The sequence below is a fragment of the Osmerus mordax genome, chromosome 4 (assembly GCF_038355195.1).
Source record: "Osmerus mordax isolate fOsmMor3 chromosome 4, fOsmMor3.pri, whole genome shotgun sequence".
NCBI lineage: Eukaryota > Metazoa > Chordata > Actinopteri > Osmeriformes > Osmeridae > Osmerus > Osmerus mordax.
Genome location: NC_090053.1, coordinates 8,782,352 through 8,852,505, shown reverse-complemented (window position 1 = coordinate 8,852,505; position 70,154 = coordinate 8,782,352). Strand labels below are relative to the sequence as shown.

At 42.3% G+C, this 70,154-nt stretch overlaps 2 protein-coding genes and 1 long non-coding RNA gene across 5 annotated transcripts in view; all 3 read right to left on the bottom strand.

Annotated features, from left to right (window-relative positions):
• Positions 1 to 11,012: 11,012 nt before the first annotated feature.
• Positions 11,013 to 45,783, bottom strand: LOC136942522 (uncharacterized). Its single transcript, XR_010876602.1, has 4 exons — positions 45,678 to 45,783; positions 45,218 to 45,432; positions 45,074 to 45,135; positions 11,013 to 11,111 (listed from the first exon to the last, which is right to left on the bottom strand). It is a non-coding gene; the product is annotated as an uncharacterized lncRNA (long non-coding RNA).
• Positions 45,784 to 47,619: 1,836 nt separating this feature from the next.
• On the bottom strand, positions 47,620 to 56,521 carry LOC136941632 (bromodomain-containing protein 1-like). Of its 3 annotated transcripts, XM_067234168.1 has the most exons (13): positions 56,286 to 56,521; positions 53,547 to 54,929; positions 53,083 to 53,251; positions 52,523 to 52,654; positions 52,176 to 52,304; positions 51,685 to 51,997; positions 51,241 to 51,522; positions 50,511 to 51,053; positions 50,253 to 50,379; positions 49,681 to 49,811; positions 48,503 to 48,612; positions 48,011 to 48,159; positions 47,620 to 47,888 (listed from the first exon to the last, which is right to left on the bottom strand). In XM_067234168.1, exons 2-13 carry the CDS (start codon positions 54,911 to 54,913, stop codon positions 47,669 to 47,671), a joined length of 3,672 nt encoding a protein of 1,223 aa, XP_067090269.1. In that variant the 5' UTR covers positions 54,914 to 54,929; positions 56,286 to 56,521; the 3' UTR covers positions 47,620 to 47,668. The 3 variants fall into 3 exon arrangements, with proteins under 3 accessions (XP_067090269.1, XP_067090270.1, XP_067090271.1); XM_067234169.1 differs by lacking the exon at positions 48,503 to 48,612 and having other exon boundaries at positions 47,750 to 47,888; XM_067234170.1 differs by lacking the exons at positions 47,620 to 47,888; positions 48,011 to 48,159 and having other exon boundaries at positions 48,476 to 48,657.
• A 10,585-nt stretch (positions 56,522 to 67,106) lies between these two features.
• The window catches only part of pim3 (Pim-3 proto-oncogene, serine/threonine kinase), a 4,061-nt gene continuing 1,013 nt past the window's right edge, over positions 67,107 to 70,154 (bottom strand). Inside the window, exons 4-6 of the mRNA XM_067235319.1 lie at positions 69,774 to 70,137; positions 68,692 to 68,868; positions 67,107 to 68,573 (exon numbers count right to left, since the gene is read on the bottom strand). Of these exons, the coding sequence (XP_067091420.1) occupies positions 68,383 to 68,573; positions 68,692 to 68,868; positions 69,774 to 70,137 (732 nt within the window). The 3' untranslated portion in view covers positions 67,107 to 68,382. The remainder of the gene's footprint in view (positions 68,574 to 68,691; positions 68,869 to 69,773; positions 70,138 to 70,154) is intronic.

Genomic DNA, 70,154 nt, shown 5'->3' with positions numbered 1-70,154 from the left:
TCTTGCGCTGCTTAGGTCTAATTGCCCACCTAGGTCTTCTCATGGTGATGCATTCACTCTGCGTTCTACTGCTGGTTAAAGGCTAGATTAAATGATTTTTTTGCATTAGGGAAAAAGTTATGCTAAGACAAACTAGTTATTTTATTTTATACATACATACACTGTATGTATTTCATCCAGGGCCATAATTATTTATATTCATATTTATCTAAATAAATATAGACGATAAGTGATGGGAGTTCAGTGGGGCCACAGCTTTCATGAGTGTAGCAGAAACCTGCAAGTGAGGCAGATTTGAAGAGTGAGTGGCTAACCCAGATGGGAACGCGAGCCAAAGAGAGCATTTCATTACCAGCAAACGTCTCGTAGGGTGCAGGTGCACCCAGTCTAGGCCTCACAGAGATAGAGGGAGGGGAAGAACGAACGAGGGAGCAGAGAGAGAAAGAGAGAGAAAAAGAGTCAGAAAGCAAGAGGGAGATTAGATTGCACAAGAACGGTCCCGGCAACATGAAGGGAAGTTTGTTACGCTCATTACAATTGCACAGTAGAGTGAGAGAAAGAGAGACTTGAGTGAGTGCAAATAATACTTACAGTATGCTAAAGAGCACAAGTTGGGAAGCAATTAGTTAATATTCAGTGACGTAGATAGCTGATGAGGATGATAAATTCTGGTTTGCCCATGAAGATGGAAAGAAGAATGGACATGAAAGTGGCAGGGAGAGGAGGTCATAGTGGGAGAGTTGTTCTGAGAGAAAACGAGAGTGCATTGTTACCAGACGAGCCCCAAACCCATCTGCTTCACGCACCAATAAATGAATCACCCAAATTGTTTCATGTTCTCACCAACCCATGCGTGTTTAAAGATATAGCACTGGCGCTTTGAAGTCAGCTATTTGTGTATGTGTGTCATCAATTCATCCACTTCTGAAATCTAAAATAATCGTTATGGTTGTAAACATTCAAGCCCAGAGCTGTTTAGTGAATGTTTTTGTCCTATTTTTGACCCGATCCAAAGTTACCCACACACTTTCAGTGCGTATGAGCTAATTAAAGAACTTGGTTCAATGTTTCTAGCATTAGATAGCTACTATAGCTGGGTGGAAGTTTAGAATACTAGTATAATAGCATGTTTTGGTTAGCATAATGGCATTACTGTGCTCTATTGTTGTGACATACAGTACTCAAAGAATACTATAAGTAAAAGATGGCTCCAGCTCAATCCTGCACACACACCATTTTATAGAATCATAACCTTGAAAAGTATGTCTAAGATGTATGTCCTGTCGTCAGGGATTTTCAGAGTTTATGATTTCACGTTCATGGTTATTACATTATTAGTTTGTGTACCGATGTACCCGTCGCCCTTGTGAATAAAGACTTTGGTTGAGCAGTTCCTGTATTCTGGAGTATCTTCAAAAGGCCTTTGTGAATTTTAATGTAAGAAAGCTCCTTTCGTTGGTCTAATGAGAGACTGTAATTAGTGTTTGTTAGAACCAACACAGGCGCTTCCTTATTAGCATTTCAGCTCCTAATGAGCAGCGTCAATATGTAGGTCTAATTACAAAGATAAACAAATGGGATGGAGAGAGAATTTTTTTTCCTACCTATGAAAGCATTATTTTATGCATAGGAGGAAAGCACATGCAGCTTAACAACTGTTAACTGTAATATCATTGACATGTTGTTTTTATTCTTCTTAATATTACACCTACTGTTCAGTTGCATTAGGCCTAATTTCCACATGCGTTTGACTGTTATTTCAGCATGGGAGGGGCTTCTGAGACACACTTTCCTGACTTCTTTCTCTGGAACATTTGCTGATGCATCTCATGACTCCACCCCATGGCTTGAAACATGTCCAGTAACTTCCCCAACTTGAACCCACATAACCTACAGGCTTTCAGGGGAGGAAGTCGATATTGGCAAGGTGTTTTTTAGTGTGGACCAGCCTGTTTGGTTCCGGGTTTAGCCTGACGCCTCACCTCTCTTCCCGGTTTGAACCCACCAGTGTGGAGTTGACCCGGGAAACCTTTCATTTTGCTGCAATGCTGCAAGGCTCGCGCCCATTAGTCAGACCTGAGGACACGAGCGGCAGGCGTGCTGCAGCTGAGCCCGCCGATACGAACCGCGCCTCACAGAGCCAATTTACTGAGCAATTAGTCTTCGATGAGAGACAAGGGTCAGGCGTGTGGTCTCGCAACAGAGTTAAGACCTCCATTTTAGAAGATTCTCTGATCTGGTTGCCTGTATTCTTCAGAAAACTGGAGTTTGGTTCAAAATGTTTGAGGGATTTTTTGCATGTAGGTTCCAGGAACCTCAGATTTATTTTTGGCGTGGTTATTTTGAAGACTAGGACACCGTTTGGTCAAATGACTGGTTGTTACTTCATGCAAGAGTTGCTGCCAAGGTTCAAATGGTCTCAAAGGTTTTGGGGGTCACCATTTTGGTGGGGTGATAGCCAACACTAATTTTTGAGTTTGTAGAGTTTTGAGTTGGTTCGAGGTTGTTTACTTGTGTGCTTAGGGAAATGTAAATATAGTGAAGGGAAATATAATTATGTATAAAAGGAGCACGTTGAGTTTTGTCAAATCAAAACTGACACAATTAAAACTCATTTCAAACTATGCTGTTTCATCCATTTGATTTGATCCCGAATGGAAAACATTGTTAAATGTAAATGCCACAAGAGAGTTACAAGATAAAAACAATCTCTGGGTGTAATTTGCATACTAATTGAAATACTGTAATGATGAGACGCACTCTCAACCCCCCTCCCCCCCTGCCCCTCCGCTTTTAAAGATATATTTCCACGCCTGAGGGCACACACCCTCCCACGCACACAGAAGGGGTTCCTGGGATTTGATGAACAACACAACTCTACCCACCTTTGACCCCTACGCTATGATGATGACATTTATTTCATCAGTCCTTGGTACACTTCAACTTAATTAACAAATTAGTACATCTGATGGATTTGCATATCAATTAGTTAAGGCATGAGTCCTGGCGAAGGTGACAAGACATATTACCTAACCATCTACTACTTGATTTCCATCATTATTTCAAATTGACTAGTTTGGAAGCATTCATGGAATTCTGATGTACCTGTAAATATGTTGTGGATGATATTCCTTTTCAGACTTTTTGAAACTGAGGAAAAAAATACATACATTTAAAAAGAAAAACTTTTATAAAAAAATATGATATCCATTAAATATCTATGATATTCATCACAATATAATGATGTATATAAAAAAAGAGCACTCGTTGGTCACTTATGTCCAATACTTCATTCAGAAACATTTGAACAGATTCTTCTGGTCTAATCCATGAGTTCCGATATATTAACAAAAGGCAAGAAGAGCCCGTCTGTGGCTTTTTGTCTCAATCTAATTACCCCTCTCTATATTGGCTCTGTCTGCCAGGCCAGCAGACGATTCAGTCTCTAACACCTTTTGGGAAATTAATTCATTTTTGTTAAAGTGTCTTAATAATTACAGTGACATCAAGGTTAATTGCCTAATCTGTATTGCCATAGAGGCATACCGTTGAAATCCCCACACAATCTGTTCTTGAAATGGCAGCCAGAAGATCCCTGTTACTGAGGGAGGCTTTGACCTAAATAATTTCCTTTTTCCCCCCCTTTTATTTCTCCACTGGAACAACCAGGTACTTTCTGCTGAGAAACTTAAAGTCATTGTTGTAAATGAGTCATTCTGCCACGATGGAACAATGGAAGACGCACGTTATTAATTAATATATACGTGTGCTTAAGTGGTCTGGATTGCTGCTCATGCTGTACTAATGGAAATTATACTGGGGGGTGATCTGAGACTTGGTGAGCTCCTGTGGTTTCTCCTATCTGTGTCGTCCATATAGAGAGACTGTCTGAGCACACAGCTTGATGCAGACATAACAACATTAAAGTTATGTGATGTGAATGTATGAATGTAAAGTCATTCCAAATGAGCTGCATTTAGGTGTTAGGTGTCTATTAAAATCAAGTTAAGGGACCAGATGAGCTGGCTGTTGCCATTGCAACTTTAGAGTTTGCTACACTGGAAGGACTCCCTCGCATAGATCATATTGAGAGGGTTCACAGATGAATTTTGTTTCAAACCGAAAACAAGTTATCAAAAGATACTTTTGTTTGAAGTTTTATTTTATTTTATACCACAGCCTTTTTCTCTCATCTTCTCGCCTTCAGCTTGCTTTGTTTACTGCTGGGTTTGTTTTTTACTTTGTGAATTTCCAGACAGAACTTTTGTCCAGTCATCCACCAACGTTATCATTCACCAGTCAGTGAAGCGGCCCCATAAATGTAACTTCTATTAAATAATTATCAGATTTAAACCTAATCTATAAATTGAATTTGGAGGAATTAAATAGCTGGTATTGGACCATTTCAGTCTTGAATCTAATACGGTGCAATTTCCCTTTGGGGATCTAACCTGTTCTATCTATCTATCCATCTATTACATTTTGTGGTAAGTGTTATACACCGGAATACGTTATGTGGGAATGGATTATGAATGGATTAGTATTTTCATGCTGGATTTAAACTGGGGACAACAGGATCTGTCCAGTCATGTGCCATATATCTGACACAAAATAGCAAGCTACCCTAAATACTTCTTAAAGCCAGGACAACAAGCCTGTTAGGACTCCTCCACCATAGAGCTAGTTTGAGGGCAGACATGCAACTTGGTTGATGGATGCTAGTGCCAGCTACAGTCAGCGTCAAATCTGTAGAGGGAATAAAATGAGCACTTGTCAGCACAAGATCAAATATGGCTACAAGGTGATAAAACTCCCATGGTTGATGAAAGCATGTGCTTGATAATAAAGGAAATAATTGGTGACGCCTATTTTACCATGCATGTTCTATCTGATGCCCAATTCACAGATTTGTGGATTATCACCAGGTTATAAAGTTGTTGGATAGCAGGAGAGTGTGTTCTGCTGGAACTAAGACAAGCACTGCAGAAAGACAAGATGTTATCTTTTATTTTATGGCCTTGAAATAAGTTTGCTGCAGTAATGCAGCCTCTCGATATAGCTCTCCAGTGTGTTTCAATGTTCCAGTAATGAAGTCCATTCAAGGTTCAAACCACCTGTAGGGTATTCTGGTTTCAGGCATCACATCACTTACTCTTCCTTGCAGGAATCATCCGAAGAAGTGACTTCTAATCATGGAGAAAAAAATACCCACACAAAACAGTAATTAAACGGTGAACATATTCGGTTCGGAGCCTGGTAATCCGAGCGAAATGGTCTGAATGATCAAGCCTGTGTTCTCTGACCCACAGTTGAGTGTCTAGAGGGGGTTTTATTCGTGTGAAAAGGATATGAAATTGTCCTATCACTCCTTAATTACAATCACAATGGCAGACATGTACTATCATTGTGTGTCATGTACTCCCTGACGTTTAAGACAATTTTCCCCGACTATATCCAATATCAAAGTTTTTGAAATCCTTCCAAATAGAACAATGCCACTGTTCTCTCTTGGCTTAACATTTTCTATTTCAAGTGTCTCACTGTGTGCCAGGAAAAAAATATTTAATTAAAGGGGCTTTTAAAACATGCCTACTGTAATGCCATTATCAAAATCAAAGATATATCAGGGCAAGACACTAAGTAGGAGAGTTGGAATAATTCAAAACATTAAATCACTGACTGAGTGTAAGATGAGGAAAAAATATAAAAATAAAAAGTGTACATGTGTGGAGGAGGGTATTTACAGACAACCCAAGGGCAATACAGCTGGATACTCAATATGAGTGTGGCATTCCTAAGATTCTGTGCACTTCTGTGGTCTCTGGTCACCCAGTTCCTCTCCTAACTCGATTACAACCCTCAAGTAGTAGAGTTTTCCCCAAAAAAATCTGTTGTCTTTCCAGTAGTTTACCAAAACCTTACTACAGAGCACAGTGCAAAACAAGTACAGTGTACGTAGTGTAACACATGATGACTTTTGTTGTGTCAGTTGTTTTCTAGCATTAATACCAGTCAACAAGGATTCCCATGCACAACACCAACAAGATATGTTGTACATTTCTACATACAGGCTACATACTGGTAAAAAAAAAATCGCAATAGATCTGTCTTGTCTATTATTGCAGAGTTGCACGTTGCAACCCACTTTTTGTAATGTACGTACACTGAGACTTTCAGTGTACGTACACCTCTAAGCAATGTGTCAACCAATGAAAATACAATACAGCCTGTGTGCATCCTGCGTGCATCCTGCCCTGTTGTTTCATAATCAAAATGCTCACTAATCTGTACTCATCATTAGTTAAATCCCTGTGATCATAGTTTCATTACACCACTGAGCCAGGAAGTGCACGTGCGCGAACCCATTACGCCTCATAAGTTTTCCAGTCACTGACACTCTGATGCATCTGTGGATGAACAGATTCTTCGTCATGTGTGTGGTCATGTATGTGGAACGTATTGAGACATGAATCTAAATTACAGGTGTGGCCAGAGCGACAGGCAACATTAGTTTTGGTCAACTTCATTCAGTCTGCAACTGCAGTGTTGGACCGAGGAAGGGCTGAGTTCTAAGCCCCAGCTTGCTCTGTGCTGTCTAATGAAGACACTAAGGATTGCAATGAATGCAGACCCATAGTTCCCCATACACCCATTTATACATGTACATGTATTTTACGTCCAGTGCAGAAACGCAGTTACTGTGATCAGTCATAGTCCTACAGCCTTTGAGGTTTCGTGCCGAGGTTTTGTTCCAAGGCAAATGCACAGTGCGGATGATGAGCGGAGATATCACTCACCAGCACTTGCTTACAGTAAATGACATTAAATTTTTCAGAGCAAGTAATGGCTCATGCTCAAGCAATCAGGTGGCCAGGGCTATGACAACAGAGGCCTGGCGGGTCGTTGAAGTCACATTATCTACATTCGTGGTGACGGCTCATTTATCTCACTTTGAAACATGACAAAGGGAGAGACCCCATCAATGCTCTGATGACATGTAGTGAAGGTTAACGGTTCTTAGAATGCAGTGGACATTTCACACAATGCCTGCCCTTCGTCGGCAAACAGTGCATTTAATTTTGTGTTTTAATAGATTGTCATAACATTGAGGGCGAGGGTTTGAGTGTGATTGAACAAACCATTATTTTATTTTTTCTGGCTATGCTGTATGGTGGCTGTGTATTGAATACTAATGAATGTGCTTATGTCTTTGTTATAGATGTGTTTCAGTGTCAGAATAACTTATCACTGCTTCAATTTGATTCCAACAACAACAACAATAGCGACAACTTTACTTGGGAAGAAAAATTGCTAAAGAAAAATGTATGGCAAGACATCAAGAAGCAATCAAATCAGATATATTTGAAGAGACTACCTAAATAAATAAAAACTCCCAGAGACAAAATTAAGTCTTGATCCCAGTCCACACAACTTAGTGCATGTCCAGATTCCCCTCGACCAGAAACTTGAGAGCAACTTGTTTCTCTTGGTCAAATGGGTTTCAGTGTTTCACTGTGTGGGTAGAGGTGGAAATCATTTTATTGATGCCTACGGTTGGCCAATTTCCTATCGTCATTCAGAGGAAGGTTGGGGTCTATGCTCGCTTATTCATTGCAACACTCAGAAGTGACCTTCGAGGTGACAAGGGCGGCTGCAATGGATTGCTCAGATATTTGCTTACACAACCAAATCATGTACTCTGAAGATGAATTACCCTGCAAACCAGTTAAGACAAGTCTTGTGGATATTAATTTGATTTTTATTCATATTTTATAAGATGGGTGACTTGTTAGAGGGGTGTAAAGGGACAGCAGTGTGTGATGGAATACAAAAGGTATATGTGATTATGACATGAGGCAATTAATAAGATGACACATGTCAGGGTATCTACAAAATTATTGTACGGATACGGATTATGCAATTAAATAGTTTGAATAAAGATATCAAGTTAAAAACATAAAATATAAGAATAATATGAAGAGACCACACACATTCTACTTTAGATGAGTAATTTCACTTAAAACTCATAGCAATCCTGTAAATTGTAGAATGAATTACTATAACTTTTTAAATGTGAGACACTAGCTTTGGTTATAGACGTGAGAATAAACTGTGAGTCAAATACTGAAGAGGACACTAGCTGTGGTTATAGACGTGAGAATAAACTGTGAGTCAAATACTGAAGAGGATAACAGGACAAAATGGTTCTTAACCCCTGCTCGACATTCTGACACTTTACAGACAACATTGCACACTGGGCATCTTTTCACTTACTTGGCACTAAGGACTACTGTTAACCACTTTCCACCCCAGATTAATTGAAGTGTGAAGTCACTGAAGTGAAACATTCATATACAAAGTCTGCCCTCCTAACTGGTAAATGAGTTCAAATATTTGGTCACTTGGATTACAGGCATTGATAGGAGAGTACAGAACAGACTGTCTGACTGTGCATTAGGTACACTAATAGTGTACTTTCTAATCCAGTTGTCTCAATCCAATGGAGAGAGCAGTAGGGAGGAATGAAATGTCCGGTCAGAGACATGTCAGAAGTTTTGGGAAACAAAGTTTTGTAAGTTGTTCGTGAAATGTACTGATTGGTAACCTCTTATGTCACATGACTCTAAACAGATCAATGAAATGTACCTTAAAAATGTGTATGTAAATTATTTTTACAGTATAGCTTCAACTGCCACACCACATCTGTTGTGTAACATTGTCAAGGCGATTGACACAATGGGAACCCTCGTCTCCAAAACTCTGATTTTTCCAGAACTACTTCAGACATCCAACAGCCTCCCTACATTTATTTCAAACTCAGAGCCTCATTATTGAAATGTCAGGCAGGAAAAATAAAGAGAAGTAATTTAGTTCAGTTCCGCTAACTTGAGAAATTGCACTGCCAAATAAGATTTTCTTATTATGGCACTGTCATTTTTATTGTTGTTGCTACCAGGGCTATCATTTTTCTCATGTTCTAATTGAGGCTAACACTTTTCTGAGCCTACACAATTCAAAAGGACATCCTGGATCCTACTTACCAGGTTACTGGATTGCTTTTCAGGATTGCTTGCCTGTAAATCTGAGCACGATAGTACACCATAAGTTATTTAGGAAATAACAGAAACAAGGTATCTGGATTGTGGAGCCTCTCATTTGTAGCATTTTATGCAGGAAAGTGAAGACGTGTTTATCGATCATTATTGGAGCGTTGATTAGGAATTGTCATAGTGGAGAAATCTAACAGACAATTTGTTCATTGAGCTTTATTTAGACTGCATTGAGGAGTGTCATGAATCTCCGCTGTTGGATTGCTCTAGGTGTGTGATTTGTCCGCTTCCCAATTAGAACCTGTCTTAAGTTTACTATCATCATTGAACAATGCAAATACGCAACCTTTGTACAGTAAATCCCTTGATCTTCTAATATAGATAAATCATAATTTCATTCCTCAGTTTCCATGTTCCCTGATTGCGCTCTTTTACTGTGCCTGTCTTCTTTCATCTCAATAAATCTTTGGGTTGATTGGACATCACCAAGTGATTAAGATTAATTGCGCTACTATGGTTAGAGGGAAAACAAGGAAAAAAGAGATGGAAAAAGAGAGAAGAGAGGTAGGCAGACCTCTAAGGGATGTCTATAATGAGCAAAAAAAAAAACATCTTACTGGGGCCAAAAAATTCAATGAAAACAACCATGTTGTTCATTCTTTGACCAGGATAATCATAATTTAGTAAATCCAGAGAGAAAAAAATCAATAGGTTGCCTCTGCATTCATTGTTGTTGAATTACTATGTTTTAGTTTGAAAGGGTCAGGTAAAGGTAATAGAAAATGTATAATGGTGTCCAAAGCTGCAATAATTAGCAGTTTTCGAGCCTTTTGGACTAATTATCTTGTCAGACAACAGAAGAATTCTCAAATGCATCCTTATTTTTTGATCAATATAAAATAAGTGGATTATCTTGATGTTATCAGACATATCTCTGGGTGCAATAAGGCCTCACAGAGGGCTAACAAATATGTGGGGAGTCAGGTGGCTGAGGTGGTGAGGGAGTCGGACTAGTAATCCGAAGGTTGCCAGTTCGATTCCCGGTCATGCCAACTGATGTTGTGTCCTTGGGCAAGGCACTTCACCCTCCTTGCCTCGGGGGGAATGTCCCTGTACTTACTGTAAGTCTCTCTGGATAAGAGCGTCTGCTAAATGACTAAATGTAAATGTGTGGGGCCCATGACACCAATTAGTAAGTTGCTTCTCTATTGCCTTGGTTACCTAACAACAAAAGTAGCATTACAGTTGTTGTTTTGTTTGAATTGATTGATTGAAGTCAAAGGTGGAAATTTTGCAAAAAGACAACATCATCTTAAGATATTTGATAAAGAAAAGACAGATAACAATTAGATCTTACTGTAATTGTCATCCATATACAGTAGCATGTAGTTTCAATTCACAAATCCTCTCTGCTTCTCAAGAGAGTGGTTCAGGATTGGGATTCATTTGGCACTCATTATGAATGGAAAACATTTACCTTAGTTATAATGTGCAATCAAAACACTTAATGAAATGTACCATTATTGTTTTAGACAATAATGGTTGACACAGACTCGAAACAGCAAGTCCACTGGGTCATTTTTGTGTTAACGTTAAGGAATCGTTTTGCCTTTCTCCACTGTGTTTCAAGGTGTGGGTCCTTTTGTGAGGATTGTAGTCTCTATTGCCCTCTAGTGCTCAGTGATTTTACATAAGAGCACAATCCAAACAATATTTGATTCTACTTTCAGGATTTGATCAGACAGGTGACCTTGAGTGAAGGACCGTGGAAGACCATGATTAGTGATCAGAGCTAGAACAAAAACTGAAACGTTTGGGTCTTCAGGACGAGACTTTGAGATCTGTGGCCCTCGTTCCCCCTCTCATTATGGGGAAGGGGAATCTCACAAGGTGGGTGGGGGATGGGAGGGGTAAGGGCAAGCAGGCATGAAAGGCAGTGTGATGGATGGAGCTCCTTGCGAGTGATGGAAAAATCGTTCAGTTTTTAACAGGATGGGATGGGTGAAGAGATGGGTTGGTTCCTTCACTGTCCACCCACGCAGACACCCCCTCCTCAATCTTCTGTATCCAAAAATGATGGGGAGAGGAGTATTGAGAGAAAATGAGAGGTATTAATATTGTGACATCACACTTGTGCCTATCATTACACCAAAAGTGGCCCCCAAAGTTAAAATGATGTGTCTAAATGTGCAAGATAAAGTAGAATCAAGATTGTTTCACTTGCACATCTCTCACCGGTTTAAAAAACCCGTCAACAGCATAGAAATAATGATCTAAAACCCACAGCTCTTCACTCGTTAGACTATTTCTCCAGGTAAGACAGAAACAGAGAGAGAAAGAGCTTGAGAAATCAAGCATATTGCTTATTTTAGAAAGGCAATTACCCGACAGGAGAATTCAGTGGAATCAATTGATGGGTAGACACCATGACATTTCTGATAAAAGCCTTGGGATGTCTGTCCGTTTGAGTCCGCCTGGCCCAAGATGGTAATATTAGCTAATGGAGTTATACGCTGTCAATTTATCTCTCCCCGTCATCTTTTCGACTGCACAGGCAGGTAAACACATTTAGACTCAGAGCAGTTTTGGTGACAATGATCAATGAATCTTATCACGGCCTGTCTGCCAGTGTATCTAATGCATATTGGACAAGTGCTTTTATTGGCACATTGTTGCAGGGAGGAGAAAAAATGACACCATTTTGCAGAGGTATGAATATTTTATCTACTGAACTCATTAGATAGCACTCCCTTTAGGGATCGCTGGCGTTTGTTTCGTGCCAGATTATTTGCATGATGAATTATACATTTCAGCAATATGAAAACATACAGCTCCCAGATACTGAGGAGCGCAAGAGCCAGGAGGGAGGCCGTTGAGGAAACCGGCTATATTTACTTGTAACATCAAAAGGCATGCTCCTTGGCCCAGTTTAGCGTCTAGGTACCTCACTGATGTACCAGCCACTCTCAGTTGCAGACAGTGCCGAGGTCCTAACTTGTACACTTGTTCAACTTTTTGTGTGAAAACAAAGATACATGGACAGTTCCACTCATTTCCTAAATTGGAACATTTGGGTTTGTCAGTGTAGTGCCGTAACACCTTACGGGGGGGGAATACAATTCTGATGGATGATGTAAGCATGTGGCATGATGTTCTTCTGATTTAGAGCTTGTTAACACCATCTGACCATCTCACATAACATCTTTATGGGGACCAGTTGTCACTGTTTTCACAGTCACCAACATTTTCCTTGACCATTTTGACTGGATCAAAAGAACACAGAACACTGACCCTGAGACCAAGCAACGGACATCTGGGACATGGGACATCTGGAACAATACAAGCTATATTGGAGTGGGTGATCTCCAACAACCTCCATCTAGTCTATAGTAATTGACAATGGGCCATTTTTGAGCGGAATAACTCTTTAATGGCCAAAAGTATCTTGTGGCATGGGTCATCTCTGAGCCTCCTCCAGCTCTGGTGGGCTTTATTAGGACATGACAGACCTGAGAATGGGCTGTAGGGCTGGGGCCTCAGACCAATCATGGCGGCCATTTCACACCCTGGTGATCCCCTCATCTCCCCAGTCTTGGAGGGCTCGGAGGGTCTGCAAGCCCCTGATGAAGCACTGACCTCACTTCAGCTCTCCATGGATATGCCTTTCAATGCCCCCCCCTCCCTCCCCCTTTCCCCTATTAAATTGCCTTCTGTCTTACAGGGTGTCAATTTAGGGGTCTGGGAGGTGTGTTGGCCACTTGCTAATTGCTAACAAAAGTTTCAAAGTCAATTCTTCCAAGTTGTAGTAGGTGCAACAAGTATGAGTTCTGTGAGATGTTCAGCTCTTCATCTGCGGGGTTGCCCTGCTTTTAGTCAAATTAGTACCCCTTTGAAAACTTTCCTCCACTTACCTTTCCATAAACTCTTCAAGTGGTACATTCATCCCACTAGGTCTCTGCACAGGAAGTAATTTTATGAATTCAAAATGAAATAAAGCTAGAATTATATTCTTTCATTCTTTCATTAGAAATAAGCCAATAGGCACTTGTTATTGAAATGGTCTGCTTGCTCTTTCTTTAGGGAAAGGTTCCTCTGTGTTGCTGCTGAAATGCAGGCATATATCATTAGTGTGTAGAATTTGACATTATGACGTTTACAACGAAAAAAGGGTAGGCAGAAAGAGATTGACAGTTTCAGCCAGCGTGCATTCGTGCATGCTTTTGAGGATTGTGTGTATGTGTGTTGCTGTGGGTATGTAGAGTGTGTGTGTGTGTGTGTGTGTGTGTGTGTGTGTGTGTGTGTGTGTGTGTGTGTGTGTGTGTGCGTTCTCCAGATGAATGATAAGAAAAGACAAACGATGGATAAATGTGACAATGTTCACATATCCCTCCACCTCTCTCCCTCTGCCTCTCATATGCAGAACTGTAAATCCATTCACTTTATAGTTTCTCTCAGACCAGACCTCACACCAAAAAGAAACTGTTGCACACACCGTTTATTGATGAGTCTCTTCCTCCCTTGGTTCTCTCTAAAGTCTGGAAAAACAGCAGCACAAATGTATTCAAAAATGCAATTAAATCGCAGCAAAAAAGACGCCACAAAGAAGTTCCTCTGCCCTGGAGCAAACAGGGATACTGCATTGTTTTCAACAGTGATGTGTAGTCAATCAGTGCATGGGAATCCATCCAACCATAAACCGGGTGCCATAGACAGTTTTTTGATTGACAGTAGGTAAAGTAGAACTGTGATGAAGCAAAATGCTCGCACACACAGTCATTCTAATGGCTCTACAGTGCTGAAGATAACAAAGCCTTGGCAGACATATGCCCCAAAATCCTGGATCAATTTCATGTAGCATAAAGCTAATGTGTATCTGGGGGGGTAGCTGTAGCATCTGGAGCTCTCTGAAAGACTGAGGCACTCACAGGTGAAAAGCATTTTCTCTTTGATTCTAATCTATTTTATTTTCCGGGACGACTTACCAGTATTGGCTATTCAAGACAGGCTCCGGCATTGTCATTGTGTAGAGGCTGGGGAATAATAGGAAAAAAAGCTAGCAAGGGAATCAGAACCTGAAGCAATCCCTGGTAGTTATTCAACACTTCAAGAAGTTGGAAAAGAGAGAGTCAGGGGGAAATGAAAAGGAGAGGGAAAAGGGAGTATACAACAGAGAGAAATAGAAAAACAGGGGAATAGAGACAGGGTTGGAAAAAAAAGATGGTTAAAGGAAGAGAAAGAAACAACCAGAAGCCTATCTCTTTACTTAAAGTGGAACATAAAAAGGCATCATTGGTGGTAATGTATTGCCAGAGCTAGAGTTGATCTCGGCAGGTTGTCATTTAAAGAGCCTGCCATGCCTTCCACAATTACCAGCCCAAAACACCCCACAAATATCCCTCCAAACAATTTAATCCAAATGAAGATTTTCTGCAACCGAAACCATCATTACTTTCTTGTCGTGCCCTATCCGCTGCGGCTTTGAATCTGTTAACCTTTTTCCGAGGGCGGCAGAATCGGCCCTGCTTGACAGATTAGCCATTGACGCATTTATCAAGGGATGACAAATGAGCTGTCCTTCCAGATGCCTGATTACTTGACCTTTATTCCACACAAGCCAAGGGGGCCTGACAGAGCTAAGTGGTGCCAGTCTCCCAATAAGGACCCGGCCATGGGGGAAATGCATGTTTTGGAGGTGTCTATTACAATGCCATGCCACGCGGCCAATTCCAACCCAAATTAACTAAGAAGTTATTACGATTGCCTGTGGCCCGTCGGAGGTAATTGAAACTCTTGCATTCCCACAAACAGGTGGAATCTTAGCCTGATCACATTCCATTTGTAGCAGAGGTGGGTGATAAGTATTAAACATTAAAAGCGAGGGAAGTAAATTGTTCATTTAGGCGCCCTGATTCGCCATCCTTATGAGAGGGAGCCAAGTGTCTGCCCCAGAATGTTGCATTCCTCCCCTTTCTCTCATTTCACGAAGGCTTTCAGCTGGCCTCCGGTTTTGCCAGCGAGCATATTGTCATTTATGCTCGTAATTGCAGGATTGTTTTTTTCCACCCTTCCTGAGTCTGTCAGTGGCAACACACAGAGGCACTGGTCCGATCTCACAGTAAGCAGCATTTCCCATGTAGAAAGAATAAGAATGTAGCACAATGTTGAATGTACACAATCACTGAGAAAAAAGACAAAAAGGTTGCATTGACATTCTTTCAACTCTACAAGACTTTTGGTTTCTTTTCATACCTTGAGAAAAACTATTGCTGAACAATAAGGTCAAACGAAAACAAGCTGTCATTATCATGATAACAATGTATACAGATAAGAAACAGTACAATTTACTGCATAGTACATGTTTGTGCTGAATATGTCCACCATCATTTAAAAATGAAGTTTGACTCCCAGTAGATTCCAATGTGGTAAATCAAATTGTATTTGTATCGTCCTTTTTACAAGAAACATCACAGAGGGTTTCCCATATGCCCATAGAACTGCACTGAAACCAACCTAAACCCTCAAGGGTTGGTAATTCAATTTCTAATGACAGTGTGATGTATTGTAAAAAAACAAACAACAACCAAAAACTGTCTGAAAGGCACTTTGAGTAACTTATGTTAAGGGACGTCAGGGTTACTTTTGGGTTCTTTCAAGTTCTTTTAACTGTTTCACCAGGCCCATAGTTATGGTAAACGTGATTCTGAATGCCACCGATGCCGTTTTACCGGTCACGCCTCATATAATATGGGTTTCTGCCTTGTGTAGTTTAATATAGATCCAATGTCCTTCCTCAAGTTTTGACACCCCATCTATCTTTCCCTGGACAGTGCTTGGGGGTCGATCGGTGCTGAGGTGGCCAAAACAAAGCCACCCATAGGGCATTAATATGCCCCTGCGGTGGCGGCAACGATTGGTGCCTGGCCCTGACGCAGGTGACCTGTCAATAGATTGATAAGACAGCCCAGGCCTGGCCTTGAGTTAGAGGGTTGGAGGATAATATCAGACAGTGAATTAACTTTGACTGCTAAACACAAACACAGAGGCAACTTTGAACTTCTATTTATAAGAACAGTTCATAAAATGGACAGTGACTTTCTCGAGGCTTGTATCTAAAATAGCAGTTTATAAAATAATAAGTAAATGTCTTGAGGCGTGACTGGAGTTTGAAATTGGGCACTTCTGGGTTAGTTCTTAGTGACACATACTTAATCACAGTAATCTACTGTTTGTTGTATTTATACAACCGAACAGCACACTTAGCAATGATGTTTCAGCTGAAAGACAGAACTACTGTCTTTGCATGTCCATATAAATTAAACTTTTTCCCTCTCCCTCATCATCATCCCTACCAACTCAGCATCAGCTGTAAACTCTCTTAGGCTAACTAAATTCACAAACTGAGATGACATGTTTACACAGATGTTTACATAGATGACATATACACATTTTTACATTACAACCATTGTTCTTACGTGTAAGGGGAAGAAATATAAATAAATGAAGTGGACATAATATTGCTGAAGCGCAAGCAACACGCTCTACCTTCAGGAAGACCTCGGAAGGCAAAAACAATCACAACACATTTGACCCAAAGCAAGGAATTACAAATATCAACAGATAAGAAAACTTGCGGAAACAATACAAATTTGAGCGTGCATTTCTTATTCACATTCAGTGCACATTGTTATATCCATTAAACACACACTCAATTTTGTGACAAAATGACCTTTAAGCAGTCCACACACTGAAGGGGCTTTTCAATCACCAATTAGCCCAGTCTATTCCACCCAAACCCCAAAGGCCTTGTGGGATAGGAGCATCGATCGTCCTCCCAGCTGCCAACCGCAGCATCTGAGGGACAAGACAGCCTTTTGTATTCTCAGCTTGTCCGGCCCTGCTCTATTGTCCTGCCAGGACACCACAGTGCATCTCCCATTTAGCATTTTGACTTCTCCCTGAATCTTAGAGCATTGGAACGATTGATCGATTCCCTTTAAAGATGACTACCAGTCCTACCAGGAGTGACAGAAAGGAGTACATTCAGGTTTAAACTGATAAACGATAGCTGTAACTCTAACTCTACAGTGCTCATATAACTCTCGATTATCTGACTGCCCAGGCAAAAACACACTTTGCCAGCCATTGCTATAAGTACACATTTCCAACCAGATGGTTTCATAGGATTACCGGCCAAACGCTGTCAATAATTCTATATTATGTCCCGGTGCATACTTACAGAGCTCCTACATAAAGCCACAAAGCCTTGTGGGAAGTAAAAGTTAATTAGCTATGATGACTAAACTCTGGGGATCATAATTAGGCGTACGGCATGACTGCCCAACAGTAATTAAATGTCATTTTCCTCTCCATTCGCTAAGCTTTGGAAACCTTGTCTGGAAAGGTCAACCACAACAAATTCGCAGACGACCACTACGGAGTAAATAAGGATGTTAGGCGAAGAACCAACGATGTAAACAAGCACTGTCTTGGAGGACATTGTTTACACAGACAATACAAAAGTATGTGTGAATGTTAATGACTTATTGTAAAGTTAAACTTAATTGGGTGTTTTTTTCTGCTGGTCAGGCCGTGCTGTCTAGAACAACTAGTTGTCTAGACCAACTTAACTGGTAAAGATGCATACGCATTAACACTGATAAGCAGATATGTTGATGTAATTACATGAATGACTGGCTAAGCACACATTTCAGTTACTTGCAGTTCATTTGTGGTTTGAATCTGGATCCCAGGACAAACGGTGTGAAAGACATGCAGTGTTTCCTACAATACAGTGTTGAAATAAGGAAAACTCTGCAGGCTATGTGCTTTATGATAATGATAATTGTTACCATCTAAGTCAGTTTCTGTGGGCCTCAAGAGTCAGTAGTCTTAGTGTTCAACTTAATTAGAAGCCTTCTGTAGATGGAAAAATCGATTTGCTTTCATATAATCTGTTAAACGCCTTTGTGGTGCGAGGCTTCAAACAGTCTCCAGGATTGCTAACGCCAGAGGAAGGCGTTCCGATATGTGAGCGTTCCATGTGTGTATGCACCTGTCCTGAGCCCCGCTTCCCCCTCTCTCCCAGGAGTGGATTAAGAGCCTTTGAGCGCAGTCAGCTCGGGCTGCTGTTTGTTTGTCTAGTCTACCCTCTGTCATTCAAGTCTTAGATTGTAGTAATACACAGTAGCAACATCTGCAGGTTAGATTGTAGTTACTGAACTGAGGAGGGGGGAATGGGGAAAATTGATCAATACTGTACTCCATTTGACCTGGAGCATTGTGTAATCAGTTGTGTATCATGAAGTTAAACCATGATACAGATACTATATATTGTTCTGTGTTGAGTGTTTCCCTGCATCTTTTAACTCCTGATTTTTTTTTGTAGCCTCATGAATCTGTTGTGCAACACTCAAGTAACCCAAGAATTGTGTTACAATTCAAGTAACACCCCTGTGACTTGAATGGTCAATATGATGTGGCATAAGCAATGCCATACCATCCAGTCCAGTCAATGGCAAGACACACACACAGCACCTATGAAGTATGCTCCCAGTTGCCAGTTTGATAAAGGGCTTTATCTCTGTGTAGTGGTCACAAATACTACTTTCTGGCCGAGAGGTAATGGTCATCACTTCCTTCCTACAGATATCCCAGCTGGATTGTCATATTGACACTGGAGGACCACAGTAGGAAGACAGAGTACCGGTGAAGATTGATTGTTGACACACTTTATCTAACAGAATCCCCGTGTGACTGTGCCAAAGTACCAATCCCAACCAGTCGGACAGAACAGGAGTACCTGAGAGGAAAAACAAAGTTGTTTACAACAGAACAGATGTGAAGTAATGTAGTTGTTTGCCTTTTGTTTGCGTTTGTTCTACAACGTGGATCTAATTGAGAAATTATGATTATCCAAAGTGGCTACATTACATGCAGTTCTCATTGTATGTTTTACAAAAAATAGAATACGAACAGAACTTCAAGCTTTCGATGTCATCCCCAGACACCCAACATGGGTCTAATATACCACAGTTTCTATCTCCCTGACAGAGACAGCATGATATGTACAGATATGTACAGTCCCATAGATGTTGACCTGTCTCCATTCTACCAACGTTAATTAACTGCCAGTACCAAGCTAGTAAAGGTCGGCCTATTTCTGTTTTATTTATTTTTTCTTCTTTGTGTTGGTTTTATTTATTTATTTGTTCACACTTGTGATTGGCTGCCTGTTGGCTGCTGTCCACCTGAGTGACATTCTGATTGGGTATGAGTTAAATATGATTTGAATTTCATGCAGAAGGTGGAGAAGCTTCACCAGAGAACTAATGATTTCTGAGAATTGCAGGGCCGGAGAAAGTGTGAATGTGACATTTTTAACACACGATTATAATTTCTAATTTTGTTAAATCGCATACGTGACAGAATCTGTAATGTTCCTACTGACAAAATGTGCTTACTTGATTGATGGACAATTCATAACTATACTTTGGTAGGTTCCCTTGTAGGTAACAAATGCGATTTTAATGTACATTTAAAAAAAAATACCTGTATGTTGTTTTTGAAGGCATCTGTGTGAGAAGAACATACCTATACAAATATATAAATATATTTTAATGAATGGTGATGTTATCCCAAACTAAGTAAAATACTACTGGTATATTGATATTGAATCAAATGCATTCTATTAATAAGTATTGATTTGTTTAAACATATACATAGCAGGGAAAATGTTAACCTATAACACATTTGCATGATGGAATGAACATTGAATACCTGTCAGCCTCAACAGAATCTAATTAGCATATCTAGCACATTTAATTGGGTTTGACATGATTAGCTACTTAGTTTGCAAAAATAAATCTTTGCACAAGGTTATATGGCGTGTGTCTAAACTGCAAACTAAGCAGACAACATGCAAAGTAGTAAATCTGGCCTCTATAAAAGTTCACATGTAAGAACCTTTTCACCAAGTTAAATGACACACTGGGCTTTTTGCCATATGAAGTGAGAAAAAGTTGATGTCTTGACTATGTGATATCATAGTAAATCAGTACATCTCTCCCTCCCTACCGACCAGTTATCTTCCTTTATTTTACTTTTTCTTTCTTCCTTTTCCATCTCATCAATTACAACAGTCTGCTGACTTCTCTTCTCGCATGACTTTTCAAAACGTCTGTTTTTAGCGCCATGCTAACCATCCACCATTAGCTAGCTCGCCCTCAGCTATGGCTTCCCATTACTGGAGAGACAGCTGGGGCACCAGATCATTGAACAATGGAATAAAGGCCTTGACATTTCCACACGGTCCAGTTCCTCTCCACAGATCAGGGTGTGTCAAATGGCTAGTGATATTTACCACTGTGGATAAGGATACCAGTCTTCCACGAGAGGCATATGCTACATCAGTTGATAACGCTACACTTCCTGTGGCAAACTTCCATAGACTAGGCTCCTAATGCTCATTTTGCCACCCTGGGCATGCCACTTAGTTATGCAATAGGCGTGACAATAGCATTTATGCACGTTAGCGAGTAAACTAGTGGACGAGCTACGATGGATGGTTTTGTGTGTAGTAGGACTACGATTTACAATAATAGTGTTTATACTTTGCATCCTTATCAAGGTTGCATGACCGGTGTTATGAATCATTTTTAGATGACAGTCTCCCTCACATTCAGTTTTTAGGTCAATTTCTGCCATAATGGAATACAGCAGTCCAAGGTAATACAGATTTTCACAAAAATGTGGGACAGTCAGACATTGTTTGTATAAAACTGTGTTTGTATATAAACAGCCTTAATATCCCATAATAACACAATACTTCTCCATCTCCCACAACTATCTCCCACAACTATCATTTCCATTCTCTCATCTCTATTTCTATTGTCTACACCCCTTTTGACATTTACAATATGTCCTCCGGTCTAGGATCATCATAAAGCATCAGCCAATCTGCCATCACTGGCAATGATGCATTTACATAAATCTTACCTCATATTGTGTTTACCACTGCATCACGTCAACAAATCTACACAACACCTGGCCCGGGTATATTACATCCATTTCCCCCCAGTGATGGACGACAGTTTATGATTTAAGGATCTAAAAAAAAATCCATTGCAGTGTCCACAAATGGAGCTGTCGACAGAGGGGAGATGTCTGGGCTATGAGCTGTCTGATAAGTGAGTTTTCTTTTCCCTCGTCCCTCCACAGTAATACGAGCTGACACCCATTTGTGACATATGACTGTACAGGAGATTGCTGCTACGAGCCGCAATAGCATCTTCACTGGGCGCTAGTTGGCTGAGCTTGGGGCAAAATGTGTCTCAAATGCTGTTGAAATGACACAGGTGGGGGCGTGTTTCTGTATGTGTACATTGGGGGAGGGTACGTTGGATCCAAAGGCCGTTTTCCAAAGGCTGAGATGGTATCATACTGGTAAATGCCAGGAGGCATTTTGAGTACAACATTTTCTGGTGTGTTCATGGTAAAGGGAATATATCAAAACATCATTGTTCAGACCTGTATCATAAAATGATTAAAGGTCTCCAGATTGTATTTTGACCTTTGGCCATGACAGACAATATGGCTCAATCAATCTCAAATATACTATGATTAGTTTGTCAATATTTTGTCGAACATCGTTAAGCATAGTGTTGGGACCTTCCCAGTAATTACACATTCTCATTCAACCAATTGTTTGTGTGTCATTGCACAGTCTGGGCACCATCTACTTGAGTATAAGTCAATGACGGCATGGTGTTGAGGTCAGCACTTCCCTCTGGGACAACATCTGGTCAGCCATGTTTTACACTGGCCACAACGGAGGTTACAGGTCAACCACTAGACCACTAGCCGTGGGCCTTAACACTTCATTTGTCATTAGAGGACATGTCAGCAGCTGGGTTTGCACCAGATTTGGAGGGAGCACCGTTGTGTGGACCAGCTGTGTGTCTTTGAAGAGCAAAAAAAACAATTCCAACAGACTGCCAACAGGGATGCACAAAATTTATGATTTTTAGTCTCCCATGAAATGCTTAGTGAAAGCCAGTTGGTTAAAAAAAAGGTCAGGTTAGATAACGTGCTCTTGGAGATGTGCCTTTTTGTCAAGAAGATTTGGGGAACCAAAGAGAATTGAAGTTGTAAAAACATGTTCCTGTCTCTGATTTGCACAGTAACTTCACCGTGATTCCTCTCTTGTGAATTCAGATTTACAAAGAGCTGCAAAAGGGGGTTTGAACCCACACTCAAATACATTTACAGGTGGTTGAAAGTCAGTCACCAACCACCTGTCAAATCATAGCTAAACTTTCAGCTTAACAGGCATAGACTCCCCTAGGAGAGTGACAAGCAGCTACTATGCTGTCGAAACCACAATTAGTACACACCTTAGTGACATGGAAAAGCAAGCCTTTAACGAGAGGAACCCCATCATCTCCTAGGGTTGTAAATTATTAAACGCCACGGTAACGCTGCTTTTTGATGGACAGAGCGGCAAGCGTCAATCTCCTGCGTTCATTTCCATTTCAATCGTTCGCTCTCATCTCTGGGAATAATCTCCTTATCAGATCTACGATTTATCCCATTTAAATTAAGTTTGGGCTCCGAAAGAAACCAATGACTTTTTGTGTGTATGGAAGGCACGGAGAAGGATAGTTAATGGGTGGAAAAAAAGTTGGGGAAGTCATTTGTAATCTTCGACAATGCCGCAGGATATTTGACCCATCTCTCTGGGTGGGAGGATTGCTTTAAATATCATGCTATTGTCTGGCTAGCTAATGATCGCTATCAATTATTAACAGGTGGATTTTCGAGAAGAATAATCATACAGGCTTTATATATATTTCAATATGGTGTTCTATTTCAACACTGGATTAGTTCAGAGTCATGCACTTGGGCAAGATTACTCAGGGTGCAAAAGGACAAGGCTTGATGAAGCGGCCATTTTCCTTCCCGCTCCCTCTCAAGTCGTGTCACATTGAGGGATTTTCAGGGAATGGATCTTGGGTAGCCTTCAGCACATTGGACAGTTAGCGAGCTTTTATTTAAATCAGCTTGTTTGTCATTGTCACAGTTCCTAGGGTGTTTGGCGTGTTGGAGATCTCCACTTTGACTGCCAACAAACCCTCTGCCATGTCCAAAAAGGGCCTCTCTCTCTCAATCACTCACATATACACACTACCTCACTCTTCCCTCTGTGGTACGTAAAACTTTGCCAATTCCATTGCAATATCTCTGTGTTTGTCTGTGACTATACCTTGGTGTTCAGTCCTGCATTACTGTTTCCCTGCTGAAACCCACTTTGATCAGGGACCAACTTCATTGTCTTCCCTAAACTACATGCAATTTCCTGCCTAGACATTATGACTCAACAACCTTTTCATTTCATACAATTGGATCATTTTGGTCTTGTGTGGACCAATTGCATTTGGTCTCTTTTATTCCCATCTTTGGGGAACAATATGTTTCAAATTCTCTTTCCCTTTAACACTACATAGATCAAGTTTCACCAGGTGAACATTTATTGTAGCTTATACTATAACTTACAGGTAATAATATTTAAAACAGCCACTAGTATTTTACTGTCTAAGCAACTCCACCACCACTAGTTTTTTCACCTATTGCTTTTTGTCTTTTTATTTATTCCAATCTTATCTCTGGGAAATTTGGGCTACGGTGTGTTCCAGGTTCTGTTTCTGTTAAATAATATAGAGTGTCAAAGGCTGGTCAATCCTCAAACCCACCTTGAGGCCAAGCTATCATGCTTTAGAAGGCATGGTTCATCTAACACCTCATCAGCAACCCTCTCATCTTTCACATCTGTGATGTCTCCGCAGTGACCAGCCCAGCTCAGCTCAGCTCGGCTGGCATCTTTCCGTTTATTTTCTCTCCGCTGTAATTAAATAAAAAGGCGTTGCCATGCAAAAAAAGGAGAAAAAAGAACAGTGTCCTCCATGCATCAGCGAGGCCACTGACGATACGACAATCAAATTGCTCATTTTCAATTTTTCATTTCTTTCATCATTTAAAAGGGCCCTGTCAGGTTGGAGCACTCTGCTGGCGAGCCACTGACCTTTGCTGATTATCCCTTGTGTAACTCTCCTCCTCTCTCTCTCTCACTTCTACCTCAATCTGCTATTACATCCCTCTCAACCCCCCACCCCCCAGACCTCAACACACACACACACACACTTTCTCCTTACATAACCTACCCTTTACCTTCTATCACAGGATTGTCAAGCATCCCATTGGGCTAATGCAGCATACATTATTGTATTTGTTAAGTTTATGTGACACCTTCAGTGCCAGACACACTGTGACTGATGGCACACCTGCTGCATGTATTTCCTGTCCTTGCCCCAATACACAAAAAAAGAACATTTCAAAATCAATAAATGTGACTATTTAATTCCTGAAATTTGTGTATGTTATGACTGGTATTTTACTTGGTGTTGAAAAAACTATAGCGTTGTTGGAAATACTGTAATAATGAATACATGTCCAGTACATGTTACCTGTAAGTTATAATATAAGTACGTAATTATTTTGTTAGTGTTGAATGTTATGGTGTTTACCTTCTGTATTATCAAAAAGTTCAACCAAAAGATCATGCAGACAGTCTGTCGTATGTAGTTGACTCCTTCTTGCACAGGCTCGGTAGCGTGGTGACAGCAGTGGCACAAGTCGGCTGGGGCGAGCAGACAAATAAATGCTTTTGTAACCCCGAGCCTGCATACGGCTCGCCCCCTCTCACCTCTCCACCGCGCCTGGAATCCTGGTGATTTAGCCGCCGGAGGAGGGGTTAGATGATGAGGGATACAGTTCATCACCCTCCCTCCTCTCCTCATCCCTTCAGCCCCCCTCTGCCCCACCCCACCCCACCACCACCACCCAGGAGTGAGAGGAGGAGACGGCAATCTGGCGGAGAGGGCTAAAGTCTGACATCAGTATGGACCATCAGCCCCTGTTCGCTCCCCACGGATCAAATTCTATTACGAGTGGGAGATGGGTGTGAGGGAGGGAGAGAGGGAAGGGAGGTGATGGAAGACTAGGGTGCAGAGAGGGGAGGGAGAGGTAGTTAGTCTGGTGTGTACTTCAGTGTATCAGAGAGAAACAAGAGAGTGAGATGGCGTTTTTAAGGGCCTCTCCTCGTCACTGATTGTTGTTGATTGTGATGAATTTTTCAGAAATTCCAAGTTGAGCGCGCGTGTGTAGTTTTGGGATGTTTTAGTCTTGAAAGGGATGTTGTGGTTTTGTGTGAGCACAGTGCGGTCCTTTCAGATTCCTTCTTAGGGAGGTAAAATATAACACACACACACACACACACACACAAACATGCACACACACAGAGCACATTTTCAATGAGTTACAGAGAAGCACCTGGTATTACAAACATTTGTTTTCAGACATCTGACTGAATCCGCTTACCACATAAGCCAACATTACTCTTGGCGAGGCTTAGCCTCCACAAAGCATAAAACCTACATGCAGTGGGAGGTGGAATGATTTAAATTCAATGAAATTATTCCGTCCTGTTAATGTGTTTCAGCACATTTCACGTTGCAAACGTTAATCCATTGGAATAGATTCTGCAGCTCAGCAGAGATTCTCATCAAAAAGGAAAAGAAACAAAGCAAATCCATTAGCCATATTGTTTTAGAGAGCCGCAACCTGTGTAATGGCAGGTCATGGCCTGTGTTTTTAGAACTGGTAAATGGGCCTATAGATCATTTATAATCCAAGACACGGTCAGTAATGCAGCCTGGCAAGTCTGGCAAACTGAACCAATAAATAATTATTTGTTTCCTCAGACTCAGCCAGTTTCCTGCCTTTGCCCTCAGTGATTCCGTGTTGCATGGTAAACTTTGGTTCAAATGGTTAAGCCTGTTCATCCAACCTCTAAATAATGACTTCAACTATTCACTCAAAACTGATCAGGCTCAAATAGATACAAAATGAATAGTAAATAGGAGCATAACAATGACAATTTGAATGAGTTCTTTGTCAGACAATCACCAGAAGTCATTGCATCACAACAGCACTGCTGCAACCCTTGGGCGTTCCAATCTGTCACTTTTCCATGGCATCTTCAGCATCTTTTCTTCCAGCGTATGAAAAAAAACAAAAAAAAAAAACAATAACACGCTCCATTAATTTATGTCTACACATGCTCAAGTATTTCATTATTTTTTCTCGTTTGATATTCTTTGCTCGTACTACGCAGATTGTGCCAGAATCACAGATGGCGTAGTAGTCATTGTTTTTCCAAAATACATTTCCTCAAGTCATTGTTTTTGGTATAGGTCCCTGTGCTTAGATTGGTTGGACAATTTAAGTCATCCTAACCCTTTCTGAAAGTACAGTCGGCCCAAACAAACACAGAACATCTAATCATTAAACCGCACATACAAGAAGCCGTTGTTTCGGTAGGCAGGGAAGGGCCTTCAACGTAGGCTCTTTTGAGAATGTTCATTTTCTCACTGTCAGCCCAGCAAAGATGAGGGATTATCAGGAGCGAGTGCCACGTGTCAGGGAAATGCCACCTGTTCCTGTCAACTGCTAACAACCCAAGTGAGATTGATGATTCCCTCAACCACACCTTTAGTTCTCCACTGGTCCTCCACTGGCTGAATTCTCTCACAGATAAAGTAATGGAACCTGTCTGTCAACATTTGACTTGCGGACACCTGGGTTTACCGAGAGCACCCAGGAAGTGAAGAGAGAGACGGTTGGTTAGACGACAAAACCAGAAAACACCTAATAAACACAACTGAGGAAATGGTTGAGGAGGTCGTCTGACCTTGGCTGTCTTAGAAGACAACTGTAATAACCCCGAGTGAGAACTGTGGATATTAGTTTCTTCAGTGGAGGGGGAAGGTTACCAAAAGTTGTTTTTGACCGACTGGAGCTTGTTGAATTAAACTTGTCAAAATAGTTTGAAACCCTTTTAAGGTGAATGACAAAGCAGTTGAAAAACAACTCGGAAAAACAACTCAGAAAGGCTGCTTCTCACTTTCTTGCTAAAGATGCTAAATTCAATCTGTAAACAATGGGGGAATTAATAACTAGATTATTTGATTTAGTTTCTAAAGAGGAGCCGGAAATGGCCCCATGGAACCCTACACAGATGCACATTTCAGAGTTGTATCCGTATACTGTAGCGCTTGACTAGCTTGGACTCTACTACCGGGTGATGTGGAAAAGATCAAAGTTTCTGTTCCCTCATGAATTAAAGAGTGCTGCCCATCTGGCGGGCTGGTGCACGAGTGAAACACTGCATACGGAAGCACAGGGACAGGCTAAAACCAATTCCTCAGGGAAAGAAGCAGAAGACATGATGGCACACAGCATGAAGGGCAACCTGATCTTTTGCCATTTGGTCACTGAAGGTGACAATTTCGGATGAACATCAACTGTTTCCGTAGTTCACCTTCCTTAGAGTGCGGTATCCCCAAACCCACAGCTTATGCATGGAAATAGAAAAAAAAAGAGTTGAAGTAAATTTGATGTTTTTACCACAGCAAAATAGTGTGCTGCATAAAAACACAGATGGAAAATGAACATTCAGCATTTGATACTGCCACTGTGTATGATATGAGGAAACAAGACTGATCCTTGAGCACTGCCTGACCTGCTGTGCATTTAATACAGACAAGTCAAAGAAGGATAAGTGGATAATCAAAAGATTATTCAACAATTCCTCTGTCAACATGATTTTTCACATCAATAAGGCCCTCTCTTTATATCATATCTGTAATGTTTTTGATATTTGTTATTTGAGTTGTGTTATGAATATCCCATATGTTAACATTCAAACATGTGCACCGAAAATGTGTTGCATTCACGCGTGGCAAGTATTACAAAGAAAATGTAAATTATACTAATTTGGAGGGATATGCATACTAATTGTCATGTTTTTCTCACTGAACAGATGATTGAAAAATCCATAATATTTGCTCTGCATTGAAGCAGTTTTTTTAAATATTGTTCTCAAGCAAAGCAACATATGTAATAGCATACCAAACATATCCATTACAGGATTTGCCATTTGTTAGTCAGAGACAAAACAGTGTGTAATTGAAATTGGTTTTCTTGATCAAATGATTAATTAATCATAAAAAAGTTTGCAGGTCAAATGGCTACTGGAGAGTTTGCAATTATAAAGTCCAACCTGAGGTCTACGCTTATACCTCAATAACAGCATCAAATCTTGAGTCAGTTTGTCGTAAATGTCTTGGTAAAGCTTGTTTACAGCCTTTTTGAAGTTGTTAAAATTTGCGAGTTGAACAATTTGAAGTTGACTAAATGCTCCATATACACTAAATGAAACTCTCTAATAAAATAAAAACGGAACATTGATGACAACTACATTTTATTTTCCTGTCATGTTGGCGTTAACTTAACAGCAGTAAGTAGCTTCAAACATCCAGTGCAGGATGTGACGTGTCAGAAAGTGAACGGTTGTGAGGGATAAGGACATGAACTGATTGTGCCCTGCTATCATATTCGTATAAATATTCACTGGACATTGCACGTCTACACCAGCCGACAGTGAATGGGATTGAGCATGTCATCACTGCCGAGGCAGGGGAAGGAGGGGAGAGGGGGTGGGACGTAGGATTTGGTGGTGTCATTTCAATCCCCTCTCAGCAAATCAAGTACAACAGCTTTAGAATGACTGCTTATCAGTTGTGTGTGTGCGCACGCGCGCGTGCGTCTGGTCTGGGGTTGAGGAGGAAAGGGCAGTGCTCACTGTCAAAACATCTGTACCAGTCAGTTTAAGTAGAAGAGGCAGGGAGAGGTGTTCTATGAGGCATCCATGTAAATGTCTTTCCTCTAACGGGACTACAAGGAAGTCAAAGCAACAAAAACTAAATGTCAATCAAACCTGTCATAACGTCCAAAAAAGGAATGGGAACATTTGGCCTGTCTGACTACTTGTCTCCAGTAGCATCTGACCATTGTTTTGCAGTGAGAGAAGCCACACACATGCACTGTATCCATCCAACTTGAGCAACACAACCAAACAAGTAAAGAAAGAGGCCATCTCAGCCCATGGCCAAGCCACAGGAGGGACACCCACAGAGGAAGGTCCAGTGATTTTCATTAAGATAGACTCTAGAGCGCTTGTCCTATTACTGGGCTATTAGGCTCTCCATCGCTAACAGATTGGTTCTAATGGGGAGCTTGGGAGCCAGGCAGAGGATAATTGCACTGCCTCTGACCACACAGGTGCCAGGTCCCCCTTACTGCCTGATTGGCTAATTAACGCTTTGTCAATCAACCCCCATCGGTGTTTCCAGGCAGATGAAAAGTAGTTAAAAGGTGGGCGAACGATACTAATGAGTCCTGAAACTTTTTTTTTTTTTTTTTTTTTTTTTTTTCGCCCATTGACTCTGCATGACTGGTCAGATTGTACTGCCGTTTAAATAAAGCAGTTTAAAATGTTCAACTTTGAAGGGTTATTCTAGGAATGTGGTATTGAGGCATTTGTCTAACTTTAATTTGATGTAAGGTACACTTAGCCTTACATTACTTTATGTGGTACCTGAAAATCTGCAATCTGCATATTGTATTTGAGATACTGTTGTGGCACTGTCTATAACCTGACCACCTTTGTAATCTTTGACAATGTTGCACTTAAGATTTTATGCATGAAATCACTGAAATACTCTTAGAACTGTGCACTTCTGGTCTTTGAGGATCTGCTTTATATGCACCATTTGTTTGTCACTTTAGATAAAAGCACACGCTAAAATGTAGCTACTAAATGTCTGATATGTTATGTAAATTATGTAATAACAGTATATTCTTTATACGTTCCACTTGTTTGGTGCTTCAGAAGCAGAGATGGCTTAAATGAGCAAGAACCCACACGGTTAGCAACAAACTTGGTCAGCCCCAAACCAGCTTCACACAACAACGAGCACATCCCTGTCAATGGGAGGTGGGAGGACAGTGATCAGAGGGGGGTCCGAGGGTAGGTGAGGAGTCAGGCCTCTTATCTATGCTCAGCAAAGCTGCCATCGATTCCTCCCCCTCTCCCCGTCCAGGCCGATGGATGCGTCCGTCAGTGCGCTAGTCCAAACATTACCATTCTGGCCCTAACCCTGGAGCTCCATCGATCGCTGTGCCGTCAAGCCAGGGATCAGTCAGAACCCGGGCCACTTTGTGTGGCCTAATGAGTGGAATAAACAGGTTTGGGGTGTATGAGGGAAGTGCTAGATGACAGGTGGATGACTGCCAGGGTCAGCTGGGCTAACAGGCCGCTGAGGTAAACTGGCTGATGGGAGAATGAGTGTGAGTGCATGCATGGTAGTGGTGGAGGGGGGGAGAAGGGAGGGGGCAGTACATTGGAGGCTGGCTTTGAGTATGTATGAGTACGGTTGATTCTGTGTGTGTGTGTGTGTATGAGAATCTGTCACGCATTCATGTGCCCGTCAGTCTTCATAGCGCTAGTAAGTAGAGGTAAGTGGCACGAGAATAGACCCTACCCCCAACCCATTAAATTAACAGCATCATCATTATTGACAGGCGGGATTGTGTCTGCACATGTGTGAGAGTATCAGCTAATGGTTAGTGTGAACCCGTTAATATGTTATTATGGATCCAAAACTCACCCTTTGATGGCTCAAGGCTAGTCCGTGGTTCTCCTCTACCTGAGTCAATTGTGTTGAGATAAAGAAATTATATCACAGACCCTCTCCCATTATGATTAATCAGCATATTGACCGTTTGTCCTCTAATGGTTTAAAGATCAGAAGACGAAATCCGCACACAAGATCAGCTGCTTATTTAGCTTGTTGGTAAGGACTATATTGTTCTTAGTAAACTTATGCATTGTGCTTATTAAAGTTCTGTCTTATGAACTGAGAAGTGTGCTCAGGCTTAAACATTGAGTTTCGACCACAGTGTGGGAAAAAGGCTGTATTTTGTGTCTCTCTTAATTTTCAGAAACAACCTTGAAACCGGGTGGAGACGGCACCCGAGCAGGTGGGACGCGTAGGCAAGAACAACTCCCTGATGCACGAGAGAACAAGCTCAACCCTCTTTTCATCTTTGTGTTTTAATTGCATTGTATAATATATGCTGGGGAGGGAAAGATAGCCAGTGGGACTTCGTGAACCAGCCCAAACTCTGTTGCGGGTAGGGAAAAGTAGACAACCCCAGAGCTCTGTACTTGTTGATTTCCAACTGCTGCATTAAAGCTGATATTATTGGACCTCTGCGACTCCAGACCACTCTTTCTAGAACAGAGACTTGTGTCATTGAATACCATCATTACATATTGGAATAGACACAAAGAATTTCAGTCTTTCATTGGTTTACATTTTACATTTACATTTATTCATTTAGCAGACGCTTTTATCCAAAGCGACTTCCAAGAGAGAGCTTTACAAAGTGCATAGGTCACTGATCATAACAACAAGATAGCCAAAAAACATCGCGAGTAGCCAAAACATGAAGCACACATTGTGAACAACCAAAGTAAGTGCCAAAGGGAAGAACCATAAGAGCATGTAGTTAAACAAGTCACAACCAAACAACATGAACAGCTATAAGTGCAAGTGTACCTGTGGGAAAAAGCAAGCAACAGTAATAAAACAATATATCACAGCGAGAACCAAAAATTTAAATCAGTTACCACTAACCACAAGAGCAACAAGTCTCTAAGCAAGAGTCATTGTGATCCTTGAGGAAACTAACATCGGGTCAAGCGAACCGTTCCTAAGTACCGTTGTACTCCCGGAACAAGTGCGTCTTGAGCCTTTTCTTGAAGGTGGAGAGACAGTCAGTGTCTCTGATGGAGGTGGGGAGTTGATTCCACCACTGGGGGGCCAGACAGGAGAAGAGCTTGTGTTGGGACCGGGCGGTCTTGAGCGGTGGGACCACCAGGCGGTTGTCTGAAGAAGACCGTAGGTGGCGGGTGGGGGTGTAAGGCTGCAGGAGAGACTTGATGTAGACGGGCGCAGTCCCGTTCACTGCTCGGAAGGTCAATACCAGGGTCTTGAATCTGATACGGGCCATGATAGGTAGCCAGTGGAGAGAGATGAGGAGCGGGGTAACATGGGAGCGTCTGGGTAGATTGTAGACCAGGCGGGCCGCCGCGTTCTGAATCCTCTGAAGAGGGTGGGTTGCACATGCTGGGAGACCAGCGAGCAGAGAGTTGCAATAGTCCAACACGGTTTCTGTCCTTTAGTTACAGTTTGTCAACTTCTTGGAAGTTGTTGTTTATTAAGCGTACATTTTCAAAGTAGATTAGCAATAGGACTCAAAAAAAAGTATTGTTTATGCTGTTTAAAATGCTAGCCTACATGAGTCTCTGCAAACTGAGCCATGTAAAATATCATGCCAAAAAGCTGGCTGATCAAAAACCACTCATTGTGCGCCACCACCTTCAAAACGTGCATACGGATTCACAAAATGTCGCTTTGAGGCAATATTACGAAACCAAAAAAACAACAATAAACAGCGGTGTCCCTGCAACATTTTGTCCTCCGAGACGGTCAGCGTGTATACCTGCTTTTCAGCTCTACCTTTGTACTCAGAACCAATTAAGTAGGCGGGCTCAGCTTGAAAACAATGTTTTCGTTTCCATTACAAACCGATAATTGCTGTGTAATTACTCCGCCATTGTGGTCTTTCATTGCGAACAGCGATGGCGCTAATAACATTAAACTTCAAAGCCACTACGAGGATGAGGAGATGGGAGTTGTATTAATATTCATATCGCCTCTTGTGAGAGGTTTATATCCACGAGCCAAACCAGCATGCTAATGATCCAGGGATATTTTGTATGCTGCAGATCAGCAAGTCCTGGTAACACTGGAAGTGTGTGTGTGTGTGTGTGTGTGTGTGTGTGTGTGTGTGTGTGTGTGTGTGTGTCTTTCACCTAACATCCATGTCATCATCTTCACCACCAGCATCATCATCACCCTGGAGACTCACATTAGAGGAGCCTAAAGAATACGCGGAAGACCTTCAGAACCTTTTAGCACTGGTCTGAGGACAACCTCATGCTGCCTTAGGCTACACACATCCTTCCCTTTAACTGACGGATTAGTGATGGCAAGTCTTGACTCTTCTCAGTGACTCAAGATTTTCAATTTGCTCATCAAAAACACTTTTGACTCAAGCGGTTATGCACTGGACACACACAACCCCCTACTGGCGAACAAATTACATTTCTAAGCCTGTTAACCATGTAGCAAGGAGTACCTACTAATCCTGTAGTACTGTAACGGTGCGGCTGCCCGTTACCGCTAGCAGGCAACGTACCGTCACGGGGAAGCCGTTCATTCACCGCATGGCGAACGTTGTGCGGGGCTGGGCAGTGGCACGGGGATATCCTGTGTCCGGACAGAGGAAAGACCCGACGGAAAGTCGGAAGGGTCTTTTTAAGACGTGAGCGCACGGAACGTAAGACTTTGTTGGTGGAAGGACAGGGGTGTTTGTATAAGGTGAGCGCTGGGGAGCTATTTAGCGGGCTAGACATTGTGTAGCAGGATGGTATGTGTATTTACCTGTCGGTAGTATTTTAGGGAATGTATTTATTTTTAGTTAGGTGGAGTAGGTAGTATAGTAAGATTAATTGATTTAGGAGGGGGATAATGGTCAGAATGGTTGAGGCTGCGCGGATAAAAGTGCAGAGCAGAGCAGGTGGAGGCAAGTGGGGACTAAGGGGAACAGCCGACCACACCTCTGGCGAACAAGTATGTAAAATGCCGAAATGACCTGAATTAGGGGAAATGTTTTGAAAGTGTCTGGTTATTTGGGAAGTTGTGTAGGTAGGGTAAATTAGTTTCTTTTTTTTCCATTTTATTAATAAAACCTGCGGGGATTGACTCTAAATCCTTGAATCACTGCCTCCAAGTTTTTGGTCACCGCTGCAAAGTTGGCCATCCTACAAGTACATTTACATTTAGTCATTTAGCAGACGCACTTATCCAGAGCGACTTACAGTAAGTACAGGGACATTCCCCCCGAGGCAAGTAGGGTGAAGTGCCTTGCCCAAGGACACAACGTAATTTGGCACGGCCGGGAATCGAACTGGAAACCTTATGATTACTAGCCCGCTTCCCTAACCGCTCAGCCACCTGACTCCACCTGAAGTACACAATTAGAAAAGGCTGATGGTTAATTGAATTGACCCTTAGTCAAACAAACGACTAGGGTGAACAACTCAATAGGACAAAAGAATCGCAACTCAAGTGGCAATAAAGAGCCATTCAATAAGAATAAATTGCTCAAGAACTGCACATACTTCTGTCTTTTCAGTAAATAGAGATCCGAGCCCTCTCACAGCATGTGTAGAGAAAGGCTTAAGTGTATCAACTGTTCTCTGACCAAAGGCCCTTTCCGTTGTTAACTAGAAAAGTAAACACTTTGAGCTGGAGAAAGGGAATGGTGGAGGTGGGTGGTCTGGTCACTTCTGTGTGATGGGCCAATGTGTGTCATCATCACACAAAAACACACTGACCAGAACTGAAGAAGACTGTTCGAAATCCATTTGTCCATTTGTCACAGTGAGAAAAAAAGCAGATTCAATTCTTGAATATCATTGGCTGTAAATCCTTGAGCTTGTGTGCACTGTGAGCCCTGCTTTCTCGTGTACTCAGAACGTTCTGCCTTGACGTGTAAACACTCCAAATATGACATTTTCTTGTCATGTTGGGTCCATACCTCAAACCCTCCCCCCTACCACCCTCTTTCTCATCCCTCCATTTGTCTATCAAGGCCCCATAAGCTTCTCCCTCCCATCATTTTAATTGAAGCGGACGGAGACAGCTACTGTAATTACACAGAGATAATCTTCCCATCTGACTAATTATATTTCTCATTAGAGTCCGATAATGCTCATTAGATTAACTTTCTCATTGCAAAATTAAGAAATAATCGGACCAGGGCTGGCTTGTTGGAATCCTGTGTAGGACATGCACGAACACCACTGCTGGGAGCATGCTCACTAGTCGAGGTGTTAGTTAGTAGAAAAGAGATGGAACATTATGCAAATTGGATCCTGATTCCATGAATTCTGTCTGTTGAAATGGCTGTTTCAAGATTATACACCCCCTTCTATCGTAAATGTGATATACACATACACCTGAATGTTTTTAATTATATTTTTTACATTGAATACAGTAGCGACCTGGGACAAACAGTATCATAACACATTTATTTTAGGTTCCCTATATAGAAGACAGTCCTATAGGATTTTCCATTGCATTGAAGCAAGTTGTGTAGATGTTTTTCACACCATGCCAAAAATGATTAATAACATACAAGTTGTGTTGTGACAGACAAGATTTGACATGACCAGAACGCACAACATTTCCTGTGATCTGACCGGAGGAATTGTGGTGACGTGCCCTCAACACTTCCCATACCACTGATGAGAAATCGCAAGGTTTCAATAAAAATAGTTATTTCCTATTCACAGATGCTCTCCAGCATAGCACATTTGTGTGTTCGGACCATTTTCCTGCCTGTCGAACAAAACAACTTTTGAAAACTTGGATTAACTGTGTTAAAATACGGTTGGAAGGTAGATTAAGTGTGGGTTGCGGTGAATGTAAAAGTTTGCTTGTCCACATACAAGCTAAAAATATATATATATATATATATATATATATATATATATATATATATATATATATATATATATATATATATATATATATATATATATATATATATATATATATATATATATATATATATATATATATATATATATATATATATATATATATATATATATATATATATATATATATATATATATATATATATATAAATTGTATTCTATTAATAAAGAAGATTTTTCCAAAGTGACATACAAATAGTCTATGTATGTATAGTCTATGTAGAAAAGTACAACATAGCAAAAAACCTTTATGATTAGTGGAAAGCAAAAAAAAAAAAAAAGTGTTTCGTGATGTACTGTACATGATGTTTCAAGTACAGTAGACCATAAACTTATAATAAATGTATGCTGGAATATACCTTGTTTCTTGCATCAGAATTGCCCCTTGTACTATGTAATGCACAGATTAATGCTATCCATTTGAAAATTATACTAATTAGATAATACAAATATTATACTAAGCACACATCCCTGTCATAGGTTGCTTTGATTTCCACTTCTCTCATTTCTGGCATGTCAGACAAATGTAATCAATTCTTGTGTCCTAGTGACTCTGTTTAATTAAGTTGTCCGCAATCAATGACGACCTTGAAACATTTATATCAACATAGCATTAATGGATGCCGGTTGCAATTTAAATGATGCATGCAAACACATGTTGATTCATTCCATTAATTGACAAGTAATCCTCCTCAGAAGCCATGTAAGACACATGAAAACTACTCAGAAGTGATAGTTTAACACAAATTAAATGCAGGGTAGGTAATGTTGTGGAGAGGCACTTTGACATATTTGATAAAATACACTTCATATCCAGATAGCAACCAATAAATCAAAAGTTTTGACAATAAAATTAATCCGATATCTGGGCGTTGTAGGACTGTAAAAAACATGACCAATCATTAAGGTTGGACCGGCACTAATAATTGGACAGAATTTGGACCGAATGCAATTATTGGACGGGGTACTTGTCTGTCTGTCTGTCTGTCTGTCTGCCTGCCTGCCTGCCTGCCTGCCTGCCTGCCTGCCTGCCTGCCTGCCTGCCTGCCTGCCTGCCTGCCTGCCTGCCTGCCTGCCTGCCTGCCTGCCTGCCTGCAGTCAAGCAGCACGTTCAAATGTTTTGGAGGAGTGGCTTTGAATGGAGGGGGTGGGATATTTTAGTTTGAATCCTATCAAACTAAAACAAAAATGGCTGCGTTCGCTAAACTTACAAAGGCCTTTCCTGCCTTTAAGTAGCAAAACAAGCATCAGATTTATTTACATTCAGAAGGAACCCATGCACATGTACCTGTGTCCATGTGAAACTGGGAAGGTTATCAGGGTGAAACAAGATAAAGCGACAGAAAATACTCAGCTATGGTACCCTCAGGTGCCTAAGCAGGTAACTGCAATTATTTTACGACTAAAAGTTGGACAGCACCTTTCCTTTGTTTTAGGGATCCGCCCCCATATTTAACTCAGTCAAACACCCGCTAATCAATCCACACCTGTCAACCCAGACGATTTGGCTGCAGAGAATAGTTTCAACCCCCCACCCCCTCCCTCGCCTTCCACCCTGCTCCATGCACCCAACCGTACACCCAAGGGAACTGATGCCCTCCTTCTGTTCTCTCTGAAAATGCCCAGCTACATCCCTCTTCCCTCCCTCCTTCCCTTCCACGTTGTCCCTCTCTCTCCACATTCTCCGGTGCGGAGGCTGCTTATCGGCCCTTTTAGGAGGCTTGCTCTGGCGCCAGGCGTTGATGGAGCAGTGATTGATGCCCCCAGTCTGTGTGCAGCCGATAGGGAGTGCTCCACAGCCTCCTGGGTAAGGAGGGCTGAAATGGGGGAGAATAAAAAATGGGTGGTGTGCCAGGTGGTCTGCTACGGTCCGTTTCTACCACCCAGAGTTGCGGAGAGTAGACAAGGAGGAAGAGCGTCGGGGGAATGGCAAAAACATACGGAACCAACCTTACAAACTCATTCCATTACTAATGACATCACTGATCTGATATGACTGGATTTGTAACAGCAGTGTGGAGTAGCATGTTTTCCTTATGTTTGATCACGTTAAATTAGATATTCATGCTGCACCCCAAATCGCTTTTTCTTTTTACTTTCAGTATGTACTACAGTTGCGCTTACAAAATATGCACGGTTGCATGTAGTATGCATACAATTGCAACATATTACTTAGTCACAACATCTTACATTGAACTTGGACTCTGAAGTGCAAAATTTGAATATTATTGAAAACAATGGTTGATTTCCTACCAGCCAGCAGAGGTCTACTTTTCCTACTTCATGTATGCCGTGCTAATCTTCCCCTGTGCAGAGGATAGTGGGTCAATATATCCAGAAAAATATACTTTTACAGTGTCTCTGTATGTTGCAAGGAAATTGCGCAGGCCATTTTCATGACTCTTTAAGGATTCCAAAGGCGTCTTTCCTCAGTTGTTCAGCATAAAAGGTAGCGGCTGAACTAGGGAAGTTGATGGTAGTCCATCCTGCACTCAAGGAAGGCCGTTTAAAGATGATGATGGATAAATCACAAAGACAAACTAAAACCATTAGCCTGTCATTTCATGCTTTTACTTCAGTAAAAGGCAGTTTCCGTAAAATGGAACATCAAAGGATGTTTTCTTTCTTGATTTACCTTGCAAGTACTCAATAAAACATGTGTGAAGCAGTTTAATTGAGCAAGCTACGTCAGGTCGTTTTGAAATGGAACATTTCTAGAAAGGAAAATTACATGTTTTATAAAGAGTAGTCTATTTCAAGCTACATTTAGCTGACATCAACCCAAAGCTGGTTGTCTGTTCACGTTATGTATGGAAGCCTGGTGACACTTTCCTTTCAGTGTGAAATGTCTTAATTCAGCAGCCATCAACGTGTGAAACAGCATCTTTTGCCTCAGCTCTTTACTCTCACCTATTAACAAAATAATTATCCGTAAAATATACTAATGGTTTTCCATGTTCATGTGGAATTACAGTCAGGCCCAAAATTATTGCCACCCTTACTGAGAGCAAATATCAAATTCAAGCGTCTGGAGTTTGCCAAACATAATTGGAACTATGACTGGAACAGGGTGCTATGGTCAGATGAGACCAAAAATTAATTTTGGCTGTGTGCACCATTGGCGTGTTTGGTGTCAAAATGAGGGATGGATACAAGGAAATGCATCTCATACCGAACATCAAATATGGTGGTGGATCATTGAAGCTTTTGGGCTGTTTTGCTGGGAGCGGGCCAAGGGCTCTTGTTGATCAATGGCATAATACATTCTACCAAGTACCAGGAAATTTTAACCAGGCCAAAAACCTGGTTGGCTCTGCCAGGGAGCTGAGTCTTGGCCATTGGTGGACAAGCAACCCCAATCAAACATTTGTATCTTTTTTTGTTGTTTCAGTTTTCTGTTTACTATATAGGCCTATGACTTTAACCCTTGTGTTATCTTCGGGTCATTGTGACCCATCAGTCATTGTGACCCACCATCGTATAGCGACAACTTTACCGCATACAAAAACAAAGTGAAGCATTTTCTTTTAACCGTTGGGCTGTCTCAGACCCCCCACATTGCGAAGGTTAAAAGAAAAATATTTGTATTTGTTTTTGTATTGGGTAAAATTTGGTAAACACAACGATGGTTCGTTATGAACCTTTGGGTCATGTGACCCGAAGGCAGCACAAGGGTTAAATGTGAGATGTGTAAAAATGCAAATGTGAATTTTCTGTTTGCATGTAACACATTGCTCCAAAAACAAATGCAATAAGCGCAGCTAGTTCAGGCAGGGCAATCGGGCAACGCGCGTCATTCATTTATCGGGGACGTAAGGCGTCTTACTCCACCTTCCTTTCCTCCGCCCACTACTACACCCACGTTAGCAGCGCATATTCATTGGGCCACGTCCGACAAGGCGTCTTTAAAAGACGCGGATACGCACACACGCACCCCACCATCCCCTTCTCCCCCATGCTGTCTGTATGTTCTCTCCAACAGGGGGATTATATCTCTATTGCTCCCTGCCTCATATGTCGTGCATGTACGTGTTGCATCGAGGAGGCACGGAGTGCTTCCCTTAGATCATCCACTCCGCCAAAGTTAAATCTACATGCCCATGACAATAAATGCTCAAATCTAATACGTGATTGTCTTGACTGAACTGTATACATACATTTTTCTGTGTACTAGCCTACGGTATTATACAGTATTGGACTTTTCCCAGTAAACTTGTAGCTACAGTTGAAATCGGTATCTAAAAAGCTCACTGTGATACACAATAGCATTCAGCTAGACAAACCTGGCGTTATTGAATAGTACAATAAGCAGTCAGTGTGAACCAAAAAAAGTTTAAGAAAAATGAAATTTGTACAACAAACATTTCCTGTCATGGTTGACTGCCATGGCGAAAAAGCATCTAACCATTTTGACCAGTACGGCTCACACAATGACAAGAAAACGTTTCATTTAGATGGTATTGGAGTCAGGTGGCTGAGTGGTGAGGGAGTCGGACTAGTAATCCGAAGGTTGCCAGTTCGATTCCCGGTCATGCCAACTGACGTTGTGTCCTTGGGCAAGGCACTTCACCCTACTTGCCTCGGGTGAATGTCCCTGTACTTACTGTAAGTCGCTCTGGATAAGAGCGTCTGCTAAATGACTAATGGCCAATTCAATGACGCAATAGGTAGGTTTTGAAGTATGAATTGATTGTTGAGTGAGAAACTACCTTTTGCAGACATGCAAATAAGTTGTGAGGTCCCATTTAACAGTTGTGACAATTGCACTTATAGTTTAGAGAATGTTAAGACTGTTTCCAAAAATGAGCCGAAGCAATTGAGAAAAACTATCATTTGACTACCTCTGGAATAGTAAGAGAACTGTCAAACTCAGATGAATTACGATACATGTAGACAGCCATTTCAAATGGCACACAGTGATTTCCAAATCTCTCATCACTAATCCAAATGTAAAAAGTTCTCCCATATTTAACTAATGACAGATTTATGCCTTATAAACTTGTCCTCTGATGTGACACAGTCTACTGTCAGTACATGTCCTTGCCATTAGCAATGGAGTGGCAGAGATTAGGAAGAGGCAGAAGCGCCTGAATTCACCTGAATAAACTTGCACTCAAACACGCCGCGGCGGATAAGTGATATCATCATGATAAAATTCTCAGTCAGCCAATGAGAATAATATCCCAACTTGCAGGGAAAGCTGTCCGGAGCTAAAGATTGGTGCACGCCTCTCTGGAGGTGATTCCAGCCTGGATCATGTTGGCTTTGTAATGGATATGACTGCCCTGGTGGTGCCTGTTGCCTTTGATTACAATCTTAAAGTATGCTGTTCTGCATTTACTACACATCAAGATGGCGGCTGATACTCTACCTTAATGGTTGCTTTACAAGCATCGAACAGTGGTTTTTTTTTTGGGGGGGGGGGGTCTATCATCATAAGCTGATGTCTCAAGTTATGAGGGTTTGAATAGGTATCTGACCCCCACGGAAGACCAATTCATCTGAATGTGGTGGCCACTGTACTGCACCTTCCGTTTTATGGTTCGAACAAAGAGCCGGTCAGTATCTTTGTGAGCCTTTTGGCAGTTTCCAAGTTCATGTAGATGTATGTCATCCTTGCTGAACCCATTGAGCACTTAAGGCAGGCGGCTGTGTCACAGCTGTCTTTGTATTGCTTGTTCGAAATTGCTTCTTCCGTCCTCTGACACAATTGTATGGCACCAAAATGCTTCAATAGCAAGGGTGGGAGTCATATGGAGGAGTGAGATTGACCAATTAAACTTGGTTACATCTCTCACCTGTTTCTGTTATGCGGCAGGGTAGCCCGATTTCCAAGCGCAACCCCTGTGACAGAACGTGTGATTGTAGCTCGTGTAGACAATTGAAAAATGGCTAATGTGCTGAAATAGCTGAGCCATGTGATTCGATATCCATGTGTCTTGGATAGCGCACTGAACTACGTGAAACAGAATGAGAGGAGGAGTCTCTGTTCTCATTCCTTTCCACTTATGGCTAAGCTCCAGGGTTTCTTGTCAGAAATCTCCTATCTCCATCTACTCGCAGATTTTGCTCGAAAAAACATGGGTGGTTGAAGGCTGAGCGAAAAAGTCACAGCGAGAAGAATTTGAAGCTGGGGCCTTATTACTCCATAATCCTTACAAAATGAGTTGTTCACGACAGAGGGTGTTACAGACTTAATCTTACCCCCTAAATCCACCACCCCAATGTCCTCTCACCTTAATCCCTACCTACCCTTATCCCCTTCCCCAAAAAACATCCCTTATCTTCACCATGGACATTTGTCACCTTTCCTTGTGACTCATATCCCCTCACAATGCAGCAAATAATGCGGTACTCTGCGAGGCGAGTCCTGTTTATTTGTGACAGAGAAAGGGAAGAAGAGGAGAGAGCGACAGAGGGGTGGGGAGGAGGAAAAAAACAAAGTGTAATTCCAGCTACTCTTCTCAAGCAAGGCGGGCCCACGTTATAGAGCCCGGAGGATCAAATCTAATTCAGGGGAGATACGCATTAAGCCTTGTCACTCAACTCTGGCTGCCCTTGAAGGAGAGGAATGGTGATGAGAGCAAAGGGTCTCCGAGGACAAGGGATGAAGGCTAGTCTACCAAATCACTCAGGACCACCATAGCTACCCCCCCCCCCCCCCCCCCCCCTTTCAATCTTTCCTCCACCGCCTCTCCCACAACAGGCTAATTATGCTAACTGGTTTTACAGAACACAATGTGGGAAATGAATGACACACAGCACGTGGCAAAGCACACACACAAGGCCGAGAGCAGTGCAAAAACACATTGTTGACTTCATGTGTACTGCTAGTAAATACAGATAGAGACAAGTCATCCATAGTCAAGGTTACAATTGGTGTACAATTGACAACCACAGTTCACAGCACGTGTGCATACACTTGCGTATGGGTCTGTTTAGACTAGACAACAGGCACAAATATTGATAAACTGTCAGTTTATATAGACTGTACCCAGTATCATCATCACACACACACCCTACAACACATCGGAAGAATTAAAAACACTCAGCAAAAACGAATGTGGAATCTACGCTCGGATGTCATTAAGAGTTCTCTGTATTTTGCCAGGAGCTCATGAGTTGTGCAGGGCCTTGCCACTCAGGGGAGAAGTCTATTCCAGAGTTGTCTCAGGCATAATTGTGTGCAATGAAAGTAGTGTTTATTTATGTGCTGGACATTGCTAATTATCTACATTGCATACCTAATTATTTCTCACTTCAAAGGCATTTCCCCAGTGAGAAAGAGTATCGGTCGCTCAGGCGAACTGACTCATGACTCTGAAGATATTTATGACTAATTAGGAGATAACGAGGCTCCGTTTGGGAGGGGTTTGCAACAAAAAATAAGACCAGATTAATATAAAGTTGCATATTCATGTGGTTTCTACGTACATGTGCCAGTTCAGCCATTACTCTGCATTTACACTTTGTCTACACTGTGGGGTAGGGTCACTAACTGACCATCAAACACTACTGGGTCCTACATGATTCTGGATGTGAAACATTTTGGGGGTCCTCCTCCAAATTTCAAAGACAAACTTTGTATTCAACCCTTTAGTATCAATATCCTTTTGCATATTTACATGCTAGAATATTTTTTGTCGTAAATGTGAGACTGCTTTTGAGGAATTTACTCTCCCTCAAGGGACATTGAAAAAGTATGCATTGGGACATTAGACACTTTTCTTACCAACTAGCCTTAGCAATTAGCAATTGAACAGCTGTTCAGTTCTAAAAGTCAGATATTAGGCAGATGTGCATTTTCTTTGTAATCAAATAACTGCAGCGTGCAACTGTGTGTGTAGTATGGAACTTTAAATATAGATAAATATTAACTTGGTAGGAAATAATATTTTTTTTACATCATACTTTGCTTGGGAGTTTATTTTTATGATTTGTGTAATTTCATGGACATCTAACACTAAAGACCCAACTTTTTGCGGGTAACAATGACCCTTGGTGGTCAATATAAAACCTACACCTTCTGTCCAGCCAAAGGTCTTGAATAATGCTTTAGGTGTATGAATTCTTATCGATTTCGTAACTGTGCTTAATGTTTATAGGTCATCCAATAGATTTTAAATCATAGAATTCTTGTATTTTTGTAAATATTTTGGCAAGTTTTGACTTGAACATATGGCTGCTTTCTAAAGCTTGAATTTGAAGAACGTTTGTAAGAGCACGACACAGGTGCAGGGAGAGGCAACGCTTAGAACACACACAGGGATTGTCCACTGTAGAACTTTGTTGTCTGCATTTTCCCATTTGTCTATCCTGCGATGGCAGAACAGTGACCAGCCCCATCAAGGTGACCAGGAGCCAAGTCCAAGTTCTCACCTACCTAGCCAGGGAAGGGGCAATGGAGTCATCAGTTGTTCTGCATGTTTTATTGGTGTTCACTGCGTCGGAAAACTCTTCCCTAAACCGAGGTGAACAGACAAACTTTACACAGAAAGGCCTGGGAGAATGCCCACCTGACCACCAAACATTTTCCAAAGCAGGAATTGTACCTTCATTCAGTGAGGTGATGGTGCCACTAGAGAAAGGTTTGTTCCTACCCTAAGAAGTGTGGTTTAGTATATCTATACACCTTTGTGTATCTTTCTTGTAATCAGAGTGCCTAAAGTCAGGATTTATCCAGAAAGCACAATAAGTTGCATAACAGATTTATATTGACATCATTGAGGTACCAGGAAGTTCTTTGAAAGCTAAACACAATTGAAAACGTGCATCTGCAGCTGCAGTTAATGCTCACTATAAGAATACGTACAAGCATAAAATGATGGATCTCCTCAGGCGCTTTCAGGAGCCTAATCCCAGTTTATGTGATCACTTAAACGGCTACCTTATTTAGTTGCCACGCATTGACATACCAGCAAGTACTCAGCCCATTCTAAATAGATATTCCAGTGACAGAAATATCCATATTGAGCCTACTAGCAGGGCAAATTGACGATTGTGGTGATACTATTGTTTTATTTCAGACATGTAGCCTAACAGTTGCCGTGGTTTAAGCAGGATCATACCCTCCTAGCTAGCCTCTATTTGCCTTAGGCACTTCACCACGGTGTCTGGCTTAAAAATCGTTTAACACCCACTTCGTCTGGGATTGTCTTTTGCCTGAATAGACGTGATAGCCTGCAGGCCGTTTAGACGCAATGGTAGGTGATCTAGCCTCGTGTTGACAGACCATAAGGTCAAGTTCATTTGAATGTCATTTAAACATATTTAGATAGTTAAATATTAGCCTACAGGTCATTTGGCCTAAAATGTCTTGTTCATGGGCCTTTGCACTTGACCATTGGTGGCAGGGTAGTTGTACACGACATACCTTGTTTCTTTAGCAGGCAGTTTGACTACGGAGTTTGCTTCAGTAAGTGTCGCAGTCCTCTCCTAGTGGGGTTATAAGTTAGGATGCCTAAGATGTTTTCTCAAAGACCTGGTTGTCACAGAAAGTCGAGAATCAGAGACTCACCTGCTGGGGGTTTTATCAGGTAATTTCACAACCCCCTGCTGTGTATCCGCGCGCACGAGGGACCAGGGTCTGCCGCTCAGCACTGACGGATAATTAGCTAACGGGGCTCAGTAAAAAGTTCTCTGATGAGACCGAAACTGAGAGATTGATCTTCATGGTCGGCTGGCTCCCTCTGGCTCTTACTGCCGCAACCTTCCTCCCCAAACAATTAGCATCTGATCGAGGAGAAAGGAGGGTGGTTAGAAGCCCACTGTTTTCTGCATGGACCACAACGTTTGTTTACCAAAAGGTGGGCATAATATAGATAGGTTACCCGACCGAACGCCAATATACTTACACACAATACGGAAAAAATGTTAGGGTTTTGTTTTCTAGACTTGGTCAACCATACTTTACAGGCTATTAAGTCATTCTTGAACCAGGAACTTCACTGAATTTCCACAAGTAATCTGTGTTTTACCTTGGAGCCCATGGGAACACAAGCTACCAGAGGTAGCTATAGTAAACTTTCCAGAAACCGAGCTGTCGGTATATCCACAACATGCAGACCAAAGTCAAACATGCCAAGAGGTATGGGCCATCTGATAGAGTATGAACAGAATTAGAAAAAGAAACCAAAAAATCCCATGCAATCTTAAATAGGACGCCACTGAGTGACTGTCTCAGTTCTTCTATTGGTCGGTTGGTAATACAGAGTCACAGCGCCATCATGTGGTAACCTAGATGCGTGGCTTTATCTTATCAGAACATGAAAACGTCACAAGAATCAGTGATTCAATTGATTTTTTTTTATTTTCTGTGTTTTTATATATAAAAAAAAATACTGGTTTTAGCCAGTATCCACTCCCATTGGCTATAATGTGTTTTCCCAGAGAATAAGACTAGTACCAAGTCTATTTACAATAACATCCATAAGAAAACAAATCTACCCATTGCTACCCCAGATTCTCCTAACAGAACAAAATGTCAGATTCTATCATCCCAACCGTTAAGATTAATGCCTCTGAATAAAAACCAACGATAATATTCAAAAAAAGGGTCCTCTACATCTGTCTCCTAGTGTGCCAATAGTATCTTCTTACAATTCTCTCTCTCTATATAAAGTAATGCATATACATTTCTCCTTTACAATAAATTAGTACAGGCACATTCTTCTACAGTCATCTCATTATAGGTCACTGTAACACAGTTGAAATCATTGTCAGAAGACATTTACAGGCTATTCACCAATCACACACACCACACAAGGCAAACAAAAACGTAAGTGTTATTGTAAAAAAAAAAAAAAAAAAAAAGAACTATGGAAACTTCTGGGCAGCAAATTTTTGGTTTTGTGTGAATGATGCACTTTCGGCTTTTTCAACAATTGAGAGCATCTTAAGTATACAATTATATAGATTCGATATAAATATGTACAAACAAAACATGAAATGTCCCGTAAAAACATTCTGGTAAAAAAAAAAGGACAACACACACATCACGTTAATGCAAAGAGCAGAAGCTTCCCAATATAATTCAATAACTTACGAAACCATAAAAAAAGTAGCTGAAATGAGAGAGAAGAAGAAAAAAAACATGTTTCAATACAGTATGGTTTTTGCCCGTTTTAAGTCGCCATTGTAGCAGACTTGCACAGGTCATAGCACCAGCAAAATACGCACCATAGCGCTGACGTGAATCACCCCAATAGTATAAATATTCAGAAAGTGAACACGCAGTACCAATAATAACAGAGAAACTGAATAAATTAGTGTCAGGCCTTGTACAGGGTATTTACAGGGGGTAAAAATACAGGGCTGCTGCTGTGAAGAGATGGGAGTGAGGGGAAGGAGGTCATGATGGCAGTGGAAGTTGTAGCAGTCTTGCAGCACATTACTGGACTGAGATCCAGCTCTGGCACATTCATCCGGTTAAACCAGCGTTTTTTTTTCTTCTTTTTACTTCTTCTTTCAAAGTCCGTACTCAGATCCCAAGGATGTGAATGTTTGTTTTGTGCTCCGCCCCACTCCCCCAGCCAACCGTGGTCGCTCACCCAAGTTAATTTGCATAGCTCATTGACGTAAAACGTGGGTGACATGTTGCAAGCTACAATATTTCGAAGGTCATTGATTCAGAAAGGAGGAATGGGGGGGGGGGGGGGGGTGGAGCATGCTGGTAGTCAGTCACACACACATCTTTATTTTATCGACGAGCAGCTCAGATGGATAGATTGTAGAAGTCTATGAAAAAACCTGGATCAAGACAGATCGGTCAGACTCTTTTACGGGCTTGAAAGCTTGGTGAGTGAAGCCCCACATGTGCGGGGATAAAAGTAAACAAAACGACAGAAGAGAGGGCAGGTAATGTTTTTTTTTTTTTTTGGGGGGGGGGGGGGGGGGGGGGGGTGAGGCAGAAGAAATACTAGGACCTCTCTATGGAATATCAAGTAAAACAAGGAGTGAAGTGTGCCTCCTAGGGGTGGGGCAGGGAGGGTATGACTGGGTGGGTTGGGTCCGTGAGGCCGTGGTCCACGCCGGGCCTGTCCTGGGCCTGGATCAGGTGGCTCATGGCGCGGTTGAAGGCGGTCTGTACGGCTTTGCGAACGCCAGAGGAACGCCCCTCCGCCAGCTTGAACTTGTCAACAGTCTTGTGAACACCAAATGGAACCATCTTGGATTTAGGAAGCCATTGCCTGTTGGGAGGGAGCAACGTATCGGGTTAGAAATAAATAAAGAATACACTTGTAAAGCCAGTTTCTCAAAATGTATCTCATCAGGTAACCAACAACGACAATAAAAATAATTGGTCTCTTACCAGCTGCGCTTGTTGTCGAAGAAGTGGACGAGGTAGAGCTTCTCGTCGGACCGGTACTGCATCTGCTCTCCGACCCGGAGGACGTCCAGGGGGGGCAGGGACACCCCGCTGTGGTGACACCCCGTCCTCGGCGTCTTGGGGTCTATGATCTGTGAGGAGAAATTGGCTCGAGGTGGGCTTTAATAATTTTTTTATAAAGGTTGTAGCAGGGAGGTCCTGGTGGCAGTGCAACAAAGCTTGGCTCTGGTGGCTTGGAGCTGACATTCAATACACTCTCACACACACACTCACAATCAATTCATCGGGAGGACTCTAAGCCGTCCAGATGACCGTTCGCGCTCTCAAGCAGTCGACCAACTCGCTAGTAACATCGAGCACCTGCATGGGTGTGCACAAAACACGAGCTACACCACTTACGATGAGAGGAATTTATGGGTAATGAGACATGGAGATGGCAGGTCTCGGGACACGCATGCACTCACTCTCACTCACCAAGGCAGGATAGGAGGGATATCCACTACATTTTGCCCAAACTAGTTTAAGAGGTTCCAGTACAAATGTTGAGGCACTAGTGGGCATCCACATATTTCCGTTGCCAACTTCTACGGAAGCAGGAATAACGACAAGCAAGTTATGGGGGAGTCACACTGCAAACAGACAGTAAAACTAGTCTAAAAGCCATGCTCGCACACAGGGGAAGGGGAAAACAGCACTCACATACAGGGGAACATTTAGCACACAAAAACATGAATGTACAACATTTAGTAGACCAAAATGGCAGTGTGCTACTCATATGGATATTTGTTATACGAGTGTTTAGGACTGCATACCTGTCATACTAAAATATATATTATTAAATTTAATAAATATAAAGATACATTTTTCCCAATGAAAAATGAAAAGTTTTAGGGTCAACCTATAATGGTAACTATTCTGATATCAGCAACAGACTGGGAGGAATAATGATGAATTATGTATAGGGAATTTAATTTATTGGTCTAGACAGTGACAGGGTGACAACAGATGTCTTTGGGGCTTGTCAGCTCGGGCGTTAAAGACCAGCACTGTCAAGATAAGGACCGATAACTGTACACCTGGCAATGGAATGCAGTTTCTAACATCACTTGTTAGACAAAGTCAAGGTCCCTTGTCACACTGCCCTCAAGACACAATTATACTGAGGAACACGCATGCTGGTGAACACACCATGAACACATTGACATGTCTAGCATCCACCTTAAGGCAATGCCTTAGGTTCAGGAGGCCTTTAGACTATTTAATGATGGACCACAGATGGACCTTAGAACCTCCTGTCCTCAGTGAAATATAATTAGTGAATCAAGTTCTGTCCCTTTGCATTCAGGTCAGCAGAGTATTTTCAAAGTAGGTTTAATGAGAAGGGAATAAACCTTGTCTTGTCTTTTTCCGCAGACTCATTTACCAATTTAAAAACTTAAGCACTTGGGAGCATAATATTGATGATCGATGGTTATGGTTAGCAGAAACGCAGGTTTTTTTAATTAGGGTTTGAAATTACTGTTGTAATAATTTGTCATTTTATAATGCACGCTTCCAAATGTTCCCATTGATTAACTTCTTGTCTTGGGTCTACTGGAGTTGTGTGAGTGGGATTGTTAAGAGGAAAAAGAATCAGGGATAAAACTTCTTACCTGCTGCAATTTTGGCTGCTTTAGTGAACTCTCCATTCTCAATGCAGGTGATGAGAGTGTTTTTGTCGTCCACAGTGTTTCTACGTGCCCCCGCAGGTTTCCCTTTCCCGTTTTTGGGCAGGGTGATGGTGCTACAAGACAAGCGAGCAACTATGAGACAACTGCAAAAGAAATTCAGCTTTCAGTGGAATGATGCCATTTGTTTGCCTGAGAAGATGCTACGTGCCATCTTGCCACATCAGTAGGCCTTTTGCATTATAAGCAAGCTGCCATGCTAACCACCTGCTAGCAGAGGTTTGTGATAAGGCTAACGTCAGTGTCTCTGATGTTACAAAGAACACTTATCTTGGATGGAGTTGTGTGTATGCTAATACTAACATTAGTGTACATGTTTAGTGTTTTGCACCTCCCTGCCACAGTAAATTCTGTGTTTGTATAACATACATGGTGAATAAACCGAATTCTGATTCTGACTGAGGCGTGTATGCTAATGCTAACATTAGTGTGGCTGCTGCTGCAGGGCACACTTCTCTTGGACAGAGGCGTGTATGCTAATGCTAACATTGGAGTACCTGGTGCTGCAGAGCACACTGCCACTGGAAGAGATACTGGATTCGGAGGCACAACGTCGCCTGGGCTCCAGCGGCCTGTTAGGGCTGGGCTCACTCTCCTGCTCGACAACAAAACCATTGACTAAGCCTGGAGGTGACAAAAAAAAGGTCATTTCATGAACATTATCAAAACATTTTCTAAACGTACATTTAGCTCGGTTCTTCTAAGCAACTCGCCACTGATGTGCTCAGCTTCTGAAGCACGGCCCAGGCTTTTACCTGTGTCAAGGCGCTTGATGGGAGACTCGTCCTCTTCCTCGCAGTCACCACTGACACTTCGGGTTCTCTTCCTGGGCAGCAGAAGGGTCTCCAGGCGAGGGATGACCACCGAGAGAAACGTTTTGGCCCCCAGTGGCGGGGAACCAGGCGGCGTCTCGGCCATCTTCGAGGGCTTCTGAGGACTCGTGCTTTTGGACTTGCGAAACAGGATGTTGGTCCGCCGGTTGCTCGTGGCGGACGGCCGGGCGAGCGTCGAGGTGGCCACAACACTGAGGCTGTTGTCAGGGAGCAGCGGGTTGGAAATGTGCCCGTTTGGGGTTTCCTGGGGTACTGAGGTAGTGGTGGCGGTGCTGTTGCTGTCACCTTTTGAGCTCTTCTGGTTCTTGTCCGTGTTGGGTTTGATAGGTTTGATGGGTTTGAGGGTGGGAGGGTGAGGCCGAGGCTCTGGTGGACTGGCCGGGTTTACGGGTTGGGGCAGAGGAGAGTTCAAGGGCTCAAGTTTCGGTGGAGGCAACAACATTTCTCCTGTCACTTCTGTGACTCCTGAGAAGTCAAATAAAATAATATTTAGGGAAATAAAAGGAAAAAAATTGTCAAACGCAGCAAGAATCGTTTGATTGCCATCGTATAGGTTCCTTGTAAACATGATGAAAATTCCCCACCAATTCAATACATGACTCGATTAACCACAGATATCGGTGCATTTCTGCCAGGAACCAACCAAGCTCACCTGATTGACACAAACCGTCCTTATGCATTTCATCTCCAGTCGGCGGAGGGAGTGGTTTCTCCTCCGTCTCCGGTTGTGGGGGCTCAGAGGGCGTTGGGCGGGGCTTCTTCAGGCTCATCTCACTCCTCACCTCCATTATGGTTTTCTTGAGCAGCTTCAGTCGCTTGCTGCGTGACGGGCTGGATTTCATGGCCGTGCTAAGATCCAACTTCTCCAGCAGCGCTCTCAGCTGCTCCGCTAAGGGCATGTTAACCCGGTTGGCTGGGTTCAGTATCCGGTCCACTGTTAAGACACGCACAGACAGAGTTCTTAAGTTAACAGACTGGGTTTGTGTCCTGTCCCATGAGTCATGAGTTGCTCAACTTAATAGCTGAGGTACACAGTGTTACCGTGTCGTTTCAAATCACTGACACTAGGCGGCCCACTTAAGGTGGCTATTCTTACCGTCATCCCAGCAGAAAGGTGGAGGAGCCTCTAGTTTAGGCGGCTCCTGGAGGTGCAGTCCGCTGGCAAAGTCAAAGCCGATCCTCTCCGCATCCCGTCGGGTCTTCCGGAGGATGGCCCCGCCCTGGTCCTGCAGCCTCAGAGCAGCCTTGTGGAAGAACGTCTCCTTGGCGTTGTACTTCATACAGTTGAAGATGATGAGGTTGAAGTCGGACTCAAACTCGTCCAGGTCCTTGTAGCCGTGGGCGTCAATGCGTTTCCTCATGGTTGAGAAGTCCATGGGGTTCTTGATGTGGTCCAGGTAATCAGGCACCTGAGGAACAGGAAGAAAACAGTCAACAGAGTATCCTGCTGAGCCATGTGTAGGATGTCCTTATGTGTTTAATTGTATTATTTTTTTTATATCACAGATTAAGATACATAAACTTGAATATTGAGATGAGATATATATCCGACTGCAAAAATTTGTCGTTGAGTAAAAAAAAAAAAACCTCTTTGACGTTGACAGGGTGGGCGAAGACCCTGGCTTGGTCCCTTTCCTGCAGCTGGTCCAGAACGGCTCTAAGTAGAATGTTCAATGGTGTAAGCTGAACCTCCAGAACGGACTGTTGGAGCTTCATCTGAGGGACAAACAAAAGTCACGGCCACAATCGTTTTTGGCTTCCTACCAATCCCCAAATCCGTTTAAGTGGACCTCTGCAACTTCTCAAAAACATAAACTCATCATTCAAGCTATGAAACCCTTCAAGTTGTCACAGAGCAATTCATTTGAATGGTCACGTGGATTTAAATTCAGTTAATGAAGAGACCGGTGATTTGTGGTGTAAGTCACACGAACCTCCTCCCTCTTTAGCTTCTCCCTCTTCCTGATCAGCTCCAGCAGTAAGCGAGCTCGCTCCAGGTCATGGCGTAGACGATGCCATTCCTTCAGCTGCTCCTTTAGTGCTCTGTTTTCCTCCAATCGACGGTCCTGTCGTGATCGAGCGAGCGTTTCAGTATAAATGTGACATGATGAAATGAAATCGCGACTGCCTGCTCTCAGTGGAGGATGGTCATGTTTTGTCTGACAGTGATCCTGTGAGCTTTCCTCTGTATGACACAGTTCTGTTCCATACACTCTACCAAACTGTCTGCAATACTCTCTGAGAGACACACGTGGATGGTTGTTTCCAAACAGACAGATCCCCCACAAAACATGCAGTGATAAACTGCAGGAAACTCTAACCCCAACTTCAACACAATTCCAATGTCGAATAAGACATTCCGATGTACCTCAGAAATAATATCTCTGAGGAACTAATTAATTCACCAGAGGCACAGTAGATAGGCCTAGTTCTTTGTATGGAGATGCTGATGGCCGCTACAGAGACTTGTAGATCTAAGCTGTTCCTGTTTCACCTCTGGACTGACCGGCCGCTCCATCTTCGGAGCCTGGGGGTTGGTCTGGAGCCTTCTGATCAGCGGGACGCCGTTCCTGGCCTGCCTCTTCAGCACCCAGTAGCTCAGGACTCGCTCCACAAACACCCTCTTCTTCTGGACAGACACCTGGTTGAGGATGGTGTCAAAACTGAGAGAGGGGGAGGGAGAGAGAGAGAGGGGGGGGGGGGGGGGGGGGAGAGGGGTGGGAGAGAGAGAGAGAGGGAGGGGAGATAGAGGGGGGGAGAGAGAGAGAGAGAGAGAGAGAGAGAGAGAGAGAGAGAGAGAGAGAGAGAGAGAGAGAGAGGTGGTTATTTTCTGTGTTCTCTGCTGAACATTATGACAGAGGCCATTTTTAATCTTATGAAAGGCTTTTGAATGTAATTAAGTGATTTTTGCTGACTGAGGCGTCTGTAGCACCAATACAGAGTGAAACGGCTGCTTACCTTGAGGAGGTTATACTGGGCCCTGAGGTGGCGGGTGTTTCTTCTTCAGGTTCTGGCTCTGCTCTCTTACTCCTTTTCTGCCATCCTTTTAACCTGGTTCTCCCCCGTTTATCCCCCCGCTTGTCACATAGGCCGTTTGTCGGGTGGGTCTCCTCATAGATGGCAAGGGGTCTCCGGACACACCCTTTCGGGGTGTGAGCGCTGCAGTAGGCGGTCTTCTTTACCGAAAACGTGGGAGAGCCCGCCTCCGTGACCTCCTTGACGGGCTCCATCTTCATATAGAGACCGGCCTTTTGGGCGCAGCTGACGTGGAAGGCCGTGTAGCAGTTGATTTTGTGGCACTGGATGCAGGCCCCCGCCCCTTTCTCTTTGCAAAGGTAGCAGGTGAGCTTCCAGCGAGCTGGCGGGATGTTACTGACGCCATCAATGGGCTCGATGAACATCGTGTCGGAGAAGCCGACCTCGGGCACCCAGAGGGCGCACGCCACGTGGCCCCAGCGGTCGTCGTCAGTCTTCTTGAGGGCACCTCCCTTGTTGGGACAGAAGACGCACTCGGAGGGCCGCGAGGGGCATTGCAGACAGTGGCGACACAGCCACTGCCCCTCCGGGATGTAGGGCACCCCGTAGCACTCCTGGTGGACGGCGATGTTGCACAGGTCGCAGAAGAGGATGACGTTGCTGTCGGCGCCGTCGCCGTCCATGCAGATGCAGCAGACGGCGTCCTCGTCTACCATGGCCTGCAGGTCGCCGCGACCCCGAGTGGCGAAGAAGGACTCCTTCTCAAAGCGGTCCATGAGGAACTCGAAGAGGTTGTGGGAGACCTGGCTGACGCCTTCGCTCTTCCTCTTGTCATTGATCAGATCCAGCCAGGCGTAGTCCTCCTCGTCCATGTCGTACTCCACCTCCTCGTCCAGTTCCTCAGCGGTTTTCTCAGAGTACTTGTAGTAGGCAGAGGGCCTCCTCGGTACGGCCGGGAGGTTATACTCTACAGTGCGGAACTTAGGGTCGAGGAGCGGGGTTCCCTGGGGCCCAGTGGCGTGCATGGGTCCTGTCAGGGATGCATTCTTCTTCTGCTGATTGTTCTTGAGCCGCACGGAGCGCACCAGGACCTGCTGGGGCTTCTCGTTGTTCTCCTTGTTGCTGTTGCACTCAATGATTTCCTGTGCGGTGGGGTCGTCGTCGGCGATGACGTCCAGCTTGTCGTAGATGCTGAGGCGGTGCACGCGCCCGTCAATCTCCAGCTCCACTATGCGCTGGGCCTGGGCGTAGGTCAGGGTCTCTCGATTGGGCGAGGGTTTGATGGGTGAGGGAGCCCGCTGCGGCATCGCCATGCGACGATGATGGTGCCGTGCTTTCTTTCTCATCATTAAGACTCTAAATTACCTGTAAGACAATGATCAATCAAACCAACTGATGCAGAGATCGGTATCCCCATGACAGATCATCACTGATCACGACCTCTTTTCCTTAGCGCTGACCTTGGGTTAGTGTGTTAAGCTAGCTTTTGACAAAAAACTGCCTATGGCCGAAGCGTTTCAAATCCACTGACAATTCAGAGCATGACTGGAATATCAATGAGTCATTACATCAGCAGACCTCAATGCTTACGGCTGAGTAGAGAACGTTAAAGAAATTAAACATACTTATACTAGAAAAATATTTTTTGGCAAGTAAAGCTTCTTGTGTTGAATACACAATATCCACATGATCTAGGTTTGTTACTTACATGGACACTTTAAACAGTCATTAATAATAGACAACCTTCACAGCCCTTAGTAACTTGTTTGTGCGTGCGTGAACGAGAAAACCCCTGCCACTACACATGAAAATGTAAATGAACATTTGAATGACACATGAAATAGGAGGTAGACCTATGTCCAAGTAAAAAAAATAGTGGGTGAATCAATTAGTTAGCAGCCTCACACGGAGCGACAAATACACAAGACACTCCGTTAATCAACTGCTTGGCATGCGTGTAAAAATACCAGCACTAGAGCCAAATGTAGCTGATGTGTGACACCAAGTGCACATGACAACAAGAGCAAACCGTCGCGCACATACTGGCCTATGACAACAAATGTAGCTATCCATCTGGCCGTGGCAACAAAGCTACATTGTAACCAACGGATGATGAATGAAACAAACGCGCAGTCCCTCCACCCTTGTAACATTGTTGCTACCGTTTTCCTGACAACATGCTTGCTAAACCTGAAACTGACCTGTCCTTCTTTACTGGGTCATTTACTAAGAATGTATTAGAATTTGCATAATGCACTAGACTAAATAGTTAGAGCTAATGCAGTATTATACTGTTAGCCACCTACCAGCTAACATTAAGCCTATTCAACTGCTGTAACGAAAGCTATAAATGAATTAGCTCGCTAGCTACAACCAACCTGGCTAGCCAACGCTAATTTGTCGTTATTTGGTAGATTATTATCTGATTAGAAGCACACGATAGCCAGATAGATTGGGAATTCTCAACTGGTGCGGCTGAAACCATAAAACAACAGCGGCCTCGTCTTGTACTATTAGCTTGCTGAGGACAGCCCGTCCATAATCAGCCGAGCTACTGTAGGGGGAGGAAGGAAACATGGCGACCGACAAAACAAGAAGCTGAGTCGGTTCAAAAAAGTTATATTTTTTTCACTGTTAATGTATATTCTGTTGAACCAAATACGGTAGATGGTTGCAAAAAGAACGATCGTGCATATATGTAACAAATTGGGTAATAGCTACCTTATGTGTTCAGGAAATCCGCTTTTGAAAACGGCAGCGCTTGCATGCAATGGCGATCTGGCCTGCAGAGCACAAGCTACAGCTAAATCCACACACAATCCTCTCATCCAACGGGCGCCGCTCGAGCTTTAAATCATCAATTTGAACGATACCAAGCGGTATCCACAAATATTTTATGGATTCCAAATTCGATTCAGTTTTAAGCATAAATAATTTGCAAACACGACTATGTTCTAATGTCCTTTAAACATTTGCTATAATGATCATTGACTGCCCCAGCCTGGTTTCTTTCCCCCAACAACAATGCGGTTGTGCGACTCTACCAGTTACGGCATGACGTGATTACGTCCAAAGTGAAAACCAGGAACTGGTGAAAGCGTAAGGAAGTGTTATGGAACAGCCAAGCCTATTTTGCACAAACATGCAAGATCCAAGAACTTTGCTAGGCAACGGTGAGTTATTGTGTGTCACGGGCTAGGTATTGAATTAGCTAAGCAGTCCAAGCAAGTGAGCACCATACACCAGGTTGGAGTGGTAAACTGCGAAATTATTTTGCGACGGGTAATTGAGCTTCTTTGTATCAATGTATCCAATAAAGGGACATCAATTCTGCTTCGTTTTGTGTTCAGAGTTACTGCGTCTCTTAAGAATGTGTCATACGTATTTTTAAACAAAACCTTTTTTTACCTCCTACCCTTTATAAGCATTGAGCTTTGAACATACAGTAGGCCTAACCTGCATAGCCGTTTGGAATAATAGGCTACAGAACATCCTTCTTGGCAGCCAGGGGGCACACATTTGCCCTTCGTCGCAGTACGTTTTAAGTAGGCTTGAAATATAAGAAGTTTACTTTCTAGATTCAATACAATGTAGATGAATATTTTATACATGACATAAACAAACACATTTCATGCTGAAAAACCCAGGAGTCTCCAACCCTGTTCCTTTAATGCTATGGGTGTGTGCCTTTCAATTGTAACTAACCTGATTCAACACATAGGCTAAACTAGCTAATTGTTAGAATCGGTTGTGCTTTAGGGTTAGAGTAAAAACTACAGGAATTTAGTTCTCAAGGAAGGAACCGAGTTTGAAAACACGTGCAATTCATTTAGATTACTAAAATTACATAGTTTCCAAGATTGGCCACACAGTGGCACTATAATCAAAGGGGGAAATCACTATTTAGGAAATAATTGACTGTGGTGCTTACATAAACAAGCCTATGGAGGTGGGATTTGAGTTAAGGAACATTAAATAATGGGTAGTCTTCTTAAAAAATTGATTACTCACTCCCTATCAGAACTTTATATTATACTGTTTTTTTGTAAAGTCAGGTCCATGACATATCTTTGAAGAAAAAGCCAAAAAGTAAATAACATGCCTGAATCATCAACAGAGATGGTATTTACTCATGTTACAACAAGAATCTCAGCACAGTCTGGGATGGAATCCAAATCATTACAACATCACTAGCCATTAAGCAGTCTTTTGCAGAGAGGAAAAAAACAACAACAGTACTGTCTCACCGCCACCTGCTTCATAAAATAAAAGTTATGCTTCCAACACAACAAGACATTCAAATAAGGCCACAGGTTGTGAGCTCTGATGTCAGGGCAGACGACAGAGGTGTATGTTTGTGTTGTAGAATGCCTCTGCCATGTCTTCTTGTGTGGTGCACCGGCTCAATTTACCATTCTGGGCTGGAATGGCATGGAAACAACGGCACCAGCAACATAGCCAGTTACACATTAATCTGGCATTCCTTTCCCTTCCAATAAATCCAGCTCTTTAATGAAACCTTTCCAATGCTTTACTAATCTCTAAATAGAAAAACCATTGAAAGCAAAGAATGTTCATCGCTATGGAGACTCAGTGTTTATTGGTTTTAATCAATCAAGATTGTCGCTTTAATTAGAATTGCATTCATGTAGCTAAACATCCTCAGAACCAAACATTTTAAATAGAAAATCATGCCATTGTTCTATTTATGTGTGTGGTTGGAAGGGGGTAGGGGTGAGGCTGTCATGCCAAGCTTATTTCTTCCCTCCTGGTTTTGGCGGGAACTGGGAGTGATTAGAGCCTCGATGCTTTTCATAAGAACCTGACCTGAATGAACATCATCCATAGAAGATGTTTGAGAGGCACGGGTTAAGGCTGGGGCAACCTGAGGTGAACTTCCCAAATCCTCATTTTAGCCTTAGCATGAGATTTCATGAATTTGCTGGGACAGAAGCCAAGAGAACAGCATTTCCCATGTGCTTCCACTTAGTCTACTAGTCCTATGATGTGGTCACGATTTTGTACTCTTATTTTAATTCTTCCTCCCTTTCTCCTGCCTCTTGGATCCCATTAAAATCACTGCTACCAATAAATGGGTCTCTATCAGTTTCAGTTGAGGAAAACAAGGAACAGACAAGGTTTATTCAAGCTTGACTTGTAAGACCTTTGTCTGTTTGTCTGTGAAGTTTCTGAAATATGAAATAACTTTGGGCAGATGTCTTGGACAGCTGCTGTACAAGGCCACCCAAAGGTTGAAAGAAAACTTCCATTGAGCCGAGTGTGCTTTTAGTCTTTGCAGGTAATTCCTACACTCAATCGTCTGAATCTTGCAGAACATTAAACCAGTTTATGTTTGCATTGGTGTAAGATCTAACAAGTCACTATAAAGGATATTTGAATGTCAAGATTTTTTTTGGTCAGTTGACTTTCAACTTTGAAATGTTGAAATCTTTGATCAACGGGTGTAATGGGAACCAATGTTGTTTTGATTCCATGAGTGAGCAATTACAAGAGCAAATCCTGATACACGGGTGTGTCCGACAGTGTTTGTGTGGAGGGACGGCGGAGGTGGAGTTGGGATTAGGCTACTCGTTTTTATCCTATGAAATTGCAAAATATTTGTTATGTTTTAGTGACTTCATGGTAAATAAACTGTTTGCCTAATATCAAGAAGCATCAATACACACATTTCGGCTATACATTCACTCTCCTGTTTTAAAGAATTAAAAGTTTTTTTTGTGTGTGTGTCCCATGTTGTGGAAGCTAATAAGGCCCTCCGAGAGTTGTTTAGCAACACATACAGCTTTGTGCAAGTGGAATGTCAATGTCAAATTATTGGAGCAGCCCGCTACTTTCCTGCCAACTATGTTCCAGCATTCCCATTCCAGCCTATTGTCTTCGGTGAGGCTGCTTTCCATCTTAGCTTGTTTTATGAAAACTCTGTCAATCAAACTTGAACTGGAGAAAAGTACGGGTGTTTAGACAAGAATTGGGGTATCTGTTTCTCATATTTAAATTTATTTAAAATGTTACCTATAGCAGCTTTAAATAATTGTCCATCCGCTTCATCAATGTATTCAGGTGCCACAAGCTTGAAACCGGATCTGGTCACATTAAACCCTTGTACCCACAACACAGAGAAACACAACCACAAAAGCACAGCTTCATGGCATTTCCTTTAAAAACAAAAGCTAAAGGAAAGCAGGACTCCTTTCAACAGCACTCATTCCCCTCCACCCCCATAGGATCTGAGCAACTCAATTACTGGGCTAATATTGATTCATCTGGCTTTGTTTCATCTGGATGTGAGATCTGAGATCTTTTCACATCTGAACATACGAGTGGGCTCAGCAGCAAAATTCGGCACACACTCCCACGTCAACCTGACCTCCGAGTGGGTGATCAGCTTAGCACTAAGATTTTACTGTTTTTATTTTTAGATTCTGACCACTTTTGTCTTTATTTAGACCTGTGAGGGAGTAAAATAACTTGCTTTACACTCAGTCGTAGGCTTTTTCTTCTGCATAAAACTGCAGAAATATTACCCCTGGTCAGCACTGGTAAGATGTTGCAGTAAGATCAGGATTAAACAGCGAGAATGGCAACCAAAAATACACAGGTTGGGTCGTTAAAATTCTAATATTGCAACTCACAAAAGAAAGTAGTATTTTCTCTGATACGTAAAATACCTAAAATTGGGATTATTTACATTTAGTCATTTAGCAGACGCTCTTATCCAGAGCGACTTACAGTGAATACAGGGACATTCCCCCGAGGCAAGCAGGGTGAAGTGCCTTGCCCAAGGACACAACGTCAGTTGGCATGACCGGGAATCGAACTGGCAACCTTCGGATTACTAGCCCGATTCCCTCACCGCTCAGCCACCTGACTCCCATTATATTATATTGGAACTGGAATTAATTTACAATGAGCTACCATCAAAATATATTCTTTCTTGTGTTTGGGAGTTTCCTTAATCAAAACTATTGTGAAAATATACCCTAGTAAAACTTTGAAGAATAATGTTCACAGGTGGAGTCACTTTTGAAAGTTTGCGGAAAACGAGTGGCGTTGGAGTATGCTTAGCCATATCAATCACATGTATTGCTTAACCCTTGTGCTGCCTTCGGGTCACATGACCCAAAGGTTCATAACGAACCATTGTTGTGTTTATCCAATTTTACCCAATACAAAAACAAATAAAAATAATTTTCTTCAATGTGGGGGGTCTGAGACAGCCCAAGGGTTAAAAGAAAATGCTTCACTTTGTTTTTGTATGCGGTAAAGTTGTCGCAATACGACGATGTGTCACAACGACTGATGTGTAAGAATGACCCGAAGATAACACAAGGGTTAAACCCCTGTAGTTGACACCACTGCATAAGGTGGAATGTCTGAATAGATTCAGAGGGAGCTGTGATTGGTTAGCCATGCAAACACACCTGGTCTCGAATCACACAAGCACCTCCCGGTGATACTTTTAAAGGACATGTCGCTGCAGTATCTCCTGCCCACATTATGCATAGCCTGGGGTGGAAATTGTGCTTCTTTTTTATTACCCCAGCTTTACACAACTTTGTCTGAAGCATCATTGACATTTAGCAGACGCTCTTATCCAGAGCGACTTACAGTAAGTACAGGGACATTCCCCCCAAGGCAAGTAGGGTGAAGTGCCTTACTCAAAGACACAACGTCATTTTGCACAGGAATCGGGAATCAAACCGGCAACCTTCTGATTACTAGCCCAATTCCCTAACCGCTCAGCCACCCGACTCCCTGCACCATCGCATCATTGGCAAACCAAACAGGAGTTCAACTGATGGACCTAACCTGCTGTTGCCGATGCTAACGGTGCGTGTCCACTACAGCGGAGCGGGGCGTCGGCTTCCAATTCATTTTCAATGATGCCAGGCGTTGACGCTCGCGTAGGGCATTGTGGGAAGGCGAGCGGAGCGTTGCAAGTTGGATTTTCTCAACTTTATGTAAATGAGGAGCGTGAAAACGCTAGCGTTGGCCAATCGGATTGGTTTCTTGTAACTTAGCAACCGTTGGTCATGATAAACATTTCTAGGTTTTACAATTTCAAGATGGAGGAGAAACTTTTTGTATGTGTCTGCACACCCAGTTCTGTTCAGAACAGTTACTAATGTGACAAGTCTGAATTTAAATATTACATTAAACTAATAATGCATGGTGCATGGTTGCCGATGTCATCAGTGTTCCTAGTGTGTTTTTATAGCCTACTTTTAAATTCAGTCTCTTCACATGACTGTTCTGTGCCACTGCTAGCTCGCTAGCCCAGCCTACAAACGACTGGTTCAGTGACCGGTGGCGTAACATGTATTATACTGAAATCTTGCAGTAGTAAACATTCTGTATTTTTACACAAAAGTTGTGTAAAAGTGGTATTTTGATCGATATTGTGAGTACATGAACCCAAGTCTGCATGCTTGGTCATGACTACAACAGTGACCTTAAAGAACTACAACTCTGTTTTAACTTTTCTAACACGCCCCCGAGCGTGGTGTACTGTGGGAAGGCAAGCGGTACAGAGCGTTAAAAAACGCTGCAGTGTGAACGCACCGTAATAGAAATCAAAGTATTTCAAGCCATACACAGCATATTCCGTCTTGTGTAGTCATTCATGACTGAATGGCTTCCAGTTTTGTCCATATTTGTGAAGAGGATTTAGGCAGATATTTCCTTTCCAATGTCTTGTTCTTGGCATGTGTGTGTTGACTCATATCTCAATCAGTGGAAGTCTTTGGCACCTTGTGCCCACACACTGTTCTCTATGCCCACACACATACAAACTCTCACTGACAGGAAACAAATAGCCAAGGAGAGGAAATGAAAGGAAGTGTTCTCAAAATACATTACAACTGATTATTCTTAATTAAACAAATGATGTTACATCATTCTAAAGGGATACAAAAAATTGTAAGAATAAACTTTATTTGCACAGCACTTTTCAAAACATAGTTTTACAACAAGCTTTACATGACAAGATAAAATTGTACATACATTCGGGATAACAACAACAGATACATAAATAAAAACATAGAACATTAGACCTGCTAAAACAACGTATATAATGTATTAAGCTATTTCATACTTTTGTCATTAAAGTGAATAGAATGAACTGAATGCTATTATTCCCTGTTACCCTCCTTAAACAGACATAGTCAAAGCTGACCGAAATAAATTGTGGACAAAGGAACCACATTTGAAAAACAAATATCCCCATCAATGTGACCCACCTCTTATGTGACATGTTCTTTTTTCCCCCTGCTGTTCTGGCGTACATATAGTTGAATAAGTGTATGAGTGACCATGGAATAGGATGTGAAGATGGAAGGATAGAGCCACTGAGGCAGAGGAGCACACATTTGCACATCCTGTTATTGTGCGTGCCAGGGTCACAGAGAGCAGTGTTTTGCCCAAGCTGAGATGAAACCCTGCCGAGTGAATTTAAATGAAAGAATATATTCAAGGAGAACACAAGCGCTCACCTGCAAGTCTATTGAGGTAAGGAAAACACTGCAAAAGATATGTGTTTTATATGTTTAAGTTGTATCCGAAAGTTTATAAGTTGACAACTTGGCTGTTATAGAGTTAAAGTAAAATAAGTATGTTCATTTCTACCTCAGTGCGTATGATGTATGTTTGCAAAAATGAGCCATTTCTGAGAAGTTGAAATCGAGGCCTTTTCCTTTCAAGATGACAGGCTTGGTTAAAATGACACAGACTGAAGGGAAGATGATGAGCCTGCTGACCAATATTTATTGAGGAGTTACAGACTCAAAGCTGAGGCCATGCTTTGCTCAAACCAGGAAACAGAAATAAGAGCCGGGATTAGCAGGAGATGCATCAATGCAGCACAGGACAAATGTGACTCACTATTTCCAACCTACTTTATCCCCAAAACAGAAGCATTGTGCCTGTGCTTACATTTGATGAAGTATAGGGACACTATTTGTCTTTCTTCACGGTCTTTCTTTACCTTGTGTAAATGGTAACTTCAGCATCCTTAAAACACAATTATTTATGTACAAATTACATATACAAAGAAAGGCATTTACAAATATAGTCATAAGTAAACTCATTCAGAAATAATATGCATAATATACAATAGAATGTATTTCCGGTCATGGATGTTTGTGCCATTTAAACCCTTAATTGAGCCTCACGTGCTGTAAAACACACGTGCACAGACGTGTCCCAAATACTCTCGTGCATCCCCCCACACACATACACACACTCTTGCGCGCTAGCTAGCTGGCTGCCTGACTCATTACAGGCACATCAGCACCTGCTGAGCAGTGACACAGCTTGCACAATGTGTTTTGGAGGGTGCAGGCTCAGTACACGAGGCCCGGGGAAGATTGCAGCATCACACACACCCCTGGAGATGTAGCAGTTTCTATACCAACAAGGAGTTGATGCCATGGCCTCCTTCGGGCCAGACTTAAATCCATCAGAAAATCAGACTGAGCGCTTACAAGAAGAGAGAGAGAGATGATTGACATTAAAGTGAGAATCACATAAGTGTTTAATGAACTAGTGCAGTGCCAGTTTGAATTAAATACTTTTGTGATCTGACAAACGGTCTGCGTCTCAGTATATTCTGACAGAAGAACACCAGACGGGAATGATTCACAGCTCCATCGCTCGTGCAGTCAAACATGGTGGCGAATTTGTTTATATTTATTTTTTGCAAACCGACTCTTGGGTTCACGCTCAACTCTGCACTTCTTTGGGTCCCGAGCAATACACCTGCTGAATCTCAACCTCATTGAAATTGAGGGGGCCTGGTTTTTGAGATAATCGAGCCACAGACAGATACAGATGTTCCTTGCTTTTATAGTGAGATGGAAATGGGATCGATTTAGGCCATAAAAATAATGTAATTCTGAGAATCTGAGAAAAGTACTTGGACTTTGAGAAAAGGTCTAATCAAAAAGAAAATCTGACATTTTGATCAAATTGAGAAAATGTCAAAGAGATTACTGGTCAGAACATTGTATACATATTTCAGTTTTTTTTTCTTTGGGGTGATACATAATGGAGAGTGACAGGAATATTGTGTGCATCATTGAGTTGCTTGACTGTTGCAGATCAGAAAGTAGTCAGAAAGTAGAGAGCCAGCTAAAGGGAGATTGGCCTTTGTTTTTCTGAAATTCTGTATCATTGCTTGAGTAAGGGACTAAACTAAAGAATTACTTGGAGAGCAGTTGTCTAATAGGAGCAGTTACATTGAACTGACACAACTGTACCCTGTTCTTAGACATAAAATACATGAATTTATACATTATAAAGTAGGCTTTTCCTGGATCTTTTCTGACATCTCGTCAATGGCCCACAAACAAATGATTGTATAAAATAGACTTAATATTTATACAGTTCTACAGTATCCATAAAAAATATGTTTCATAATAAGTCTGTGTTCGTCTTGGCTAATCTGTATGTAGCCTGAATATAAATCAACACATCCTGCATTTCAGTACCTTCCTATCACACCGCAAACCCAGACAGCACCTGTGAATGTTGAACGTTTGCATTTCCCTCCAACTCCAATGACAACGCAGCTTGAAGGTGTAAGTACTTAAAGGCTTTGAACAAGACACTTCCAGAGACTGGGAGCAAACATATCACTGACACCACAAGTCCCAGTGCTATTTATTGACAGAGGGACTGCAGAATTCACACATGGCTGCATGTCTTTGTGGATTGTCCATTGGCTAGTTAGGCCATTTGTTATTCATAGTTGTACATGTGTAGTGTATTGTGTAGCACTTCAGCTACATCCCGGGCATCACTTCTTTTAAAACACTTGGCTTAAATCTCCTAATTGATGACACAGTCGGCGTTCTGAATCAACAAAAATGACTCATGTACAGTATGTCCTCACCAGCCATTTGTAACTGGATCTGTTCTTCAACATAAAATTCCCCCTAATGTAATAGATTTTCCTCAGTTTAATGTGATTACCAGAAGAGATGAGGCTAATGCCAACTCTTGGCCCAGTTCCTACAGGCATCTTCTGAGTCACAGCTGCACACCCAGTCTCAACTCTTTTGGACGGTTTGAGGACAGCCAAGCCGAACATGGGCCTTCATTGGTGGATTAATCATCTGATCTTGGCCTGTGTTTGCATCCTGTTTATTTACCATTTGAACAATATATATATTGATATAAATGTTGTGTTAATTGCCCTCAGGGCAGCCATCGGCATCTAATGGGAACTAATAGTTGATTAGCTGTGAATAGCTCTCTCTGTCCTGAACTTAGGTGGGAGTCATCACATCCTGAGGCGAATGCCATCACATGCAGCGAGAGGAACAGGGGAAAGGATGGAATAGTTTCTCCTTCACTGAATCCCAACTGACTCCCGTCATTGAGCGCATCATTGAGCTCTGTGTTGTGACAGATGCTGACATCTGTCATCGTGCATACTGTGGCGTGAAATACAGTAAGCTTTAAATGCAGATGGTTTAATGTGGTGTTAATCACATCTCACAGGACCTGAAGGGGAGATGTGGAAGGGGGGGGGGGTGGTAGTCTATGGTTCCTGCAACCATTCTAAAGGGAGGAAGCCTCCTGCATTTTTTGTTTTGTTTATAGACCACAAGCTGAAAAAGACAGGTAGGGCATTGTTTTGGGACTCACGGGTAAATGGGGGTTTTGTGTTAGGAGTGTGTTAATGCTTGCCTGGAGTACACAGACAGAATGGCCAGATGATGGTGCTGAAACAGCCATTTACAACGTCGGCAAAGATAGACAATGCCCGTGCTTTTCAAAGACAGATGCCAAAACCATAAACCTGACAGATGGGTAATTACGTCACGTGAGGCAGGTTATATGACATCTTGAGTTCAGTGGGCGATGTCACAATGTCAGCCATTGCATGTATGTCAGTATTCCCCTCCAAGGATTCTAGTAGGATTCTCCAGATTTTCATCTGAATAACTGACATGAATATCATGTTATATAACTGTTATATAAAAAATATAAAAAGAAGAAACAAGACTAGTAAAACTAATGTTCATCTTATGATCCTACACGATGGCTTATCTGAATTTGTCGTGGTTTTGAACGTCTTAAAGCCATGTGTCGTAGAGAGTAGAGATAAACTGTCAGATAACTGCAACATCAATTTCCAGCACTCTCTCTCTCTGAACTCATTACACAGAGTAAATGAACAAACCCCCTCAGCATCCTCGGATGCAGTCATATCCTGAAAATAGGACCTGCATGCCATTTGTTTTGCCATAGGGGGCAGCACAACCCCACTGGAAGGACGGGAAAACTTACCATCCGCGCTATTCCTGGAATCTTGTGACTCAGATGTTTTAGTCACCGTTACAGGCAGCTCCATGGCAAGGAATTACTCATAGGTCACAATACTGGGGACCACGACTGCAGTACATGCATTAGCAGGAAAGAGTGGGTTCTGTTATGACTAGCTTGTGTTTTTCAGAAGGACGAGTTGAGTTTAAATGTTGTCCACGAGTGTCTATCACAGAGACATCACAAGGGAGGTCATTTATATACAAAAAGGTTTATTTGAAATTTTGGTATGAAAAATAGTCTCCCCATCATGATTTCACACTTAAAATTGTAAAAGAAAGGTAAGCACTCGCATTTAAGCCACATTAGGGGGATAAAATAACTGATACGAATTTATAAGTTCAGCTTTTGAATGTACAATTCTCTACATCATATCTATTGTACTCAGCCTGTAAGTTGAACCACTAGCAAGAGTAAGTTTGATTTCAAATTAAAGCACACATTAATTTGTTCATATTGACAAGAACCAGTTTAGTGTTTACTTTTTTTCCAAATGAGAATGGCAGGAATGCAACAAAAAAAGGGGAGGGGGGGACAACATCATGGTAGAATCCTAATTCTGGGATTTCCTTTCGGTTTATATAAAATAAATAAATAAATAGCCACATAGTGTGGAATGTCTTGTACAAATAAATATACATGGGAGAATGTACATAAATATACACATTCAAAAATGAATAATAAAAATACAAATGAGACCATGAGTATTGCATTGATTGTGCATTTCACCCCCAAGTCCCAGCCTGTGTACTGGGGCTCTGATGTCAACAGAAAAAAAAAGTTCAGAAACGCAAGGATGTCATAACCCTTTAGTAAGCCATTCAGAGGGAGAGGGTTTCTATGCTTTCAGTACACATTCAGAGAAACAAATGAGGAACCCCTTTTCCACACAGTTGTGCAGGCATTTCGAGTGAGAGCAGCAGAGAGAGAGAATGTAGTGTGAGCTGAATGTGCGTTTCAAGTATTCCACCACATCAGTGGGCGGGATCCTGTGTCACATGATCCTGATGCTGCCTTGGGATTGGCTCCGTGATAAGGGGGCTCCCCCTGATTGGTTAGCCCCTTTGTCAAGCATCTAACAACAGGACAGGTTAATAGGACTAGGGCCTCACCAAAGCAGCTTTCAACAAGGCACTCCAAACAAATGAATAAAGACAGAAATAGAAGTGTTAGAGCTCTATAAGAGCTGCCAGGAGGTTTGAACAGAAGGGGGTCACAGAAAACATGAACCAGCCCAAAAATTCTTAAAAATAAAAAACCACCAGCCAGATCACCCAAATAAGTTCCCAATGAAAAAATACCTCCTCAAAATAACTACTATAGAGTTAGGAGAAAAAAAAAAAAAATCAAATTATAGTCTCTCCCTTCCCTCCAAAAAACAAAAACGTGTTTTTCAACCCACACCTACAGTGACACTGAGGGGGTCCATATGTCCATAACCATGCCGGTGTTCACCACCGTCAACTTATCAGAGACTCTCCTTGCTAGAGTTTGTGCTCGATGAGGAGTCGGGCCCAATGGTGTGCAGTGTGATTTCGCCGTCGTCCGTTTTGGAGTCTTGAGCAGTCACTCGCATCCACGGGTGGTCGAAGATCTGCTCCAGTGTAGGCCTGTCAGAGGGCCTCAGGCAAAGGCACCACTTGATCAACTGCTGACACTCTGTACAGGGCGAGAAAGAGAGAGAGGGGGGGGGGGTTATGCATGAGACATAACACAGGTGCATGACATTTTTCCTATAGAACAGAGGAGGCTGTCAGAGAGAGGAAGAGAGACTCACCAGTAGAGATTTTCCTCCTGAAGAGCAGACGGCCCCTGAGGATCTCCTCATCCTGCTCGAAGGGGATATCACCACAGACCATGTCGTACAGGAGCACACCGAGGGACCACACAGTCGCGGAACGCCCGTGGTACCTGTGGAACCGGATCCACTCAGGGGGACTGTATACTCTGGTGCCTGTCGATAACCCAAGAAAAAAAAAATCTATTAAAGACCTTGGAATTATTTAAATTAAACAAAAAAGAAATGGAAATGGGTAGGCTATAGGATAACCGAGTTTGGAATCTGTAGCCTAATCTCGAATAGTGGTGTGGACTGCGACACCAAGGTATGCTATTCAAGTCAGGTGACCACTTAGACTAGAGAAACCCCATCAGTCTGGCGCCCCTCCCTCCACTGTGGCTACATTGCGCTCAGCCTGACTGCAAACCAAAAATACATCCTTGAACAAAAACACAGAGGGAGGGTTGACCCATGCTGCGCCAGAGCGCATCTACTTGTTAATTATGGGCCACGACGACATTTCTGTAAATAGCCTTGAAACTTCCTTCCCATAACAAAGCACGTTTTCCTAGCATAAAAGCTTAAGCCCAGCCACCTACCCTCCCCTTCCCAAGGACACGAGTAACTTGGATACCAAACAAAAACAGGAATGCATGATGGGGGCCATCACGTGTCCCAAGACTCGGGTTTCACAACAAACGTAGCTAACAATGTTACGTGGCACAGCAGTTACATAGTAACCTAGTCAATCACATCAAAAGCGGCACTATCTCACTGCTCTAGTCCCGTGATAGCACGACCGAGTGTTATGCGTCAAGCATAAGCACTACTGGCGATTCTAATATAAAATACTAACTGAACCAATTAAATCACATTATGTTTACCGTTTCGAGGCTGCACTTGACACAAAACGTAGGCTATTTAAAAGTCCTTTGGTGTTGAGGGGATACCCCAAGACGGACAAACTACTGCGTACGCCATTGAGGGCGTCTTCGATGAACGCATCATACGATCAGTGGGGATCAGTTGACAATTTTGCTCAAACAATCAATCTCGTTCAATAAAACACAATGTCCTACCGTCAAAGTCTGTGTAGACTGTGTCCTTGAGAATTGCTCCTGAACCAAAGTCTATGAGCTTCAGATCTCCGCTTCTTAGATCCACGAGCAGGTTTTCATCTTTAATGTCTCTGTGTACGACACCACAATTATAGCAATGCCGCACTGCCTCCAAGACCTGACGGAAAAATCCCCGCGCAGAGTCTTCGTCCAGGGCTCCCTTTTCGGTGATATAATCGAACAAATCCTTAACCATCTCAGGTCGTTCCATGATTATTAAATAGCCATCGGGTCGCTCATACCAATCGATAAGCTTGATAACGCCTCGGAATGTCGTGCCCACTTTTTTCAATAACACGATCTCAAGAGGGACCACCGCACCGTTCTGTGATGGAAGCAAGT

Excerpts from the sequence above, each read along its gene's own strand:
- LOC136941632 (XM_067234168.1), bottom strand. The coding sequence starts at position 54,913 with ATGATGAGAAAGAAAGCACGGCACCATCATCGTCGCATGGCGATGCCG. Across the intron at positions 51,523-51,684 it reads ACCTTTCTGCTGGGATGACG|TGGACCGGATACTGAACCCA; the intron begins GTAAGAATAGCC and ends GTGTCTTAACAG. Across the intron at positions 49,812-50,252 it reads AGTGTGCTCTGCAGCACCAG|CACCATCACCCTGCCCAAAA; the intron begins GTACTCCAATGT and ends CTTGTCTTGTAG.